Source organism: Seriola lalandi, unplaced genomic scaffold, assembly GCF_002814215.2.
Source record: "Seriola lalandi dorsalis isolate HSWRI2012SDOR001 ecotype SW California unplaced genomic scaffold, Sedor1 jcf7180002054660, whole genome shotgun sequence".
In the NCBI taxonomy this organism is placed as follows: domain Eukaryota; kingdom Metazoa; phylum Chordata; class Actinopteri; order Carangiformes; family Carangidae; genus Seriola; species Seriola lalandi.
The window spans coordinates 548,062-609,009 of NW_019525213.1; the positions used below are offsets into that span (position 1 = coordinate 548,062).

Below are 60,948 nucleotides of genomic sequence, written 5' to 3' on the forward strand. Positions count from 1 at the left end.
AGATTATATTAACTACTCTCTGATTATTTTACAATGTTGTTTGTAAACTCACCCTGAGAAAGATTGTCTTGACTTTGCCACACTCCTTTCCCCTCTCTTCATCTATACTGGAATATAGGATGTCTTTGGAAGGGACACGTGCATAAGCAATACGCTTCCCATTACTTATCATCCAGATGAAAACATCAGGAACGCTGTGTTGAGGCTGCAGGAGGAAGAACACTCAAATAAAACATGAAACGACCAAGAAACGAAACACGCATGTACAACAAACATAACACTGCAGATCTTACTTCGTCAGCCAGGAAGCGCAGCTTTGAGAGGAAGTTCTGAGCCAGCTTGATTTTATCTCTCACTGTGCTTTTCTTCACCTGTGACCTCATGGCCTTCGCTTGCTGGCCGATGGTTTCCTAAAGCCAGAAACAGTCCAGAGTTCAGCAAGTACCAATATTTACAATCAACAAGCAGAAGAAAAGCATCGCTCCTCTATTCATTCACATACCACTTCTGACATGCACAGCTTCAGTCGCTCCCTGTCAAGTTTGGTTCTGCCAGACTGATTCTGGTCCTTGTTTGCCAGCGAAAGAAACTGACTGAAAGAAGAGGAGCTCCATCAGTATGAAAATCCATATAAACCCATTCTTGTGCATGATAAATACAACATGTTATTACGATGTTTGCAGCACCTGCATCCTTGGCTGAGTTCCTCAAGGACTCCCCTCAGTCTGCGCTCAGGGTAGGTCTTCTCTGTCTTAATGATTTCTTGCACATCATTGAGTCCATCCTCCTATAGAAGCAATGCAACATGCAAGTTTGCATAATATTCATTACACTATTTAATATGTAGGCTGTTTCTTAAGGCTCACTAAGAAATCACATACACATATTCACCTGCCAACAGGCTAATTAATAAAACTACACACCAAACTTTTGTGTGTGTGTGAGACTTGCCAGTTTATCAGCAATGTTGTCTATAATGTTGGCATTGTACAGCCTCCTTCTCTGATCCTGCCACCAACTCTTGATGTAGATACAAGGCTTCCTCTCAAAATACGGCAGGTGGAAGTAGTTTCTGTGAATTAGAATAAGAAACAGGAAGCTTAAATAAGAAACCCGGCTGGTTAAATGTGAAAAGGATTGTGATATGCAAAAAGCAATAATGTTAAACTATTAAACTACTTTAAACTTTTTTTACTACCTAGAATAATTTTTCCAATACCCAAATAGGTAACTGCAATCCATGTTTATTACCAGCAATGATTATGTGGGAAACATCTTATTGCTCTATAATAATGATATTTCTGCCCTGACCGATCAGTGATGACGGGTTTCATGGGAGGTGTAGTTGCCACTGAAGTCAGGTCTCCGTCATCGTCCATCTCCTCCTCACTGGAGTTGTGAATCAGGTCAGTTTCTTCTTCGTCACCATCGCCTCCGCCCTTCTTCCCTTTTGTTTTTGGCTTGACAACTCCATCAATCTCGTTTCCGTAGTAACCTGGCAAACAGCAGTGTTAATAGTTGCATAATTATGATAATCAACATTTGGGCTCCAAAACTCTTTGATTTCACATGAATTACAGTAACAATAGTTGGATTAATATATTAAAAATTCATTTTTCCACTTTAAATCTAAGAATTTTTAACCAAAAAACCTGCACATTTTCTAAGTAAAAAGAAAAATAAACTAAATAGGACAAGTTTTCAAAACATGATAATGAGTAGATAATGGAAAATACCTATGGTGACCTCAAAGTTGATGGGCTTATCACCAATCTTTCTGTCAATCATTGTGGCCTCGAGGAACGATCCAAAGAGGAAAAATTCCTCAACCTTCCCAGTCGCGGTCTGTGAACCAAACACGCGTGAGTGTCTGAATGTGAGTAAACACTGCCCCACTCTCTTCACTTTTTTCTTCACCGAGTAAAATTTAGAAACCAAACAAGAAACGAATTCATCAAATGTTGACAGCTGTTGCACTTTGATAACATATAAAGTGATGTAGTGGTCCTGACAATCCTGTAATACAAGCTGTTGCACAGTGAGAACTGAATCCCTGAGGGCCCATGGATACGGTCCCTCTGTGCTCAATTGAATTTGCTGTGAGTTACATTGTCCGGCAACAAAAAGAAGCCACATTAATCCAAATAGCATGTTAATAATGCACCAGGTGGGCTAAATAAAGACAATTAATAATTCACAATAACTGCAGCACAATGACCTGTCAGCAGGGAGGAACAATTAACTTCCTCTGCATGGCTGCTCATCGGGGCAGGGACCCACCTCTGAGATGTTGGGTACTCCCTCCAACTGCACCTCTGTGGAGCTGGTAATGTCAGGGGAGGAGGGGTCCAGGATTTCCACACCCAGGCTGATGAGCAGACGGGCCCTGAAGGACACCCCCTCTCCAAGTCCTTCGTTTAACTCCTGGTACTCGTCCATCAGGGTGTAGGTACGGGTGGAGCCGTACATGTTAACCCAGGCAGGACCCAGTGTGGGAAGGAAGCCTTTGAAATACAGAACAGATATAATTTGAATCTGATGATTTGCAATTTATGGAAGGAAAGGTCCTGCCCGACAGATGCTTTTTATACAAATCCAATCTTCCAAGTTTTCAAAATTCAGGAAGGAGAACTTAAAATGTTTTTAAAAGAGAAAATGATAAACCACCTTTGTCCCCATCGTTGGCAATCTTCCGCAGGTCTAGGAAGTGTGTTCCTATAGCAACATCATTCACTTTATCAGAGTCGCGGATCTGGATCTTCATGCGTTTGCACAGTGGTGGAAACATCTCAGTGAAAACAATTTGCTCATTCCAGATGGGCTCATAGCAGCTCTTCTGAACTGATGTTTTTCCCTGTAATCACATATTACAATCCTCATTTATGCCTGCATCAATTTGGGAATTGCACTGTAACAGCAATATGGGACAATGATTGTTTGAGATCTTCTATCACTCACCTTCTGCCCAGCAAACTGAACTTGGACATAAGGATCAACCAGGTCCTTATTTTCTCCTATGAAGGCCTTTTTAACATTGGCCATGATGCTGGTGTTCATTTTTGGGAGTCCCTCTGCTCTGTAGATCTTCAGGTAATAGCGAGCCCACTGTCGCTCTGCAGGTACCCCCTCAGGTAATAAGAGGTTGCTGACACAGAAATGGGAAATGATGAAATTGGATAACAAACAAGACACTGGCACACAATGGGGGGCTGAGAAAAATTCAGGACTGCAGGAATTTCTACATTCATTTTGAAAGATGAAAGTATAATCTATGATGGATTTCATTATTGAGAATTGCATATATTAAAATATTCTCCACAGTAACACAGATGTGTTATGTTCAGTTGTTGGGGGTAATATATGGAATCTACCCAGAGCCCTTCTTGAAAATTTAGCTATTATAAGATTAAAGAATCATGTGTGATGAAAATGTATTTACCCCTCTATGTCATCTTCATCAGACTCATTGGCCTTGTGTGGGGTCTTTATAGTGTCGCCTTTGGCCACAACTGCAACATCACACCTAACATAGCCTTTACAACCCGCTGTGATGTCGTCAGGGTCAGACAATAAAGCCCATTTGTGGTAAAACTGATGTTCTGCAAGAGGAAAAAAAAGACAATAAATTCTCCAAACACTGAAATACCTGTATTAGTGGTACTGATTTGTAATATTGAGGCTGATTTTGTGTTGATCCTTTACCTGGCTGGGAGTAGATTGTGCCAACATCCAGTTTAAAGGTTCCAACCAGTGTTCCACTGCGCAGAAGATTTTTAGAGTGGATTACCTGAGGGCGGATTAGGGGAAGTAACATTGCACCATTAAATACACTTGTCTTGTAGCAAACAAGGAATTCTATAAATTAAGAATCTGAATGAATTAAAAAACTTACAGACAACTTCAGGATTTTGTCAAACATCACATCTGGGGGGACGTGGAAGTCGAACACAAAATACTGGAAGAGAGAAAAGAGTTTGTGATGATGTCACAGTATCAAGCCTCTATTTAAATAAAATGTATATAAACACAGTATGCTGTAATGACTGACTCACTTCATTGTAGTATGGGCAGTTGGTTGATTCCTTCATTGAGGTGTACTTTTTATCGTCTCCGATCTCCACACAGACCATTGGATCCATGTTCAGTCCCACCAGCTGCCTGGCCTCAATCACTGTCACACTCACCTGGAATCAAATGATCAGGTGATACTGACTGGCTGGAAGATTGATTGATGATTGATTGATTGATTGATAATGTACCACAAATAAGATTAAAAAGTAAGAGCAACCATGCATGTGCCATTAAAATGATGAGTTTCTCTTACTTGGTAATCTACTGGTCTTCCAGAACTGGGCTCCATCTTTATGTCTGGCTTAGATCTATGAGACAATGACGTGTTAAAAAAAATCTGTAACAAATCTTCAGACGGATGCACATGATTAACAATGGCAGACATGTCCTCAACAGGACCATGCTTGCCTCTTGTTTGATACATTGGTGGTGACAGCCGTGACTGAGGCCAGTGAAATGGTGTCAGGGTCTGGTCCTCCTCCCATGAACATGCCCTGGCGATCCAGATTTTCTGTCTCCAGAATAGCTGGCTCGTCTGGAGACCAAATGAGGGGGACACACAGTAAGGCTTATCACATTTTATTCTGAAGACAGTGGGACTGATAAACAGACCCCAAAAAGCTAATAAAAGCATGGAAAATCAAGTCACACTGCATTTGTATGTTGCAGGATTACAATTAATGTAAAGTTAGCTACTGATACCTCCATTTCTGTCCTCCTTGTGTCCACGGTGCTTACTGCGCTTCATGGTGCAAAACAGTTCTTTGTGTGCTCTATGGGAGGAATTCAAAGTGATTAAAATGGTTTTCATAGACAATCGCTGCACGTTTATGAAGTTAACATTGATACAAATTTTGTTGATGCCATTACTTACAGTAGATGTCTGTTTTATTAGCTACTTGCGCTTCATTTAAAAACCAAGGACGTTAAATAATTTCTATGCATGTTCTGCAGCCAGAACCCCATAAACAGGCATATAAAGCCACAACAGACTAAACCCTGACGCTCTACTCTAACATCTTGCAGACAGAGGGAGGCTAACAACTACATGCTATAAAAAAGTCTAAGAGCTACTGGAAAATACCTAAATTATTTACATTTAAAACCTTTGATAACATAGTTGTTCAAAACCCAGTGTCATTATAGAAGTACTGCGTGTATGCTGACATTTTCAGAGGGGTGTCTGTGCTCTACCACACCCCGGCCTTCAAAAGGGGCTTTCAATTATTCAACTGACCTTAATACATCAATTAAACAGGATACATTTCACATGCATTGTGAAAAATAATAGACCTAAAATAATTAATCTGCAGTAATTAACCAGCAAAATGCAACTGACACAGGCGCATAAATTTAATCCAAATAGTTTGTGATTTTTTCGACACAATCAAGTGTGTTAATTATTTCCAAATTACAGAGATGACCTTAAGCCGTTCATTAGATGTCACCACTTTAAGTTTTCAGAGTTGTGTGTAATAGTAGAAAACAGAAAACAAAGTAGAACACATCAAAACTATATTCACCATATACATTAAACACACGTCATACAACGCTGGAAACCAGGTCAAAACCAAAAGATCGGCAAAACAATTAATACCCTTATGAGCTGCATGTTGCACAGTATAAACAAAACTCATGAAGTTTAGAATAACCAAAAAGCAGTCAAATTAAAAATAACTGCACCAGACCTAGAATGTAAAGTTCTAAATATTTCTGTAGTATGCAAACAAAACAAAACAATTCAGCTCAACAACCTGACTTAATCATCAAAAAGTCCCTCCTCAAAAAAGAAAAAAAAGTCTTTCCAGTGCTGGACACTGCAAAATGATGAGGCCTAAATGCCAAAGCTTTGGAGTTCACATTTGATCTCTGTTTAACATGATGTTGCTAATGAAATTATACATACCATGCAAGAAAATGATGCTCTTGTCTCCTTCCTTCTGAGTAGCTCCAAAGGTAGTTCCCTGTGAGAGAAGCAGCCCCAGAACTTCTTTTGTTTTTCTATGTTTCTGAAATGGAGGCGACACTACATCAACATTTTAGACATTTACACAGCAGTAAGATTAAGGCAACATAGTTAAGTTGTACAGAAAAGAATTGGGTTTGTGCAAGTCTGAAGTTGGGCAGGAGTGATGTGATACACCAATGAATAGTGCATGAGTGTTGAACCCGAGACTGGTAACTATAACTAGGGACTGCTGAGAGACGTCACTGTGAGCAGAGTCTGCCAATCCACACAGGCTCTGGACACAACAAAACTTACATATATGAAGTATTGTTAATTCTTAAAACAGCTTTTACAGTGGTCCTAAAAAGTCAACAATAAACATTTGTATACAGGCAGTCAAATCAATCCAGTTGTTACAATGCAATTGTACAGTATAGTGATTCTAAAAAACACTCATCCAAACTAAAGTCATGAATAATCCCAAAGTACTAGATGTTACATTTCATGCTTTTCAGAAATATGAAAGAATCTGACCAGCTATAAAGTGAAGATAAAGACACAAATTAAAATCCCTCTTGACTTCGACACAGTGCATCTTTTTGTAAAAGTTGTGTCAAAACAAAACTACTAGGAAACTTCAAAATAAGTCAGCATGAGGTAATCAATATATTGCTGTGTCAAAAGTGATAGGATTTCATGGAAGTAAACAAAATATCAGCCCAGCCCAGTTGGAAGAATGCTCCCTTTCAATCTTTAATAGGGTGCTGCTCGAAACTTGGTCTTGGTGCAGACACACGTCTTTTGTCATGTAATCACCAAGTGATATTTGCAATGCCTTGTGTTTCAAATTCATTTAGGTTTGAGCCTTAAGGTTTAAGAACTGACTTTAGTTTTGAATTACACGTGTGATGTCGATCAATTTTTGCACGAGGCTTACTTGAATAAATGAGGATCAAATAATGCAAATGTGGTATGCGTGGTATGTTAAAGCACTGATTATGTTGTATTATTTTGCTGGGTTGAGGCATGCTTTAGCAACTCCTATTCAACGCAACTTCTATTGAATGCTGAAGTACAACTCATCATCTCATCAATTACACATACAGCCAGTCTGTAAGCCATACGTCAAAGTCTAATGTTGCTGGTATCCGATGAAACAAGGCTCTGAATTATTTAAGCGGTCCAGTCAGTGTTGCATGTGGCATCCTCATTGTGTGGAGGTATCACTGTTCACAACAAAAGAAATGGATTTTGCTTAGAGGGAATAACAGGGAAACATGTTATCATTGTTGCCACATTGGGAAAATATCTGTGTTTCACCCCCTTGAGGAAATGATTGAGCGCTATAGGTCCAAGGATGCATATACAGTATACACCAATATTTAACGTATGTACATCAAACAAAACGTCAAGCTTAACCTTAGGCAACTTTTTTCATCTTTACATATAAATGCAACGGATGCATCCTTTTCCTACCTCCTCAGCTGGATGTGTGCGATACTCTCAGTGACACCAACCTAGCAACTCTGTTGACGGATTCTGCCCTTAATTACATGATTCAATACCGGCTAAGAAGGGTTGAGGAGATGTCCCAGTTCCTCCACGATGGCCGCTGAACATGTCATCAATAGTGCAAAGTTACCAGTTCCCACTGTAGTCTAATATACTAACCTCATTCTCTGATGGGTCGTGTCATCAAATGCAACTTTAAACACTCTGAAGTTGACATCAGCCACCAAACGAAAGTGCCACGTTGGACTTTTCTGGTCTGATAAAGAACAAAACATATTTAACTTTTAATATTTAACAATTAAACACAATTATTTACCACCCTCCTTTACATCACAGAGTCTCTCAGCAGAGCTTAAAACACAAGACATCTTATACCTGTACAATACAAAAGAGTGCTATTATCTGTATTTTGGGTGAATATTTAGGTAATGTTTATGAATATGCATGAGCAAGCAACCAAGCCCTTAAATTGACACCTTTGACAATGGCGTCTAGGGTGAACCACAGAATGACTTGATACCAACCATGCAATCTTATCCCATGTAGGTCCAGTGACCAAAGGCCTTTTTTGGCTGTTGGTTTTAGGCTGGTTATCACCATCTTGTTTGTGCTCCAGTGACTCTGTGGGCACACCACCTGACCAAGGTGTAGTGTGTCCCTATGACACATTTCAGACTCTTGGATGGGGAAGTTTGGCAAACTCCATCACTGAAACACAGCCAGAGGGCACTGTTATTGTTGGTGTCGGTGGGGAGGGGGACATTGCACAAGCCCTCAAGCACGTAGGGCCCAGGTGGCTCTGTCCTCAAGTGACCCCGGGGAACATACTGAAAAGGAATTACCCAAAATGTGAATGATTGGTTTGTTCATTCTGCAACGAGTGATTGATTAAAACCATTGCATTCAATGTTACTTTAGTGGACAAACAAAAGGTCAGGTCAGCCTATTTGTGTGCCCAATGTGTGCAGGTACTAAAAGTACAGCATCGTGGAGAGGCTTTCACAGTTCTCCAGAACACACTTCTGTGGATATTGGCTGTCTCTGTCACACCGTGGTGAGGTTGCCTTGTCCTGGGTTTGTTTTGTCCTGTCATTTCCTGTTTTATTTTGAAAAGTAACTCTCCTCTTGTTTCAGGTCACTTGCCCTTCCTCATGTGTCTCAGTCTGATTGCCCTAAGTGTTTCCACCTGTGCCCTATTTCCCTCCATGTGTTTAAATAGTCTGGGTTCCCCCTTATCTTGTGCCAGAGTGTCTTCGTCCATGCCCACAGCCATAGTGACCTTCGAAGTAAGCTGATTGTACCTTGTGAGGAGTGATTTTTTTGTTTGTAATTTCTTACCATAGCTAAAGTTCATAGCCCTTTGTTTTTCCTCGTAAAGAGTGATTTTTTTTTTTTTTTGTTTGTTTGTTTGTAAATTCTTGCCTTAGCTTATATTCATAGCCCTAAGTTTATCTTCGTTATGAGTGATTTTTATTTCGTGTAGTTATTTATTATCCTAGATCCTCCGCTTGGTGGTGTGAGTAGATTATTTTGGTTTATTTTTTTATTTAGTCAGGTTTTTCCTGCTTACGGAGTGTTTTGTGTTTTACCTGTTTTTCTTTTGATTAGAGTTTTTTTCTCCTCCTGGAGTGTTTTGTTTCTCAGATTTCAGAGTTTAGTGTCTAGTCTTTTTCATAGCAATTTGTTTGTCACTCTGTCTGAGGTCTCCGGTGATTTCAATAAAGCCAATTGTTCACTTATTCTCTGAGTCCTGCCTTGAGTCCCTGCCTGACAGTCTCAGTGTGCTCTGTCTCTTCATGTAATCAAAGACTGACTCCATGATGTTGAGATGAGGACTAAGCAGGGGCCATGTCGTAGGCTGCAGGACTCTTTGTTTTTTGTCTGAAGATAGTTCTATAGATAGATACTTTATTTATTCCCTAGGGGAAATTCATGACTTTGGTCATATGTTTGGGTTTGTTGTCCTGCTGCAGAATGAATTAGTAAACGATGAATTGCCTTAAACCTTTGCACAATAATGTATACTCTGCACACCACAAGCCTCCTCTAGTAGTTATGAACTTGGATCTACTCTGTCTCTCATTCTTGACGATCCTCAGGCAAGTTCTGAAGCATTCTGTCCTATTGTTCCACAGTATCTCATAATTATGAGCTACGGAAGTCATACTCGAGATAAATATTTCATTTTATTTATTTGTGAATGCAATTCGCTTCCATAGGATAAAGCTGCTCCAACTTGTGCACCATACTCACTGTTCACTTACTGTGCTACCTGTTGTTGCCATAGTAATGAATGGATGCGCCACCTGGTGGCCAAAGACTTGTAATTGCCGTTGGCTGCACTATGGGCCTCTTAAATACAACAGTGGCTGACAGGTAGTTATTTCGCCTGTTTTACTCAAACTGGAGTCGTATTTTTGTGCAGCGTGCACGAATAGATCCCGAACATCAAATCAACCTTTAGTTAGCTCCGGTGCTGCTAAAGTTATGCCACTATGCTAAAGCAACTTAGCAGCAACCGCCTCTCTACGTGTTAACTGTCACAAAATGTCAATTTAGTCTCATACCTGAGCAGAAACTGGCTACGCTTTTGCTGATAGTCTTGGAAAACGACTTCTTGTGAAGTACCTGGAGTAAAAGTTACATAAATATTATATACAGTTTACAACTGTTAACCTTACACAATTACATTAGCACATTAGCTCACGCACGCGCATCATGGAAAACAAACTTACTGTTACTTCAGTTACACAATGTTGTGTTTTTGTGGCTAAAGATAAGTGATATCACTGACCTCTTACGGCTTGTCCGAAGATTTTCAGCTGGATAGACTGAAGGTGAGGAACTTCATTTCCTTCGTAACATGAGCCTTTTGCAGGTATGATAAAAATTGTTTGATAAAAATTCATGTATGTCTTTTTTTTTTTTTTGTCACATTTCTCAACTTTCACACGTGTTTTCACCAGCAGATTTTCGAAGATTTTATTTTCTTTCATTATTAATTCGACTGAAAAGCATAACTCATTAAACTTACAAAACAGCATGTGGCAGATCAAGCAATTTTCTATGTCTAATCATTAAAAATGTGTATTTTTAGGCTGGCACAGAGTGAGAGTAAATTTGGCATAACAAAAACAAAACAAAATATCTACTTGTCCTGAATATAATATAATATATTTTAATAATTTTAAATTCCTAATCCAAGGATAGCTTGTTTGAATGTACCAGAATGAAAGGGGTATGTTGTTTAAAAAATTTAAATGTGAATTTATAATAATAATAATAAAATAAAAATTTCATTGCACACAACCAGGGAAGAAGCTGCTGACAAGGTGTTGGATGTGGATCCAGGAGAACCAGGAACTGGGGAACCAGCTTTTAGGGACACATGACCCAAATGGAGGCTGAATAAGCCTCGCAGACAAAGACACTCGGATGAGCTCAAGAACCACCAGGATGGTAAGAGATGAGCTTGCTCTGAAATAGTTAACACACTCTGGCCTTGTTCTGTGTATTTCCTTGCAGCAGTTTCTAGTAAATAACCTGCCTGTACTTGGATAACATGTAGTCTAATTAACATGTGTGATAATTTTCTGCCTGTCAACTAATCAATTCATCAGTGTCTGAAAGTTTCCAAATGATGCTGCTATTTTTGTTTCTAAACTTGTTAGATTGTTATCTTATGAATATAATTGGGCTTAGTTTAGTACATAAAATAAAACTTATGTTCATGACTAAACCTCAAGATTTTATAATGTTAAATTTACCATACTGGCCATATTGGCCATTTTAGTCAAAATAGGGCACTGGGACAAATGAATGTGATGTCAGATCAGTCAAAGTTAATAAGTGCATGTAGGAAGTAGAAGCAGATAATTATTGTTTTGAATGACCTCATTTTGGTAAGGCGTTTAGACATTTGGCCCAAGTAGATTTAGGTGAATGTAGCTGAAGTCATTAAGGGGCAAGGCTGACTTCACCTTGTCCTCTAGATAGAAAGACCTCCATCTAGTGGTCAGACCATTTCATTCAAAGGAAGAATTATGGGGGTGAGCTTTTACCTCAGCTTTTGAAAGCACCAATTACATCAGAGCAAGTTACTGTCCAGGCAATGCATGTCACTGAATATTACACCACCGTTGTCATGGTAATTATTCATGAGGACAGGCTTTCAGCTTTGCCTCCATTTTTTTTTTTTTTTTCTGTCTCCAGGAAACGCTGCATCCCTTCGGCCACTTCCATCTAGGAAGCAGGCAGTGTGGTGGGGGAGTTAAAGTGACACAGCTATATTATGTGAAAGTAAAGCGGAGCAGCTCACAGGGGTGAGATCTTTAAATGGGGAGTCGCCTTTTTATAGACGAGACTCATTGAGGATCAGATTCTCTCCAGACCTCCATAACCTTAAAGGAGACTGAAGTAAATTTCCTTTGTGGATAGCATTGCCTTAAATTATCTCCAGCCCACTGGACAAGGGAATAACTGGATGCTTCTTGTTTTTAACTCGCTTGGTTCTGAAGGCACAGATGGACAAGCAGCTGATGCAGGAGGCAGTCCCCTGCACAGCTCTCTAACAGTTAGAACCCGAAGGCATCTTGAAATAGAAATTCAAAAGGGGAGGAGGAGAAAGGAGGGGAGAAAGGAGGGGGGTTTTGAGTGTGAGCATTGGTATGCCAGGCTCAATACCTACGATGGCTGTGCAGAAGAAGCAGAGTGTCATCCCTCCATCGCAGGGACCACTTTCTTCACGTACAATCGACAGCCAAAGGAAGAGGAATGGATCTGGAAGAGCATCAGGTTAGTAGCAATTTGCTTTTTTTGCAAAGGGTTTTGAATCGTAGCTGATCTAAACAAGCCTTTCCTTGAGGCAAAGCCAGGATGACTATAGATCACAAACACAGGATCATCTGATCATACTGATGACGCATGAGCAGAATATACAGATTATATATTCCCTCTGTTAAATCAGTTTGTAATTGAGCATGGCTACCATAAACCTGAGAAAACTATGGGGCATCTGTGGACACAGATTACATAATATACATAGAATAATCAGCATCCTGACATTGTTAACCCTAAAGGAATACATTGACATTCATGTGATTTTTACCCCCCTTGTGCATTTAAACTGATTACTCTTCAGTCTTGTGTCTAGAACTTGACTTTTTTTGTTGCTGTTTATAATGGCTCTTTCATCTGTAGCTGACCCTAAGGCCATAACAACCACCGTTTGGGAAAGAGTCTTCATGATGATTGGTTTTTGTTTACACATAACAGCTGCTTCATATCATTTGTTGTACTAAAATATACATTTAGGGTTTGGATTCCAAAAAATATTGAGTGTCAGATAATGAAAAATATTTATTTTTTCACTGAATAACATGCATGATTTTTCTCCTCGCTTCCAGAGAATGGCTCTTGTATCAAACCAAATACGCAGGCCAAGAAAGCAGCCTGTCCTGTTCACAAGCCTGCCCAAATCTCCAACTCAGTTTCTCCAAGGGCCACTGCAGGTTTGACACAGCCGGGGTCACACTCACTCTTTAAATCAGCCAGATGCGATGTTATTAAGATACCAGATCATGTCTTAAAGCACAGAGTCCTTTTACAGACTGCCTTAATGTAATGTATGTCGTCAAACCAGTGACTGCAAGGTGTTATCTTGGCATTCTAGTGGCTAATGGACAAAATATTGACGAGAGGCTGAAAGCAGCACGAGAGAGACGAGAAGAGCAAGAGAAGTTACTTGGTATGTGAGCTCCTATGGTGGTACAATTCATACAGCTCTGTCCTCAATTTCTAAAAAAGATGAACATAAATCTATTTATACTGGTTCACTTTTTTTTTTTTTCTCCCCAGCCTCTCGGGAGCTGAGCAGGTTGGAGCGGGAGCAACGGGCCAGGCTCTACTATGAACAACAGCTGCAGGAGCGCAAGAAGAAACTCCTGGAGCAGCGGTACAAAGAGGAGACGAGGCGTGCCGCTGTGGAGGAGAAGCGCAAGCAGAGACTGAAGGAGGAGAAAGTGAGTTTGATGGTGGAAATAAGAAACTTTTTTTTATTTATCTTTATTTATTATTCATTTCACAGCCCTGAATTGAGTAACAACGACACTTCCGCTTGTTTTCCTGAATTAAGGAGCGGCATGAATCTGCTGTGCGCAAAACAATAGAGAAGAGCCAAAGGGCCCAACAGAATCTCAGTCAAAACTCAAGAGGAAGGAAAGCCACCAAGAATAGTAAGTAGAGATGACTATGCTTTCTTTTTTTTCTGCTGCTTTTAACATAATCTTTCTAAACTCATAACACCATACTTCACAGTATCTATACTGTATCTTAACACAACGATTCTTGGCGTGCCTTATCTTTTGTTTTTGCTGCACTTAAAACTTTATACTGATCAATATGGTAGCTCCACGTCGCTTACCACTGACACCATGGGAGAAGAACTTGGTCAGTCGCCTCCTTACCCCCACTTGCTCTTATCTGGCCAGGAGCAAGAGCGCTGGCTGTGAGTCAGGAGAAGAAGGTACTCCTCCCCTCCCCCCTGATAACAGAATGCACTCTTTTGCTTTAATATTATGGCAAAGCGATGCTACTGGTTCGTAGTGCAAGACACTACAACTGCAACTATACCCTCTGGTTACTAACACTGCTCATTTTCCTCTCTGTTGACGCACTGCTCCACACTTCCATCCTTTTCACTGTTCCCACACATCTGTCCATATTTCTCCAATTTCCCATAATTATGGCACGAAACACTGGCTCAGTTGTCCATGTTTGTCGCCGTGCAGTTTCATTCCACTCCATGAATACCACCAACACCACCACCACCACCACCACCCCTCTCAAACCCCAGCAGCACTCTGGTTTGGTCCAACAGAGGCCATATGCCTCCCCCAGTCCCAACAACAGAAGCATCAATCTGGCGCAGGTAAATATAAAGCTGTTCCTTTGGCTGCTAAATAATATATGATTTTATTATTTTTAGAATCACCCAGCTGCTAGTATTTTCAGTCTTTACTATGATTCTGATATCCTTTTTCTCTTCATTCTCTTTGCTTTAGATCAAAGCAACAAAACAGCAAGATGCCAATAAGAAAAAGTCAAACAGGGGCTCAAATATCAGATCACCTGGCGTCAAAACCAGCATGAAACCAGCCACAGTCACAAAAAGCAGAACACCCTCCCCCTCACCAGAACGGTAGGTAAAAATAAGTGTGCACCTGTACCCCCGCTACCACATTCACGACACGGTCATGATAATGTGAACAAAGCGGGACATCTGCTCTCTTCTGCTGGATTTTAAAGGAGTTCCCGCAGATCAATTAGCAGACATTCAACCCCGCTGCAGCTCGAGCTCCCGTCGGTCCCTGAGGAAGATGTTGCTGTTTGTAGTTCAGCCCTCGCTCCTGGTAACTCACGGCCTGTCAGGACATCAGCTGGAGGTCAGAAAGAGAAAATGAGGGCTGGAAATGCACCAGAGACTCCGTGCTTGAACCTGCCAGAGACACAAATGGAGGCTATAACCAGAACAACGAGAGATGAAAGTAAGCTACGGAAAAATGCTTGAAACAAAAAGTGAAGTATTTAAAGTGATTCAGATACACTGTATGTTGATGTTGACATTATTGCCCATCAGGTCCTTCCCAGATGCCTCCTCATCCAGCTCCAAAGCCTTCTGAAGTTGTGAGCAGGCCCTCGGCTGGTACTACAGACCGAGAGGAGGCCTCTCGTCTCCTGGCTGAAAAGAGGAGAGAGGCCCGACTACAACGGGAGAGAGAGGAGCAGGAGCGTCTGCAGAGAGAGGAGGCAGAAAGGTAAAAAACATGTCCACTTACAAGAAGGAAGCACTGCAGTAGCAGGCCACTGATACTGTTTGCAAAATTTATGACATGTCCAGGCGGAGTCGTGAAGAACTGGAGCGCAGGAGGGCAGAGGAGCGAGCGCGACAGCAGGCCGAGGCTCAGCATCTCATAGAGGAGAAGAGGAGACGGGAGGAGGAGGAGCAGAGACGAGCGGAGGAAGAGAGAGCTCAGGCCATGAGGGAAGCCGCCCTTCTGCAGAAACAGGTCAGTGCAAACATTTGTTCTGCCAAAACGGAGCAAGGTTAAATTGCACAGCTCTATTCTAATGGATGGCTTTTATTTTTTTCTTTTATTCTCAGTTATTTTTTATTGGAAGATACATTCTATGTTTTTGTGCTGATTCTCACAACATGTATCTGCTCTGTGTTTTTATTCAGAGAGAAGAGGAGCAAGCCAAAGAAATGGCGAAAGCCGAGCAGATCAAACAAGAGCGAGAAATCCTTGCACAAAAAGAAGATGCAGAGCGCCAAGCAAGAAAAAAGGTGATGAGATAAGAAGTCATTACTATATATTTTTGAAGTATGTACAACATAAGCAAGTATATACAACAAAAACATTTTTTTTCCAACCCCCAAAAAAACAAGTGAGCTATACGATAAGACAGACTAGATATGTAAGGTTATAAATAAATTAAACTACAGGTAGAGGGCAGAAAAAACAGCAACAACAATAAATAAATAGGTAAATAAATAAATTATAGATTCAATTTATTTGCTTAGAATTTCAGAGTCGAGTCTTTAATTAAATAAAGATCCTTTGCTAACTGAATCTGATGCACTGTTTAACTCGGTGTCCATTGCTGAAAGTGGGTCCTTCCACTCAAACAGGATTATTTTCCAAACAAGGAGAGAACAGAAAGCACAATTTAAATGAGCCACCCCAAAGAGTGCACACAGTGGGAATGGTTCCAAGGCTTTTTCACATATCTTTTAGAGTATCAAAGATGGATTTCCGAAACTTTTGTAGTTTTGGAAATTTCCAAAAATTTGTGACAGTAAAGCCGGCGCCTGTCCGCATCGTTCTCGTGGGATCCTCCTCTTGCACAGTCTCGCTTCAGACTGAGGCTGATTTACAAATTTGAGCTGAAATGCATGTTTAAGACATATTGAGGATGAATAGATTTATTCATTATTTTATTTTATTTTATTTTATATTTATTTATTATGTTAAAACACATGAGGGATTTATTTGTTTCTTCCTCCAAGTGATCAGATTACTATATCACACACACCTATATATATTATCTTTCATTATCAAAATCAATAATATCAAAAGTTGTGTTTTATTTAAGAGAGTGAATGTTCTCAGAAAGCCTTCTGTGACAGCGCTAATGAGAGCTGTGTTTTTTTCCAGCGACTTGAGGAGATCATGCGGAGAACCAGAAGGACAGATTCTCCAGATACGGTGAGATTTACTGTTCAGCTTTTAAAAAGTACATCGCCCCGGGGCTCATATGACGCACATCAGGCATCAACTAATAACTAACCAGCTCCACTTCTAAAAGCCACACAGCCTGTCCTCGACTAAATTAGTTAATCCTTTTCAACACAGAAGTCTGTACCAGCGAGGATCTTGCCAAAAGAAGCCCAACCAAAGGAAAACACAGAGCCTGTGCACAATGGCACTATAGAGGATGCTGTCAAGCTGCCAGTGGGAACTAAGTCCTCACAGCTGGGGCTGAAGAATGAGGAGGACATGGTGCCTGTTGTGGCCTTCAAAGAACGCAGGTCTCTCAGAACACTCACAGGCCTGGAGGAAATCCAGACCCACCAACGAGCAGGTGAGACACAGCAGCATGACTCGCCCTCAGGGTGGGAAATAGACATCAACAAACAGGCAGATTCTGACAACGATTAGCGCCAGCTAGTGAGATCATAGAAGTCAAGCATCTAGAAACTCACGGACATGCTTCATCATTAACTGTGTTTGCTCCTAGTTAAGCTGTAAATAGCCGTGACAGTGTCCACAGACCACACAATCAGTATCATTAATACATTTTGAAATGTAACACTGCATCACAGTTGTTGTGAGCTGCTCTGAAACATTTCACTTGATATCTTCTTTTTCTTATCTCCCTGTTGTGCATTTTCTTTAGAGGTCATCTGAACACCTTCAAAGTGGGCAAAGACTTTGATGGAGAGCTGTGATTTCTCTGCCAAAGATGGGAATTCCTGCAGTACAGCCAGTTTGCTGCCCATCCTCAGCACTTTGAACGAGCATGTAAAATCCCAGCCTCGCCTCACTGAGGTCGTCTGCATTTGGTCACTTCTCTGTGTGTAACCAGTGGCACATGTATTGGGCAAGTTAGATATTAATTTCTTCAGTACAACAGGTTTCTGAAGTAATAATGACTAGCCAAAAAAAAACTGTAGATGTAGACAGTGGTAATGATAGCTTGCTGGCAATTGCAGTTTATATCAGTTATGGACAGTGATGCCTCTGTGAAATACTAGGAATAGCCATCCAAACAGTCACATATGTTAGCCATATGCTTTTTGCTTATTCCTGATATTTCTTGCTACCTAAGCACTTTTTCCTTCCTCAGTTTTGTCACTGTGGAATTAAGACTGGCTCAAGTCGCTGTTTTGTGCAACACAAGAGTTTAGGGTGTTAGTGAAAGTTCATTTTCTATATCAATTCCTATCTTACCCTTTGATTTTGTGAAGTATAGCAATCACATATTTCAAAGCTGCTAAGGAACTTAGTTTTCCAAAGACTTTGCTTCAGTTTTGTGAGTGCTGTTTTAGAAAATACGATGCACAAAGCGTTTATTGCACTGCCAGTTGCTTTGTTTGATATTGCGCAATCACTTTACAAAGCAGACTTTGAGACGTAGAGGTTAAGTGAGTTTATTATAATAAAAGCGTATAAAAACAAATGTATCTGATCATCAATATTTGATCTTATAATTTAAGTATTGCTCACAACTATCACTTGTTAACCTGTTGAGAAGTTAAGATATGCCATATTTGATTAAAGTTGATACTATGCTGCGTCTCTGCCTTGTTTTTCAGGTGACATGTTGACTGTACTTAACATGAAAAAAGTAAAGAAGTAAAAACACATTAAAACACCAAAGGTGATTATAAAAAAGCTCTTTGTCCATACAGTTTATAGATGTAAACGCCTCATACAGTCAGAGAAAGTCAAGGGTCAACAGAGGATGGAGAAAGAGGCTGAATCATTTGCAGCAGACGTCTGGTTTCCTCTGTCTGCACATGCACCGTCCTGAGCTGGACCTCCAGCTCACTGTTCGCCAGCAGAGAGGAAAAGTCTCCATCTGCAGAGGAAGACAGCACAGAGCAGGCTATGAGCTCTAGGCATTACAATAGATGACTATTTAAGATTTGCTTTGGATAATCTGATCAAAATCAAGATAATCAAAATGGCTGTAGTACCTGCGGTTCCTACATAAATAAATGTACGACAAATACAAACCTTTCCTGAGGTTGAATATTGTGATTATGCCGAGCTGCTGGAATTTAACATCTTTCATTTTGAGAAAAACCAACAGGTACTCCGACATGGTCGTGTAGTGAGGTCTCAGCAACCTGATGACCTCCTCTAAGAGAACAGCGGCATGAAAACATGAAATTATTGCAAAAGAAACACAACAAAAACTGATTATTTGATGTTTTCTATCAGTAGGTAGTACTTTGCTTGCACATTATATTACCAGTCATTTCTAGTTTGCTCATGATGGCTGCACAGTTATATGACAACAGAGGATTCTGTATTTGTCCAGACAGCTTCACCAGTCCTGAAACTTGTTCTGCTGTTATTGCTGCTGACAGGATAGACCTAAGTGGATCTGAAATAGAAAGAAAGTGTTCATGAAAGAGATCATAATAATTATTAAGTTGAAAGTAAGCTATAATAAAAAGGGATCAATGTTTATCACCCCAGGTCACTCACCCCAGGTTATCAGATGATGTAAGCATGATGTCACATGCAGCAAGGTCTCATCTAACAGGGCGGGAGACACAAGGGCCCAGAGGAGGCCTGATAAACACAGATTTTCCATCACAGCCTAGATAACAAAGATGGGATTCAACATGACTTTATCAAGAGTTTATGCATCTCAGGCACTGTGCAAACACAATCCATGTCTTTTTACTACAGACATGTGACATGAAATCATGAGTTGTAGCCTTGCGTGTACCTGCTGACCCATGTGAGAGCTACACAGGTTAGTGATTATCACACAGCTGTGTGTGATTATAGCAGGGCTGGACCTGTGATGATGAAGCAGCTGACCGATTTCATCCAAAAGTCCTTCACTCACGAGGAATTCCTTGAAACAAACCAGAGAAATATCATCATTTGGAGGTCCTATATGTAGAAAGTGAGATTTCCATGTCTTTTTTGCTTTAGAAAGCAGGTCTTCATAATCAAATTATTATGATGCTGCTTTGTGGGAAAACCTACATTGTTTGGTGGGTGTGCAGACAGCACAGACAGGAGTGTTACAGCTGGCTTAGCCCACACTGCGGTAGATGTTTTCAGGAGCGCCTTCAGAGGCAACACACAGTCCAGCTCCATCAGCTGCTCCTGAATTAGAACTGCACATAAAATTGATAAACAGTATCTGCTGTACCTATACGATCTCAATCTCAGGTGTATTATTGCCTGTAATTACCATTCTTTGAGAGTGTTTGTAGGCATCTGCATGCTTGAGCTGAATTCTAAAAAGAGAAGAAAAAAGATTTTTTATCAAACATTGTTTCCCTAAAAATTCAGTTATCGCTCCAGTTAAGATCACAGTTACCTTTTGAACAGAGGAAGACATGAGAGTCAAAAGAGACTTCAACAAATAATGACCCCCAATGCTGAGCAGCTTCGGGTGATGCTCCTGGATGGCGGCGATGTTGCACAGAGCAGTGCAGCTGCAAAACTGAACCTCTGAATCTGAGGACTGCAGCAGAAGAACCAGGACGGGAATCGCTCCTGCTTGACACAAAATCCTCGTTGACCAATCTGGAAAAAAGAGGAGAAAGTTTAAGATTTCTGCAAAAGTAACACTGGAAAGAACTTGAACAACATGAAAAAATACATGAACAGTGACATTAAAAAGAAAACTATCCCAACCTGACTGTGTGAGATGTAACAAAGCCCAGGTTGCGCTCTGCTGCACCTGTGGGTCGTAGGATTTTGCTAAAGCCAGCAATGGTATGATTCCATCCACCATGAGAGCATCTCTGTTTGATTCTGTATAAAAAGAAAGAAAGATATCCACACATACGCTCAGGTGATTTATACAGAACTACACTACTGTTGCTATATGTTTTCTCTTTGCAGTGATTCCCACATTATATAATTAATTGGGTGAGCCAAGGTGGTTTTCCTCAGCTTAGATGCTGCAAATAGAAGTCACTATATGGAAACATGCAACTAATTTCCATCCCAGTAAGACCACAAAGAATAAGTCAAAGTCTACTGTAGCCCCATACACAGTAAGTAGCCAGGAAAATTCACATGCTGTACATTGTCTGTAGATCTCGATTTATGCTTCTCTCTCTCCTTTTTCACAATTTTTCACATAAATGCAAATTATTTACGCTGTAGTCAGTTATTCATTTTGAAAAGCTCTGCTGTCTGTACAGACCTGAGGAGGCCAGCAGGGCGACGCAGGCACAGGAGTGACACTGAGCAGTTGCATCACCAGACTGGAACAACTCCAGTATGGGCACCAGCATCCCCATTTCAATCACCAACTCTTTACACACTGAAATCAGATTTTATGGACAGTAATTATGACCATGTGAGCCACATAGACTTTGAGACACGGTGCTGATTTTACCTATTTATTAAGACTCGAATACAGAACAGAGGTTCAGGTTCATGAATTAAACGACTGTATTTTAAATACCTCATGACTCTCATCTCTTACCATTCTTCTTCACTAACAGATTGACCAAGGCGAGAGAGATAGTCTTCTGCACATCCAGGTCGGTTGATAAGAGTAAAGCCATGACCGGCTCCATGAAAGCATCTGGTAATGGAGATTTCACTGGACACACAAACACAGAGAGCAAAGTCAGTTCACCTTCATGCCTGTTCTTTTAGAATAGACAGTGATGATCCACAAGTTGAACACCATCTAAATTAGCTGTCAGTCTCACTAGCTAAAGCCAAATATTAGATATAACCCTATCCTAGAAGATATATGCCTCCTGTGGTCTGTTAATCTCAACCAACAGGAATCTATCAACCGCCTATAAGAAAAATGTTTGCCCATCCATTTGCAGCCTGCAGGACATCACCTGTACTGAGCTTATCACCACAATGATCTGACAAAGAAGAAAACTGAACTGTAAATTTTACAGTCCTCTATATGATCATGTTGTGGTATTTCAAAAATAAAATCATTGTATTTTTCCTTCATAATGACACTGAAACCCAAGCATGAGCGTTATCTGCCAACCCTGGAAAAAAAAAAATACAGTTGAAAATTTGCATGATACTGGTCGTACCCGTTAGAGAGCTTATCTTAGCAGCGAGTGATATGAGAAACCTGAGGTGCAAACAATGGTCTCATTTTATGTGCCACTGATCTGCAAGTCATCTCTATCATGCAGGCAACATAAAAATCTCTTTACTCACAGTGATGACTGAGATGTAAATAATACATGGCTGCAGTCATTTGGAGTTCAGTGTTTTCTGAGGCTGCAAGTCTGCTCAGTGTTTGCAGACCTTCCTGACTGAGCAGCTGGGTTTCATCATCTAAAGGAAGAGACAGATTATCAAAAAGGTGAAAATGTAGGAGATGATTTCATACACATACTTTCTTTTTTTCTATGTATGAAAAAACAGAACAGAGTTTGTTTTATGGAGGTAAAAAGACACTGTTGATGTAACCTTTATTTTGATAGTCTAAATTCGAATGGCAGATCTACATTATATCAATTGGGTAAACTTTTCTTACGTCAAAAAGACACGTTATGTGCATAAAGGTGTGTTTCCCCTCCACAACAGCTCTATCTACAAACAAACAAAGATAATGCATGTCCACAGAGTTCCTACCATACAGGAGGTGTAACGGGGGCAACTCTTGAGTCGTCCTCCTCAGGAAACTGCTCTCAGGTGGAATCCTAAAGCAGGTGCACAGAGAAAGCTCTCTGAAAACGTCCCTTATTTTCAGTTTAAACTCTCTGCAGGCTTTACTTAAACGAGCAGCGAATTCTTTGAGAAGTCGCGAGCAATTCTGACAAAGGCCAGAAGCCATGACTGCATCTTGAATGGCAAGGTTAGGCACCTGCCTGTCCCACAAAACACCTGCACATGGAAACGCCCACTGGGACATCACATGACTGTAATGTAAATTACACTTCTATTTGTTACAGCACATTACATCGTTCAGACACTTTACACGAGTCTCATTAAAAAAGCAAAAGTTTTCTAAATCATGTCTGCATAAAGTGTTAACCATGTTAGAAAGTAGTAGGTGGTTAAAATGGACTTGAGTCTCATTTTTAATTATTTGTGGTGCATGCATCGTGCATGAAATATAATTCTTCAGTTGTTCATGTTGTATAATGAAAAATGCCAGCTTAGGGGATATTGCCTAATTTCATTGTCCTACTTGTGTTAAGTGCAAATATATGTTGACGTTTATGAGTACGTTCTTGTTCAATGAAAATTGAATAAGGAAGTCGAGAGCCGGAAACAGAGAAAGCTCCTCTTCAAAATAAAGGTTGCGTTTTGCTGGCTTCAGCGGTCAATTAAAGGAGAGCTAAGCTTTTCAAATTGCACTTATACATATAAATAAATAAATTATGAGATAACGTCTCGTTAGATTAAGTCAAAGGCTACGTAGGGTAAGTAGGATTTTCATTATACTTCTTTTTATTTCCATGGTTACGACTGTGGGGTTGTCCTGCGCTGCGTTTGTTACGTAATGACGATTCTTCTGGCCTCAACTTCATTGGTGAATTAGTTGTTTGTGTCTGTACGTCACGAACACGGTGGTGACGCTCCACCCTGGCGTTCACCCTTGCCGTGGTTGACTTGGAAACCGTCGCAGCGTTGTTGGTGAAGTTGGAGGACAGCACAATCACTGCAGGGTAGATACATGCAGTTACTCCTAACTAACTCCTATCTCGCTTTTTAAATGCGTTTGTGTGGAGTTTGGCTTATTTTAGGGCTCAGACTGTTTGTTGAAGAATCTAAATCTCGCTTTACAAAACATAACAAGATAACAATGCCGCTTAGCTAACGTTAGCATATAGCAAGCTAGCTATAGTAGCTAATGTTACCTAGCGGTCTCACAAAGGTTGCTTTTCCTGACATTTTTGCCTAAACATGGGCAGACACCACAGAAAACACGATGCGGTTTTGTTCCAATGTTTTCATCCAAATTAAACTTGCGTGAAACAGTTAACCCAGCCGAACTAAGCTAATTATGTGGACGCGTTACAAACCATTGTAGGATCATCCAGCAGAGATTTTGTTGTGCAACGTTGACGTTTTTTATTTTTAGGATGAAAGCCTTCCTCCCCGGATTAGTCTCCCTTTTGCACTCAGAATGAGAGACATTACAGTGCCTGAGGATGCCAGTAGGTGAGTTTAAGTATTTCCCTTCACACAGCAGTGCTAAAAATATATGTATACTTACTTAGGTAAAACTTGTAATGCCGCAGTGTTATAATGCTCTACTACAAGTGAAAGTATTATCATATTTTACTTTTTCATTAGGTTTTGTATGGATGTAAATAAATGACATGAAGTAAAAAGCACAATATTTCAATTTGGAATGTGGTGGAGCAGAAGTAAAATGGCAATACTTCAGAAAAAGCACAACTACCTCAAAACAGTACTCAGAGAGTACAGTAAATGTGCCCTTCACCAGTCCAACACACACTGCTTTTCCATGTAGTGATCTCAACATAGCCAGGCCAAGCCCACTTTTATTATTAATGATAAAGTAACCTTTTTACAGGTGAGAGAGAAGACCGGGCAAAGACCCGGGAAAGATTCAATGAAGTGTTCAAGAAATATACTGAAACAGAGAAGAAAAAGTTGAAGAAGAAAAACACTGAAACTCAGGAGACCATTGCGGTATGTGTTCTAATATGTTCAATTCTACTTTAAATGGTGGAAAACATAACACCAGATTTCCAAGATCTGATAATTCAGTGTTGAAATGCTTAGAAGAAATTAACAGCAATTGCAGGACATGTCTTAAAACCAGCTAGATTCAATACATATTATGATCACCTCCTTCCTCTAAATATACTAAGGGTGATGCAGACCAATTTGAATGACTGAAATTTCATTAAAGGGGAAGAGAACAACATATATACTGACATTTCTCTGCTCTGCGATTTCCCTCTGTCTAGCTTCAGAATCTAAAAAAGAATCTGAACCTCGAGAAGAACACAGAAGATGCTGAGACCATCCTCCAGAACACCTATCATCCTGAACAGGGCAGTCCTCGCTACACTAAGAACAAAAGGAGAGAGAAGGAAATAGCAGAAAAGGTTAATATCAACAACAGTAGAAACCAAGAGGAGATTCAAACATCAAAAGCCCAGAGGAAGAGTAAGAGGGAGCTTCCCTCCCTCCCCGTACCTGAGGACACCATAAGTTACATCCAGAAGGATGAAGATGCTGCCAAGTCTGAGATTGCTTTTGAGCCAGGTGATACTGGCGATGGAAAGGAACCAAAGCGTAAAATTAAGAAGGGGAAAAGCAAAGGCGATGAGAGCCAAGTAGAGGATGCAGAGGACAAGCTTCTGCATGAATACCAGCAGCAGATTGCACAGAAGGAAGAGAGGACTCCAAAGAAGACAAGAGTCAAGTCAGAAGAAGAGAGTGTTGTCTCCCAAAATGTTACGCTGAATAATGATGTTGGAAAGAAGAAAAAGAAGAAGCTAAAATCTGTAGTTACAGATTCAGATTATGGGTGCGTGAACCTTTAATATTTTATATGTAGATTTGTTTTTACATTTAGAAGTATGGCTACAGAGTACAGTGTTTAGTAGATATTGAAGTATGATTTAAATTTTTTTGCACCACTAGGGATCAAGATGAAGGTGCAGAACAGGATGCTGACGTGGAAAACGAAACAGAATCCAAGGGAAAGAAGAAAAAGAAGAAGAAAAAGCATGGTAACTGGATGTTAATTGTCAGAAAATCATTTACAAAGTTCCATCACTATATCAGTACAATATATGATATTGATGAATTTCATGTTTTTTATTTTCCTATTTTCAGTTGTCAAAGACGAGAGTGAAACTGAGGCAGAAGTATCATCGAAACCAACATTTGATGACAGCCTTGTGCTGGGAGTGTACGTTCACAGAACAGACCGCCTTAAAACAGACCTACTGATCTCACACCCAATGGTGAAGATCCATGTTATTGATGAAATCACTGGACAGTATGTGAAGAAAGAAGACTGGTGAGAATGGACACTCTCAGATCTCATGCATTTCATTTTAATGTAAAATTGTGTTTTCGCATTTGTATTTGCATGATCCCAGTTGTGGCTCTTGCCCATTACATTCATTCTTTGGATATGTAATCAGAACTTGAAACATTAGTACCAGTTGTGTTCTAGTAAAATCTAGATATGCAGTAAAGTTATTTTAAAGTCTCATTTCAATGTGAGCTTTGGGTTGATATAAGGTGTTTGAAATAACATACAATATACACTAATTATATAAAGTAATATTAAAGTTAACACTGTAAATGTATGGCTTCAGTTTTTTTTTTGTTTGCTCATAATGCATAAATATGTCTTTGTCTTATTTTCATAGCCATCGGCCAGTGTCCTCATTTTATGAACAAGAGAACGTTGACCACATTCTCCCCATCATGACTCAACCGTATGACTTCAAGAAGAACAAATCAATCATCCCTGAGTGGCAAGAGCAGATCATCTTCAATGAACGCTTTGGTTACTTTGTTGAACAAAATGATGAAAGCCCCAGAGTCATTCTTTTCTTTGAAGTAAGAGACATTCCATTTTGAAATATTTGGCTAATTTCAATGTAGCTGTCAATAATTGCTTTTCATTTAAATGTTTTGTAAAGATCCTGGACTTCATAACCATGGAAGAAGCTAGGGCCAACTCTGATGCTGACAAGCACGAACGAGGATTCAGAAAGATTGCATGGGCGTTCCTCAAGGTACTGTATTTGGCCTCAGCACAAAAAATACCATTGTGGCTTAATTGTAATTGTTTATTTTCAACCTTATTTTATATACCCCCCGTTTAGCTTGTTGGCACAAATGGTGTGCTGAACATCGACAGTAAACTTCGTCTCCAGCTCTTCTGTCCTCCACCTCGGTCAAAGAGACAAGCTAAAAAAATAGAGGTGGCTGAGTGGTGGAGGAAGTACCCGCGAAACAAATATACATCCACGCTTTATGTTACAGTGAAGGGCATTAAACTCCCTGAGCATGTAAGTTAGTTTCTATTTTGTAGCTACTATTGACTATTTCTTTGTTTATCTTGTTTCACATTTCTACTACATATGTTTGACATGTTATTTAATAATTATACTGTAGATGCTGTTGTTTCAGATATTCTGATGTAAAGCCTCCAGTGGATTCAGTACAATGTTGTAGCTGAGATGGATTTTGTTCTGCAGGTGGACCCTAGTATCCGGTCCATGATGGCACTGCAGGAGGAGAGAGGCAGTACCTCCTACAGTGAACTGCAGAACGAGGTCACCAAGAGAAGCCTGACACAGCCTCTAGACAGCAAGCCGCCAGCCTTGAGATGGAGCAGGCTGCCTGGTCAGGTGGGTAGAGTTAACTGACCTCAAAAGAATATCTTTACTGATGCATTATTTGCATTACAACAGTCTCAGGCCAGCATAGCTATAGAGGATAGTAAACCACTCTGATCAAGAATTACAAATCATTCTTGAAGACTATTTTAACCTGTATTCATCACAAGATACATAAGGTAAGGGTCATTACAGCAGCAGACTGGATAGTATTAGGTAAATTGGTTGTCTACCTCCCTTTGTCAGACTCCATCTATTGTATCTGGCACTTAGGTAGACTCAAACAACCTCAGACATATTTGCTCATGCTGTCTGACTCTGCTCAAACATGGTTGAGTGCACAAGCCTTATAGAAGATTTTCTGTTAAAGGTCTGTCGGATTCCTAACAAGCCCATGCTGGCATTTCGTGGCGGTCAGATGGGCTGTTTCACAGTGCTCTTCTCTCATGCTGGGACAATACTGGCTGCTGCATGTGCTGACAGAGATTCTTTCCCTGTTGTAGGTAAGCAACACTTTGTCTGTGTATAACACCCCAGCTCCCCCCTGCTGATGCTCCTGTTGACTCCTAAGCGTAAAATTACCAGCTAATTAACTTGTTGTTTAGAAACAGTAGTCATGAACAGCACTGGGGGTGACTTCAGAAGTGAGCAGCTTCCAAGCATACACAAAAAAGTGAAAAATATACTGTGTAAAAAAACAAGAAAAACTAACCTGGTCACTTCCTGTTTCAGTGTATGAGATTCCCTCTGGCAAGGTTTTGGCTGCCTTCAGTGGTCATCTTAAAATAGTCTATGATCTTTGCTGGTCCAGAGACGACCGGAGACTTTTGTCTGCCTCTTCTGATGGAACTGTTAGGTAAGTTCCTGTTCATCAAATAAAATAATTAATAGTGCTGATAAGGAGTGAATGAAACAGTGGTGTATGCAGTATTACTGCTGGTGATCAAATTGTTATTTTATGTAGTACCTCTAGGGGGAGTAAGTGTTCTACTCATGTGTTGTACACTGTACTCTGTTACACCAGTGACACAGCATGTTTTGGGCTGTAGTCTTAGCCAGTGGGGTCTGATTCAAGACTTTCTTTTAAATATCACATTTTTTTGGATAAAATGTTATTTCTGACATTCAGTTTTCCTTCACCTTGCTCTTTTCCTTCAGAGAGTGGAATGTGGAGAGGCTTCTGGGAACAGCTCAGAAGGTGCTGCCTCATCCATCCTTTGTCTACTGTGCTCAGTACCACCCCACAACCCAGAGCCTGGTGGTGACTGGGGGCTACGACAGTCTGGTGCGGGTGTGGAGGCTTGATGTCAGTGATGTGAATGGCCAGCTGCTGCAGGAGTTTGAGGGTCACAACAGTTTCATCAACACAGTTTGCTTTGACTCTGAAGGTATGGAGTTCACAATGTTCTGTTTGACTGTATAAGCCCTGCTCGTCCGTCAGCCACTCACCTTGTACAAGATACTGTACGAATAAATGCACCCTCCTGCAAAATGTTGGCACTCTCAAAATTGTTGGTTAATGTGATTGCTTTTTTGATGAATGGTACATAAACTCCCTTGCTGACAATATGAAAATATTATTATAGACTGGGTCAGCTACATGTAAGGCATATTGAATGATTTAAAGTTTGTAACTTGGCTAGTTTTATATAGTATTCCACATTTAATATTTAGCTGAGAATTGCCATCATTCTAGCCTTGATGCATGAAACCTCTATTTTGCTTGCCTTAGCTTTTGAACCCTGTCATCAGTTTGATTTAAATACACAAATCACCATAATAAACCAAAGTCCTTTTGAAAAAATTGACTGAAATCAATTACCATCTGTTGTAAAGCAGATCTTGTGCTCTGTACTGAATGTGAGACCTGGCTTGCTTTGTAATCCACCTTCATATTTCTGATGTTCCTTTTGCTTTATGTGTTGTAATAAGGGAGGAGAATGTTCTCTGCAGACAACACAGGCCTCATCATTGTGTGGAAAACTTCAGTAAATGACAGTAGGCTGCAACAGTCATGTAATCGCTGGTGTATAGAGAAGGTACAGGAATTGAGGATTTATATTTTTTTGATGTACAGCACATAAACATATATACTATACTTAAGATTTTTCAAATGGTTGTCTAATTAAATATTTACAGAGACTCAAAAATATTCTGTTGTAACTTGAAATGTGTTTTCTCTTGGCAGAAAATTGATGAGAGTGACCTCAGTGGTATCCCCATTAACATGCTGCAGCTCCATCCAAACGGGCGGTGCCTGCTCATCCATGCCAAAGACAGTGTCCTGAGGATGATGGACTTGAGAATGTAAATAGGACAAAACTTAAAAACAAACACCTGAAATTACAGGAAATAGCCGTATGATAAAAAAGAAAAAGAAAAATATTATAAATAGACAAGAGAGGAATTCATCATACAAAATATTAGATGATATGTGAATAGATCATCATTTACCATGTATTATGGTAGGCTTTGTGTTTGAAATTTCTTAACCATATATATGCTTTCTTCCAGTCTGGCTGTAAAGAAGTACACTGGAGCCACAAACTACAGGGAGAGGATTTATAGCACTTTCACACCATGTGGGAACTTCATCTTCTCTGGTAGTGAGGATGGGATGGCGTATGTCTGGAATACAGACACAGGTAAGGATCATGTTTTTTCCTGTATTAAGGAAGCCAGTCGCTTCAGTATTCTATGTAGTGGTTTAAACTGTTTGTTGTTTTGCCTGCCCAGGTGACCAGGTTGCTGCATACTCTGAGCTTTGTTACCCCACTGCCCTCCACGGTGTGTCGTTCCACCCTCACGAGAACATGGTAGCTTTCTGTGCCTTCGGTCAGAGCCAGCCTGTCCATGTGTACCTGTACGACCGCAAAGGTTTGTGACAACACCTTACAAATACGACTTTTTTCTGTGGATCCAGCCCCTGAATATCTTATGACCAGTCACTGAAATACACTGAGCCACAACTCTGTCTTTCTGTTCCATACAGTGTCTCAGTTGGAAGTGCACAGTATAAAAACAATGAGCAGATCCACCTCTGCAGACACCAAAACTGTCAGAAACACACCCGACCCCGCAGTGTTACAGGACAGATCTGCTGTTTCAGCCATGGATCAGTTCGCCCAAACAACAAGACTCGCACTGAAAATGCAGTGTGTTAAGGAACAACTGGATTCAGTACTTGTAAATACTCAAACTCTATTACTTTGAACTATACTTTGAAACAAGTAGACTGTAAATGTTTGAATTTTGAGCATGCAAACACTCACCCTTTCAAAACATGTCTAGGAACCACACCAAAGGTCTTTGACTCCTCGATACATGTATGAGCAAGGTACTGTATGATTAACATTTTACATTACATCTAGATTAATCTGTGTCTTTGCAACAGTGACATCTCATGTTTGTGCTTTGCAGACAAAATGGGCCTTACACACACAGGGAGGAGCTTGACATCAGATGCTGGCGCAGTGAGTATTTTAGTCCATAAACACACCTTTGTTTACTTGGTCTCTATTGAGGTCATAGATGGTGATGTAACCTATCAGGTATTCAGGAAGAAAACACCACAAAAAAACTTTAAAGTGCAACAGAGAGTATCTTTTTAATAATAAACTCAAATCTTGGCGATCACTGAATTACATTTCTACTAATCCTATTGTTATTCAGGTTGTTATTTATTACATATAGTATTTATTGGAAGCGTTGACATTGTCGCTTTCAAAATGACCTCTTAACAGATGACCAGGAAAATTGCATCAAGAGGCCTAATCATACTGGCTGCTGTTTTGAAATTAAATAAATTTCTATGCAACTCAAGTCCAGCTCTTTTCTTTTCAGACGGGATTAAATGCCACATTACCACCTCCATCTCTCCTGTCGCCGCACTCCAAGCTGCAGTTCTCTGGTTCTCTGGCAGAGCAGCTTATCCCCCAGGCAGCACTGAGCACCCAAAGTCGTGAGTGGCTTGTTCAGTTAATCACACAGTGATTTGTCTTTAACCAATGAATGGCTTTAGCACAGCTCTCTGACACGTGAGGTCAAATATTTTCCAAAGATTACAGCTGAACAGAATATAGCATGGAGTGAACAAGACCAAGTGCTTCCAGCATTGTTGTTTAGAGTCTCCTGAAGCATGTACACCATACACAGAGAAAGAGATGGACCTCTTGTAATGTTGACATGTATCCGTAAGTGATCTCTGTAAACACAAGTCACTGGATTGTGCTGAAATATTTATGCTTGCTCTTTGTTCATGTTGTTTTTTTTTCTTGTAATTGCAGGCAGGTTCAGTCCTGTTGGTCAGCGTCTAAAAGAAGCTTCATCTTTCAGGCTGCAGGCGGTAAGGTGTAATTCTATATTCAATACTTATTGTGATGACTTCTTTTCTCTTTTCTGCATGAACTGAATTTTAACGAGATAATAGTCAGTTCCTACTGAAGTCTGCCAAAACTGCTTCAGATTTAAATAATGTTCTTTTTTTTTTTTTCTCCATCAGACCCACCCCGACCACATTTCTTCAGGCGTACATGTGGAAACAGACTCTGCCACTGTTCAACAAGTGGTAAGCATCCACTGTAGCTGTGAGCTCAGTTACATGCAGCCTTTTGGCCTCTCCTGTTCAACCCCTCCACCACTGTGTTCCCCATCCAGGTTGTCTCGCTTTACGACTACAGAGCTAATCGGTCTGATGAACTGACATTACACCGTGGTGATGTCATCCAAGTGCTCTACAAAGACAATGACAACTGGTGGTTTGGGCGTCTGGCCAATGGGCAGCAGGGATATTTTCTTGCTTCTTATGTAGCAGATCAGAGTAAGTTGATTTTATTTTCTTGTAGATATGGACTTTTTGGATTATGAAAATCAACCGTCGACATCTGAGTTATTTCATTGTTATAGGAGATTACAGCGAAGAGGTTACTCCGCCTGTAGAAGCACAAACAGCCGTGTCTGAGGGGACTGTTGAGAGGTCAACACCAACCAGGGTATGTAGATAGAATAAAACAGTCGTGTCTGTCCAGGGTTCTTTTGTCATCACCACCTTTTCATGGATTAGACGGTGAAACAGGTTGTGGATGTAAGGGGGAGGGGCCGGGGTATACATTTCTTGAACATCAGAAACAGGTCATAAAGCTACACTTCACTCCAATCTCTCTTTCGAGAGATTCCTAGATTTAGAGGAACTGTAGCTGTGGCCAACTTGAATTCATGTCAGCCACAGTGGAAAAAATATACACAGCATTTTGCCACAGCAATTCAACCACAAATGGTCTTCCTCAGGTTACCGTTTATGTGTAAGCATGTGTCGCCTCATGTCTCTTGAGGAAGATAATTTGTGGTTGAAATGTTGTCAGGTCCATGTAGAATAAAACACTAGGGAACAAGGTGGAAGTGTGTGTGTATTTTTTTCTTTTGGTGCATTGTATTTTTACCCCTGGATGTGAGTGTGTGGTGTTTTATTATTGTTTACTGTCTCTCTCCTGGTCATTTTATATTTTCTTCTACCTTTTTCAAGGTATCTGCTGCAATCAGTTCTTCTGGGGAACTTAAGTTTATTTCTGACACTGAACCTGAGTTGACTGATGACAAGTAAGTGGCTCACTTTACTTAAATGTTCTTGACTTATATTCACAGGGGCATGGGTGCTAAACACCGCATGAGGCTCCAAGTGTTGGTCTTCTTAAAGAAAGGGAAGGCAGCACAGGTTTATGACTGACATGTTATATCATGATTTATAAATAATACATGTTGATTGCCAACTATGGTTTGTCCACAGAGCTAGAAGGAAAAAGAAGTTGAAAAAGCCAGGAGCCCCTTCACTGTCCTCTCAGGCCACATTTTCAGATGCAGATGCTTCTGGCTCGACCAGCAGCAGGAGGAGAGGCAGGTCAACAGAGAGACCTCTCCCAAAGAGGCCGACAGGCCGGACTAACGGTGCCTTCGAGCCTGATACATAAACCCATAGACATGATTGTTTGAACTCGAGTGCTTTCATCTTTATTGTTTTTCATAGAAAACACATTTTTGTAATGAAAACTAATGATGCAGTGTGTTGTATTTTTAATGTTTCAATATTTTTTTACCATTAACAGTCAGTATGTTTATATTATGTATTGTACTTACATACACGTCAAAAATTGAACAATTCTGAGAATTCTTTTGGTAAATTTTACATTTAAAAATTATTTATCTATATAAACTAATTGACTATTGTGTCAATAATTTCTTTCTTTTTACTGACAATATAGGAAATAAAATTTCTGTAATATTGTAGTTCTGTTTTCTTAGCCTGTAAGAGATTTACAGTTAACATATGCTATTTCCTCACAACTATAAAAACACAGATTATTGATTCCAATAGTTTTGTTTCTCTTTCTATATAAATCATATGTAAAGTCACACCTTTCATGACACGCACATACACACACTCGTGTGTGTGTGTGTGTATATATATATATATATATATACATACATACATACTGTATATAAGTGTGTGTGTATATGTGTGAGTGTGTGTACATATATATATATATATATATATATATATACACATACATACATACTGTATATATATATATACATATATATAAATATTTAAAATTAGTTTCAAGAATTACCTGAGCCTTTAAATTTGCATTACTTATAAATTAACATTAATGTATGGAGTTCATTAGCATTGGTTTTATATTTAACTTGATCGTTAGAACTATGACTTGTATAATGCATCACTTCAAAGATAAAGATCTAAACATGGTTATTTTCCTTTGTATTACTATGAATGTGGTCAGCAGCTCTTGACACCTGTCACTTCAACATGAAATCCAATCATGCGATGTAGAAACCTAAGATCATTAATACAACAAAAGGCACATTTAGTTTGTGATCTGGACTTAAAATGTGTGATTTCCAGTGTTTCACTATATTCATTCATGTTACATTCATCCAAAGTGCAACTTGAAAATACTTAACAGTATGAAATGATAATCTGACAATTTGCATTGTAATGTACCAACTCAAAGTCAGAAGTGTACAGTTATTCTGCTTTGTTTCACGGCTGTTAGGCAGTACCCACTACATATACATTTTAAGGCATTTCATAAGAACAAACTAGTACATGAAAAAATGTAACAAAACATTTCCATTACCCGAGAAAAAATCATCACAATTTATAATTTAAAAAGTTACAAAGCAATTAATGACAATAAAAAAACCCAATTTGTTTAACTTGAAAGTTGATGCCCTCAAGTAGGTGAAACGGTAAGATAGGGTTTTGGTTAGTGTGGCGTCCTTCCACATGTTTGTGAGGCTTTCATTCGTTCAGTAGAGGAGTGCTTTCATCTGTTTGTCTACTCCCATCTTCTGGACTGCTTTAATTCAAACATAAAAATAAGTGTTACATCCTGCATGTTCCTGGAAACTGCACAAATAAAGTCTGACCATCCTTCCACACACTGTACAGTATTTATAAATACATGGGGCATCTAAATATAATGTCATATATAATTTGAAGTTAATGATTACCTTTGTTGTTGCGGCCGGTGAAAGAGATAATACAGAGCAAGGAGAAAGGCCTGAGGACAGAGTGGTTATTGAATTTCACATGATCATCCGCTGAGAAACGAGCATCACACGCTTCTTTCTCTTATCAATCTTCTTGAAGTGTTTAACCATTGAATGACAACCGGGCTTGGAATCATATTCATCCATCCTTATAACAAATGACATGCAAGTAGAGCAACGCATTTCACAATTCCATGCTGTCTCTGCCTCACTGGCGACATCATACAGATCTGAAAATAAGCCATGAGACCACTGTCTCCAACATGAGTACATGTCCAACTAATCATTTGTTCTTAATGACGTGGTGATAAATTAAAAATTGGGATCTTTCAAATCACAGGAAGTAAGAATGTGCATTCTCATATGTCCTTTTCTCACATCAGTCTTCATGCTAATACTTACTGATGCTGATACTTACAGCTAAAAACGCCAAGCCTCCTTGGATTGCAGCTGCCCACTCAAAGCTCAGATGTTGTGTGATAAGGCCGCCCACTGTTGGGCCATAAAACATCCTTAAAAAAACAAACAAAAAATATAAATTCCCACTTTAAAATCCAAATCACAACATTTTTGTAGATTCAGACATGGTTACTCAAGTACAGTTAATTACTTTTGGCTGTCAGTAAAAGCCAATAAGACTCACCCCATGGACCAAACTGCCCCAAACAGCCCCGACACCATTCCAAGAGTACTTAGTCCTTCATCAAATCCTTGCCCACTGCAGAGAATAAAAGAGAAGAATTTAGAGTATGTGTTTCGCCCTGCAGTGTGTATGAAAAAAAAAACTGGAGGTCATGAATGTAGGTGCACAACATGTGAAGCCACTCACTATGCACATGTGATGATCTCAGGGAACGTGGGGATTGCAGTCATGCCCAGAGAAAACCCAATTACACCAAGCATGAGGATCAGTAACCACAGCTGACTGCACACGTACGAAACACACACCGAAAACAGAAAAAAATACAAGTTAATGTCAGAATAGGAACTTGCTTTGTTTCATTTGTTCAACAACCGGTTGGGAAAAAGGAAGTAAAAAATAAAATAACTATAAAAACTACTATGAAATAGTAATAATAATAAATACAGACTAAGTGATTAGAAAAATGTACAAATGCAAAAGTGAAAGTAAAACGTAATAAGCAAGGTAGAACAACAGTGGGGACAAAAGTGCAAAAAATATAAACATGCAAAATAGATTAACGGTAATTTGACAGTAGATTAACCGTAATGTGTAAAGGTAAACTGAATGAAAAGTGTTTTGTGGAACAACAGTCAATTTAACAGCCGCATAACAGCAGAGTGCTGATGGAGCTGTGCAGAAAGGGGAGGACGTGTATAACTGGATGGCCACAGGAAGGAGAGACCTCTCTGGCTGAACATGCTTCTCAAACAGGGTGGGAGATGTTGTCCAAGATGGATGGTCCATGATGGTTTTGACTACATCCAGAGAGTCCAGCTCCACCCCCAGGACTGAACCAGCCTTCTGTCTGAGTTTGTTGAGTCTGTTGGTGTTGGTCGTCCACCCTCAGGCCACTGCCCCAGCACAGCACAGCGTAGGAGATGGCTTTGGCCTCCACAGACTCATAAAACATCCACAGCACGCTGCCATAGACGTCGAAGGACCAGAGCCTCTGCAGGAGTCGTGGTCCAGTCCTAATGGAAAGAGGAGCAGCAGGAGTCCTGGACCCTCCTGAAATCCACCACCAGCTCCTTTGCTTTGCTGATGTTGAGCTGCAGGTGGTTCAGCTCACACCAGTCCACAAAACTGCTCACCACCCCCTGGTGCTCTGACACATCCTCCACCATCTTCATGCATCCAAGAGCTGCCGAGTCACTGGAGAACTTCTGTGTGTGGAAGGTCTATATGTGCTGCGTCCATATTTAATGGACAGATATGAGAGTGGTACTGATCTTTGCGTCTGACTCTGGGCAAGACAGCAAATTAGTACAATGTCAGTTACTTTCCACCTGTAGCACATGCTCACCTCCGGATTTGAAGGAAAGGAACGGGACCAAGTAGACAGAACCCAACTGCTGTGAGAAGACCTCCCGTCACCATGAACCAACTCCTTGTGGCCTGATGAACACCAACACACACACAGAGGGTTTCAAAATGATAGATGTACAATAAAAAAAAAAAAGATTTATCGATATATTATGTTGAATTGACACTCACAGGATATTTGTCGGTGAAATAACCCATCAGCGGCGATGAGAGACAGTACGGTAACGACAAACCAAGCATGATGAGTCCCACGTAGCCAGGTGATAGATTAAACTACAGGTGCAACAGAGGGGAAAAATACTCACTCACGTGATGCATGAAAAAGTTCCAAGCTACAGCAGGACTTTATGAGAAAGGAGGTAGGAAATTACCGTCTCGATAGCAAACAGGGACAAGGTGGCGTCCAAGAAGCCCAGACCTGCACTGAGATTGAATATCACGTAGCAGATCAGGACTATTTTCACGTGGGTGAGAAGCTTAAAGAATGAGTTTTTGGAGGGGTCTGCCTCTGAGTGGAGAGAAACACAAAATACAGTTATAATCAAGGGGGGGGGGGGATTAGTGAAAACGTACAAATTATTTCCTGAAATCTCCAAACTGCTACCTATAGTTGGCAAGATGTAAATGTTGAAAGGAACCATAATCATTAGCAAACATCCAAGAAGCATAAAAGGGACTTCATATCCAAATGACTGATAGAACCAGCCTCCTACTGGTGGCCCCATGATAAGACCGAGTCCTGTGAAAATCTCCAAACTGCCCTAAAGACAGAGAAATGAAGCACATTAAAATAAGGAATCACATACACGGTGCACTTAACTGTTACTGTACTGTGTTCATATTTTTATTTTCCATGACACCCGGGAAATAGGACATACAAAACAACTCTCGCTATAATGCTTTTCTTGTTTGCTCATGATTCTAATGTCTGAACAACATGCCAGGAAGACAAGGGTTGTCTGCACTTACCAGAACAGTTGCCACATTGTTTGGGAATATTTTTGCTGTGATGGCAAAAGAAGAGGTCATTGCAGCCGCAAAGCCCACGGCGTCGATGGACCTTACAACAAAGCACATACTAATGAAGGCAGGTCCCTCGGGAAGCCGATCAAGTAATCTGCAGGAAGAAGAGAAAGAGAAGACAATCAGCTGATGTCAACCGCAAATCAAAACAGAAAGATTGGATCAAATCCAGGCTGGATAAAGAAGATGTTAATTGAGAAGAACAGTGTGTGTTTTACAAAAAGGTGACTGAACACTTCAACAAGTAAGAATCATATTTTTACACCAGGTCAAATCACAAATCCTCACACATTAAAACCAACAGTGCATTAGTCTGTTTCTTAATACTTTCTAACTACCCCACCCTGTCTGTGACTCTCAGCCCTAAGCCCATTTGCTCCTGATGGAGATGCATATTTAGGAAAATGGGTCACAAATATATAATTTCATTTTTTTGTTTTTTAAACTCTCAGTAGTTTCATAAAACAGCTGGATATTGTAGTTTTTAGCAAATGTTTTTCAAACTGGAGTAAATGGTGCATTTGTTGGGGACTATTTTCATCTGCGGATACACATTTGGTCCTCCATAGAAGTGAGTATTCACTGCAGCATGACAGTGACTTTTGGATCAACTCAACCAGTGCAACTATGCGCATCATTGATGTGTTTTTAATAGTTTTTGCTGAACAATGGAGGCCTGTACCACAGAGAGATAGTCCTGCATTCGTGTGGTGTCGGAAAAATGAGTTTCTGACCGGGAAAATTCACATAAACGTCCCCTCAAGTTGGAACAACAACTCGGAGAGTCTGCAAAATTTTGGTATGCAACTCATTGAGTTGTTCACATCATTTACGCAGAAACACGTATTGCATCAATTTGCACATCAATTGCATCAAGTTTTTGATAACATTTCATTTGTACGGTGGTACTAGGTTGTAACCATTAGCTGCTGTTCATGAGTGAACTACATTAGTTAGGAAAGTTATTTATTGGCAGTAACCCTGAGAGTAAGTAAAAGAAAATACTGGAAACAGCTATCAACGAGTTGTTTTCACGCTCTGAGCAATAAAATACAGAAAATCATCTTTGCATCCATTGTTTGTTTTGGTCTTTTCATGAAATTTGTCGACAGTAATGAAAATAGATAACGAGACTTCTGTTGGGTGAGTATATCTGATTGTTTGTACAACTTTAATTCAATAATACCGGTGTTCCCTGAGCCCCTTCAGGAATGATATAACTCATTCAAATACGTTACAACTGTATGAGGATACGTAATCTATCACCATTATTAACATAGCTCATGAGATCAACACTTACCCAAACAGAATGGTGCAGCATGACGACACAAAAAGTCCTGTGATGAGCATGAACTTTGCACCAATTTGGACAATCTGATACAACGACAAAGGATGAGAGTCGGTTACTCTTGTGCAGCTCATCGCACTACAAATAACATGATTTGATAAGAAATAATGGCATACACTTACATATTTTCCCAGTACCAATGAACCGATTAAGTTGCACACAGCGTAGCAGCCAAATATGAGTCCAACGACAGTCTGACTGGCTCCTTTCTTCACTGCCTGTGTGGGAATATGTATGCAGGCTTACTACAAATGATTATCTCACAGTACACCATCACTATGGGTTCATATATGTGTGAAGGGAATGGAAAATAAATTGCACTAAATATGAATTTGTCAATAAAGTTTTTCTATAAATTGATGCCACAAATGGTTGATCAGTACCTTGTTGTGTCATGTGACATTTGTTAATCAGTTATTACTCATGACCGCAGCTGACTTTACCTGAGACCTTCTCCCCAGTGAGTAAAACAGAGTTACTCACTTTCTAACAAGGTTACGTCCAGTATTTCGCAACTATTTTTTTTGTTAGTTTGTTTTTCAGCCTGTTTGTCAGCAGGGTATCTCAAAAATCTGTTAAAAGATTTCGATGAAATTTGATGAAAAGTCAGTACATGTATATTTTAAGATATATAGCGTAGACTTTATTTTGGGGAAAGCATATTTCGTGTATTATTCTTGTTCTTCCTTTGCAAACCCACGCTGTCTTGACTCTACATCACTTCCGCTTGATTTTGTCTCACTTCTGCTGTTTGAGGTTACACATCACTTGTGTCATTTGCATTCACCCTCAGGTTCTAGCAATGGAAAGAGACTCAATTCCACATTTACATGCTAATGCCAAGCTAATGTTACAATTCAGTGCTATAAATGCATCAGCAGTGTAAAAGAACAATATTTTGACATTGACTGAACTTTATAATTGATGGAAAAAAACACACACAAGCAATGTATAAAGTAAATACATACAACAGCAAGTGAATATGTAAATGAAGAGCAGTAATATATGGTATAAATCTGATCTAATCTTTGCAGTTCTGCAAGTTACAACCCCATGTTTCAAAAAGTCGCTCCACTCAAAGCTGCTGATATCGGATGTCAGGATCCTATAACCTCACTGACAGACATTTTTTATTATCTATGGACTACATGAAAATCAAACCCCAGTGGCTCTGTTTAAAGGGCCCTAAGGAACCCTTTATAAACCGTTTATAACTCACACCACTGGATTTAGTGATTGCTGATAAGGATTTTACTGAAGCTCTAAAAGTTAGTTGTAAGTCATTAATAAGAAAAGCTCCTAAGTTGTGGAAATCCCTTTGTGATTTGTATCCTGTGATAGGGTTTTTCTATAGCTTACCTCGGTGGGGAAAAATGGGCCTAATATTGAGTAACAAATCATTGAACTGAAGTTGACAGAGGCCATTGATAGTAAGGTGAGGATCTGTTGTCTTGTCATCCTCGAGGGACGATCTGTTGATTCAGCTGGAGTGCTGCTATCTGATTTGGGAAAAAAACGGAAACGAATAAATGTAGTGGAACAAAAAAAAGTTGGATAATAAGATCAGACAGTGTTGAATGAAAATGGCAGGGAGAAGAAAAATTCAAGTTATAAGTTAATTCAGCTGTTGTCGATGGTTTAAACAAAAAAAAAGTGAATTCACTCGTAGGCATTGTTGCTATCAGACTCACATTAATTCAAAACGTTACGAACCTGTTTGCTGAAGGTCAGCGTCTGGGTCCATTCTTTAAATGTTCAGGCTTTCTCACCAAGTTTTTCAGGTCAGAAATTCAGACAGTGACATAACGACACACAGACGAGAGGAGGAATCCAGACAACACCAGCAGCTTCTGCCTGTCTGTCCAGCGACAATAAACTACAGTCCGGAGAGACAGAGAAGCGCTCACGTTGTGTATTTCCTCAATGAAGTCAAGTGTCAAATGTTAAATTGCAAAGAAAAATCACTTTCCTTCGCTGGCTTCAAAATAAAAGCCCTGATTTCCGGTGGCTACGTGATCATCAAATCTCATAATAATCGTGCTTATGACGCATCATTTTTCATCATATTCATTTAAGATGAATCTTAAAATTTGCCTTAAGGCTGAACCTATTTAATAGAATCAAATCACTTCTGCATTTCTCCAGTTTTTCTTTAACCATTTGTGTGACTTAACTTTTGCCCTGAGTGCAGGTTGTAAGGAGTCACAACCCTAATTGTAGCCTCTCTCTCTCACTCTTTGACCCATTGTCCTCTCTGATCCTATCTCTATTTTAATAACAGTTCAATTACTTTATTTGACAGGGTAGGGAGCCTGGGAGATAATGCACAATCTTGGCCAATACTGTTGTTCTCCAATTGAATAAATAAGTCTACATTACCTCTATGGGTGCCAGAGTCTAATGAGGCTTTAAAGGCTGGAATTAATGATTGAAAACTTGTTTACAAATGCTTTACATATCAGACATAAGACAATAACACCATGCTGGGTTGCCAGGTTGTGGGAATTCCAGCATGAAAGAAGTACTTAAATTCATCAGGGAGTCCCCTCTGTTCTGCAGTCTGTCTGTTAATAAGTGTTTCTCAGTTTGTAATAAGACATTAGCAAAAGTCACCTGTAAATGTTAATAATCCATTAATAATCCAGACTTGATTCTCCATCAACTGTGTAAATATCAATATTTAAAAGGATTTTGGTCAAGATGCCCTGTGGCCCTTTTCCAGAACATATGTCAAACAGTTCATTGGAGAGGTCTCCCTTATGAATTAAACAGCAAGCTATCAGGTGTTTACCCTCATTCAAGTCAATGAGGGTGGGCTGAAACAGCCACACCTCTCTGTGTAATACAATACAGTTCAACAGCAGTTGAATCAACACCTCTTTAACAGTTTCAGCAAAAACTGAACATTATCACTGTTTTATAAGATTGCTTAAGTTTTAGAAAGATGTTAAAAAAATAAAAAAACAAGTAAAAGTACACTTAACTTTTTACACTCACATTTTTCTAATATTGATTCTGAATTCATGTAGTGCTTCTAATACTTTTTTTTTTTGCAAACTGCCTCACCTCAATTGATCCCTTCATAATTGCAAGTAGACTGAAGGAGGAAGCCTATGATGTGGGCTTCTGGGATCACTAACATTGCATCAGAGAGTAAAAGAGCCGGACAGGAAATGAGACAAAACAATGAAAACCTTTGGAACGATAGATTTTTTTTAATACATTTTGTCCAGCCTATAGGTCCTTGCAAACCTATGGTCATATCACTTTTGTTTTCTTTCACAAAATAAGAGAGAGAAAAAAAAAATCAGGCAATCAACTATTCATTAGGCAGTATTGCTGATAACTGACACACACTGTCGCTGAAGTCTCTGAAGCTGCACTGGATGAAAAGCTCTTACAGTAAATGAAAACTCTCTGCACTTAATTTCCTGTAGCCTCTCTCAAAATACTTTCTTTAAAACAACCCTCTAATAACAAATGACAAATGTCCTGAATTTCCACATTTGTTTCTTTACATTAGCACCAAATCTACATGAATCTCACTCCTAATACTAACAGTTAATCTTAACAACTTTATGAGTATGTTGTATTTAATACCGTTTCAAGTTTATTGTTCTCATTCTTTTTTCTACAAGTGTAACATCAAAAAAAAACTCTTGGTACAATGTTAAAGTAAAGTTGATGTACAAAATTACTGAAATTAGCAACATATACGCACATTTTTTTTAAGCATATAATGATGTTAGGTCATTTGCTAAATACACAGTGCAAGCAGCGTTATATTTTTGTTTGCGAGTACAACATCAGTTCTATGTAGGTAGCATTACTGCACACAAGCTCTATCTATCTAAAGCAGCACTGATTTCCAAGGAGGCAAACTACTGTACTTCACATTCAAATGCAGTTTTCAAGTAGAATCATAAACACCCAATGGAAACAACACAGAGCCAGCCAGAGTGACACGGACTGAGAAGATCTCAATCTTTACTGCGCACAGATTGTTCTGTTTGGGGATGAGAGCATCATGAGATCACTTTGTACTATTTTCCCTACTGACTTACTTTCAGCCAAACACATTTGGCTGTATTTGGCCCACACAGACTTACTGTAGACCATTACTGACAATATCAGCCATTGTAAGGGGAAGGGAGATTTAAACTAATTGTGTTTAAAAAAAAAAAAAAGATTATAATGGCTGTGAATAATGATTTGCAGTATCGTGGCCGAAAGAATATGATTTATAATGTTCATTGCACCACTTCATAGAAGTAACATGGATAGAAAATATACAAACTATGGTTAACTGTACTCAGCTCTTCATGTTACACTTACAAAATCAATATATTCAATCAATATATATTCTTCTAATGCATGTTCAGCAGAAAAGAAAATGGGATTTGAATGAAGACTAGATACAAAGAACTTACTGAAACACCAATAACAATAATAATTGATACTCATAATAAAATATTAAACTTCATTTACTTAATTACTGAAAACTGAATTAAAATAGTGCAGTGTTTGTATCAGATGTGGTATGGCTTAGTGAAATTTTAATTTCAATTTTGAATGCCGCTGTACCTCAAGATTTTTGCCGTGTCTATTTCTTTTTTTTATAAACAGCAGAAGTGTAAATTTAATAGCTGTTGATTTGTAACACATTGAGACGGGTCAGCATCTAAAGAGTGGGAAGATATCTTTGGCACTAAACCTCAGAACTGCTTTTAAAATATTAAACATTCCAACTTAGTTTACCTTTGTTTGTCCAATGAAGGCTGACGGAGAATTTCTTTTATTCTAATAAATAACGTTTGAATAATGAATAAAATTAGCTTGAATACATTTAATATATGAACTAGAAAGTATGGATTAACTGATATAGTTTTCATCATCACTGACCTAAACTGACTTTGCCTTCAACAGACCGCTGTAAATTATCTGCATGTGCAAAACGGAGTAGTAATTTAATCTCCTCTTCAAAAACCAGAAGCGCCACAACACCCACAGTTTCCCACATACACCCCCCACACTGAGGGGTGTACAGCAACACCACTGTGGCTTCTTTTGAATTGGTCTTCTACAACAACGCAAAATAAAACCTGTTCACTTCAGCCTTTGAGTCACATTGGCCAAGGCAACAGCAAATGCCTGCACTGCTGAGAAAGGATACTGGAAATCCAAGATATAGGCGTTCCCATCTATTCGCCCGAACTGCATCACCTACACAAGACAGAGAAGAAGCAAACATTTCAGAAAGCACTTAACAACCAACACATCCACAATTTGAATTGATTAACCTATGGCTGCAACTAATGAATATTTGTATTACATCAATCTGCTAAATATGTATTTTCTCGAGTTTTATCAAATGTCATAAAATAGTGAAAAAATTTTAAAGTGAGATATTTAAATTCTATTACATTTCTTATCTCATTACCTGTCTACCATCCAGCTCTATCTGAAAGTTCTTTGCTGACTCCTGGGTGACTCGCCCTCCAAAGTCCAGCTGGTAAACCTGCGTGGCTTCATTCCACAAAGGCTGTTTATTGGCCATAACATAGACAAATCCCTGGCTGCCTAAACTGCGGTCCTCTCTTTCGTTTGCCTTGCGACATTTAATCTCCTCCAGCTCACTGGCCATACGCAGGCTGCGCTTGTTCTTCCAGCTCTTCTTACTGCTCTGGTTCTGGTTCATGAGCTCATCGCCACTAATAAACAGCTCTGGCTCACTCTCTGAGCTATCCTGGAACTCATTCGTGGTCCTGCTCATCTTCTTGGTTTTATTGAGCTGCTCTCTCTGGCCCTTGGGCTTCTTCTTCTCTCTGCTGCCGAGCCTTGGGCTGGAAATGAGCGTGTTGAAGTCAGAGAGCGCTCGCCCTTCCTTTCTGGATTTGCCCTCAGAGACGTTGGGCATGTTGGCCTCCTCGGCTCTGCTGTCCAGCCTTTTACGGCTCTTCTTGTTGAAGCGGTCTGACTCCTGTGGCACTGGGCTTTCATTTAGGGATGATGGCTCTAGAAAGTTGTTTGCAGACTCTGTCAGATCCTCTGTGGCACTTTTGGACGGTGGTAGCTCAGTAGGTGGAGGAGGAGGGGGGAGAGGGGGTGGTGGAGGCGGTGCAGTCGGGGGAGGGGGGGAGAGAATCGGCTTCTCTAAAATCTGATGAGTTTTGGTAGGGAGGGGAGGGGCTGGAGGGTCCTGCATGGGTGGTGGTGGGCAGGGGTAAGGGTTCCAGGGGTGAAGGTTAACAGGGTGCAGCTGGAGGCCGGCACACGAGCTGGCTCCAGGATACATCGGCGGGAGAGGGCAGCAAGCCAAGTTAGCAAGGTTCGGAGGATAACCCGGTGGCAAGACCAAATTGGCATCCTGCTGAGCAAAGGGGACTGGAGCAACCACTTCGTTTGGAGAGCATTGCGGTGGAGGGTTCTGTATGGTCTGAAGCGGGGGTCCGCCGTGACCCACACCTGGAGGAAAAGGTGAGAGGGATATCTGGTAACCTGATGGGAAAGTAAGAGTGCTCGTGCTCGGACTGGTTGGCGGTTTAGTTGTGAGGACAAAAGGAAGCCGGGTCATGTCCAAGTGCTGAGCTTGACTGATGATGAGCGGCGGGGGTTTATGAGGTCCTGGTGGGGGAGCTAACATTGTTTGCTCTGGGGTGAGCCAGAACTCCTCTGTAGTGGAGGTGTCCCACTGGTAAGGCGGAGGGCGTTTAACCGTCAAACTGACGTCGCCGAGAGTCAGCTGACGTACAGATTTTTCAAGGTGACACTGCTGATTTAAAGTCTCATCTTCAGTGAAGGCAGAGTTAACATACACTGTTCTGTCCCGGCTGTTGTCGACAGCACCCAGCAGACTGTAGGATGACTGGGAGGCCAGGGGTGAGGCACTTTTGGAGTGCACAATAATTGTACTGTGATGTGCACCTTTTCCTGGTGGGAAGTCCTGCCTCACCACCGTGCCACCTGCAATACCACTACTAGTGGTTCCACCTCCAGAGACACTGACACTGGTGCTGCTGCTGTTGCTGCTGCACTGTGTGCATGTGTACAATGCAGTGGGCACCCTCTGCTGGTAGGTAAGAGCTAATGCACTGTTCATTTTAACCTTGGTGGGAAGGGTTCTTGAGTTTTCCATCATCTGTGGCACTTTAAGTCCCACATCCCTCCGGTCACGACGTAGAGTGGCATGGATCAGACTGCTATCGATTCTCTGGGGAGGAGGAAGTGTGGCAGTTACCTGATTGGCCGGATCAGGGTAAGGAGGAGGGTCTCCACTTGGTATGGAGTATCGAGGGACAGAGAGACGACTAAGTGTTGCCGAGCTGTACGGAAGCTGGATTTTTTTATTCTCAGAGGAGGTGACTTTGAGTGTGGCCGAGCCGCCGATGCCATGCACGGTGTACGTATTTTGGTTGCGAATGAGGCGCCTGCGTGGCCGGCAAACCTCCTCCACATTGCCACTGCTGTCAAAGGTCGTGATCCTTTCATACCCCAGAGGTGTCGGGTACTGTAAGGTGACAGGGTGAAGCAGGAAGTCATCCTTCTTCAGACAGGAATCAGGTGCCAGGACACTAGGGCTGTCGCAGTTCGTGACAAGAGTCTGAGGTGTAGCGGCGGCTGTAGCTGCAGCTGCTGCTGCAGCTGCAGACACTACAGTGCCCGGATATGGAGGAGGAGGATTCACCTTCCTCATCTGAATCTCCACAGACCCGTCAGTGTCATTGAAGGACGGGGGTAAAGTCCGCGGCAGACTTGGCTTCAGAGTGTGTCCATGCTCGCCCCTGTCCAGCCCAGGCTCAGTGGAAGGAGGAGGCATTTGGGGCAGAAGATGTAGCTGTTGTAAGGAAATGGTCGGGTAGCCAGATGGAGGAGGAGGCAGCGACATCTGCATCTTCAGCTGCTGCTGCATCTGCTGGTGTTGCCTCTGCATCTGCTGATGTTGCTGCTGGATCTGTTGGTGCTGCTGCTGGAGCTGCTGCTGCTGCTGCCTCATCTCCTGAATCTGTTGCCGGATTTGCTGTTGCTGTTGCTGCATCTGCTGCTGCTGCTGCTGCATCTGTTCATGCTGCAGCTGCATCTGTTGCTGCTGCTGTTGGATTTGCTGTTGGTGATGGAATTGTTGGCTCGTCGCTACTTGTTGAGTTTGTTGCATTTGTTGGTGTTGCTGGACCTGGTGTTGTTGGTGTTGTTGCTGCTGTTGATGGAGCGTCTGCTGGTGGTGCAGTTGCTGTAGCTGTTGATGTTGCTGCTGTAATTGCTGTTGCAGTTGCTGCTGCTGCTGCTGCTGCTGCTGCTGCTGCTGCTGCGATTGCGATGGATGGTGGTGCTGCTGCTGCTGCTGCTGCTGCTGCTGCTGCTGCTGCTGTTGTTGTTGATGATGATGCATTTTCTGTTGCTGCTGTGTCTGCATCTGTTGTGACTGTTTCGACTGTTGTTGGCGAGGCTGCTGCGAATGAGACCGCTGCGGGTGAGGCTGCGGTGGGAGATGGTGAGGTGGAGGTGGGGGTGGGAGAGTACCAGGAAGAAGAGGACCCATCTCCAGCCCATTGAAGATCACCTGACCAGGGTTTGAGTATCTAGTTGGCACTGGGTACGGTGTTGCAACTGCATCCTGGCCATGATCGGTGACAGGGACAGAAGCTGCTGCTGCTGCAGCCGCTGCTGCTGCAGTGGCTGTAGGGTTGGTCAGGACGTCAAGCTGAATATTCTGATTGGCCAGAAGAGACTGAACCAGGCCAATACTCTGAGTCGGGGACATGGCCTGAGCCGGGCTGTGGATGGGAGCAATGGGAATGTTGACCGTACAGGGAGGATTGTCTCCTGCCACTCCAGACGGCCCCATCACTTTATAAAAAACACAGAGGAGAACTATGTAGGTGACGTTTAGCATATAAAAATGTAGAATACAGTGAGTCAGTGAAAACACATCTACAGACGTTTCCTTCAATCTGAGAATATGATGCTTTTATTCATTCACACCTGGTAAGTCGTCCTCATCCTCACTGAACACATTGGGGTTGAACACAGGCAGGCTCATGAAGTCATGAGAAATCTTTCGCACTTCTGGAAGGTAGATCGTCATCTGCCTCGGTTGTAGATGAAGTAAACTGGTCTTATAGATAACTGCAAAATAAGAAAGTTATGGTGACTGGTCAATCTGACAGAAAAGTCGCTGTGATGTGTATGTTTGTGTTTTTTTTTTTTACACCTACCTGCACCAAGATTAGCAGGGAGGAACGAAGCAAGTCCAACAATTTTGAACTTTGTTCCCCAAATGTTGGACGTGACTTGAGCGAGGTAGTTGTGCTATGAAACAAAATAGAAGACATGAATAAAAATGAAAAAATGTGAATTATCAACATGAGCTTAACAGAAAATGGTATTAACATCATAAAAGTATCTGTTTTTGTTTGTTTTGACATCAAAAAAGTAAAATATAGATAAATATTTTAGGAGCACATACATCACCATATGTCACTAAATGATTAATCATTTACCTGAAAATCTTCTGACACTACAGTTACTTATTAATACATTATAATCTTAGTATGAAAAATGATATTATTTTGACAGATATCACAAAATGCTAATGCAGGTACTATGGTCAGTGTTTCCAGTATATCATACCTCTGTGATCCCATCCATAGAAAACTCCCGACGTGTCAGACTGGGAGATCGAACTGGAGGCTTCTTTGTCGGTAACCGTGGCGACCGTTGGCCTTCCTGATTGGCGCGCAAGAGTTTGGGAGATTTTCTCGATTCCATGTTCATCCTTTGATACGAATAGGTAATTTTTTTTTAAATGAACTTTTCCCTAGAAATATTAGCATTAGCATGGTGAAACAAATGCAATAAAATATCTGCAAACAGCTCTGTGGCTCAGGCCTGTAATGTGGGAAAAAGAAACAAAAAGCTCTGACATGTAGAGTTTAGGTGACCTGTTTCCTCGGGATAACTTTGGTGACTTCTTCCCGACCCACTCATCGCTCAACTCAATGTCACTGGAGTCAGAGCAGTTGCAGCTGTCAGTGTAGGAGATCATGGGATTCACACAGACCTCCTCTGGAAAAAAGAAACAGAAAACAGTAAAGGTGAGTCGTCATACATACCAACATATACCAACATGGCAGTGAACCGCCACATGGGAAAGAACATTATCTATTAAAAGCAAGTAAACGTTTGCTGGGACCACAGGCCTAATGCAACCCCAGCGCAGCCAGGTCATGACACAAGACTATTCCTGCGTCACGCCTCGGACCATGTTACATCAGAGACGAACACTCATCACCAGCGTCTGTATTTGTTCTTACTCAAGGTGATCGACGTTCACACAGCAGGATTGTGTTGTTCTAAAATGGAGCGCAAGTTTAAAGAGATGAACCAGGCAACAGATTTAATTTCAAGGATGACAAGGAACATGATGTCTACTGGTTTTCTCTAATTGCTTCACCTGCGCACACGATCAGTATTTCAAAAGCTCATAATCATTTTCATCTCTGTTAAAGAGCGTTTTGGCAAATATACAGACTCGCTATCTTGTTGAGAGCTAGATGGGAAGATTGATCCCACTCTCATGTCTGTGCTCTAGCTATTTAGTTAGCCTAGCTTCCATAATGTTAAAAGCAAGATGAAAGAAGTTCTAATCCTGTGCCCCGTGTTAATGGCTCAGTTATCTCTCGCTTCCTGTTAAAACTCAAATATCCTTTTAAGTTTTTAATATATTGAAATCCGTCCCATCGTCACTAGCCCAGGCAGGAAATAGCCACAGTTCCAGACTAGTTTACCCTCCTGGCCACCAGTCTTTATGCTAAGCTAATCTGCTCACCTCCTCTTGCTTCATATTTAGTGTACAGACATGTGAGAGAAACAAAATGTCAAAGTCTTGACACTTTCAGTTCTATGTGCTGAGGCTTTGATCAAATTTAACATCAGTTCACTCAGATAATAATTCAGAGTCAGGGGTTAGGGTTAGTTGAGTATAACATAGGCAACATGGGTCCCTGGCCAGAATTGGGCTACTATATGCTATGCTCTTATATGCTTTTAATCAGAAGGCTACTAGGATGCACATTGGTAACTTCTTTCTACCAAAATAATAGGCCATATGAAAACGTAGAATAGGACGTGTGTGTTTTCTAGTTTGAGTAACAGCCCAAAGCCCACCTGCTTTGCTGTCTGTTTTTGGATCCATAATGACAAACTCGGGCCGCAGTTTGCTGATGCGCCTTCCCTTGAGAATAGGCACCAGCCCTCCTAAATATTCTAGGTAGAGAGTGTAACAGGGTCCGCCTGCCTCTGGGCTGTCCTCGGCTCGCTTCATGGTGCAGTGGAGCCTCTCATTCCCAGCTGTGGGATAGCTGACAAAGTCGCGGATGTTGTTGGGGTCAGGGATTGGGGGCTTGAACAAAGAGAGGAAAGGGCTGTAAGATTTCTGGACTCTCAAATGAAAACATGTCACTGTCAGCAGTTTCGCTGCAACAAAGTTGGTAAGAGGTTGTCTGTGATTGTTTCTATACAGTCATTAAGTAGAGATCAATGCACCTTGATGGTGGGTATGAAAGCAGTGGTGACGTAAGAGCAGAGCAGTGAGGGCATGTTAAGCTTTCCCACATCTTTCTCCTCTCGCAGGGCGCTGGCGATGCCCTGCTGGCATAAGAGTTGGAGGCTGGCCACCCTGTGCTCCACACGCACCACGTACAGCGCCGGTCCACAGGCGAGGAACAGCCGAGAGTCTCTGTGACCCCAACAGATGGTGGTGATGGGCCTCTGAAAAACAGCCATTCACAATAAAAGACTTCTTGCAGTTACCAACAAACACTTGGTTTTCAATTCTCAGAAAGGTGTTGCACTCGTTTCTCCAACTTTTGTTCATCTGTTCTGTTATTATTCACACTTTTATTTAAGGATCTTTTTTAAGGTTACCACCCATTAGTGAACAGATACAAACTGACTCATGTGGGTAACAATGTCAGTGTTCAAGCTGTGTAATATAGTAGATGATAAACAAGATTTTACTATTTACAGCATATTTGTCATCATCTATTTTTTATAATCAGTTTTATATTAATAATCTAATTGTCTTAATTAGCACTACATGCATAAAATAAGTAAGGTTTCCAAAAAGAAGGACTTCTGAAAAATTAAAATCCCACTTTGATTTCCTTTTACCATAAAGTTCAGTGCGATGGAAATCAGATACTCAGAGAAACATCTACTGGATCCCCTCAATTTAAATGGGACCAACCTGAGCAGGTGTTTCTAAAGTGTAGATGTGTTCCCCTTGGACATTATAGAACTTAACAAGGGCGTTCCTCATGATGGATGCACATGCAGAGTCGGCAGAGAGCCCGTGTCTCTCCATGCCGGCCACAGCCAGCAGATCTCCCTGGGAGCACCACTGGGCCTCAACATCTGTGGAGTGACGTACAGAAAACACATATATGTCATGGGTCGTATGAGCAACACAACTGATGAGCATTCTTGTATTATCACAGTGACACATTCCTTTCCTTTTTTTTTTTACCTTTCAGCCCTGAGCGAATTATAGCCGGAGAAAGGTCATCATAGTTGTTCATTAAACTGATATCTCCTGATAAGAAGGTGACGGTTAACAAAGGCTTGACCCTCCGCACTTGGAAGAAAAAAAAAGAAAGAAAAACAAGTACATCATTTCCTCAGTCAACACAAGGTAGCAAGCTGGCATAAGAGCATGGGAGGAGGGGTGTGTGTGTGTGTGTGTTTGTACCTAAAGGCAGAATATTGTCATCAGAGTCTGTGTCACTCTCTGTACTGTCCTCGACCAGGAAGTCGGGGCAGTTCCAGGACATGCTAACGATCCCGTCGGACTCGTGTAACAGAACATGGGCGAGCATCCGTCCGTGACAGTCCATCACTATCACCTGACCATCTGCTGTACCAAACAAGACCTGAGGGGGCATTGCACATTAAACTTTAACAGATGACATGATGAATAAGCTCGGGAGCATCGTGTACTTGGCCTAAAATAGCTGCAGAAACAGAGCCCATTATATGATTTAATCTTGGATTTAGGGGCAGCGTTCAAAGCAAGGGAAAATGATCTAACTGCAGACGTCACTTCTCTCATTAAAAGATATTTTTATGTTTTATGAGGAAAAATAAAGGTTAAACAATTCAATAATTTTCATGTAAATTCAGCCAGGTGACGTGTACCTGCTGATCGTCAGGTGTCCAGATGCCACAGGTGATTTGACTCTCCAGGTTAATCTCCGAGGACCAGTGTCTTTGTCCGCTAACCGAGCCAACCAACACAAAGCCGTCCCTGTACGCGATGAGGGCTTGAGTGCCATCATGTGACCAAGTGAAGTCACTCACCTGGAGGGAAAAAAACGGTCACCTTGACATTTGCGTATGTCAAAATTACAGCCTTTAGTCTTTCTGGTCTGGTTTTTTTCTTGTCTTGTATTTTATTTCATTTTTAAACAGGATACGTGAATATGCCTTTGCATCAATTCTAAATCTTTATTCCCAGGGCTGTCGTTGCTCACCTGGGCTCCTCTGTCGTTCACTAACTCCACAGACCATCGTCCTTCGTACTGGATCCACACAAAAATACCTCCTTCCATATCACAGGTGGCCAGCTTCTGAAAGGGCTCATTCCAACGCACCAAGACGACCTACAAAGGCCCAAAACACTGACTGTTACTATTTTTCACAAGCACAGGTGGCCGTCTGCACAGAGGAGCATTTATGATTCATATCCAGCGTGAGCATAATGCTAAAAAAGCATTTTAGGCCAAATGTTTTTTTGTTTTTTTTTTAAATGCAATGCAGCTGGAAGGACAGTCAGCATAGAGAGAGAGAGAGAGAGAGAGAGAGAGAGAGAGAGAGAGAGAGAGAGAGAGAGAGGAATGAATCATTTCAACCCAGCAGTAAATATGTTCTAATAATAATAACAGTAGCAGACGATGATGCACATACACACACCGTCACTTTCTCTCTCTCTCTCTCTCTCTCTCTCTCTCTATATATATATATATATATATACATATAGCACTTTGATGCACAGATGCAAATATGGGCATAAACCTCCTGTTATATGAACCAGTAAACTGGATGCATTTGATGATATACAGATAACATGTTCTCATTCCTCTCACCTAGTTTAAGTTGCATACAGATTTTTATACTACACTTTCATACTGCATACATATTTGATTTTTATTTCCCATTTTATTACTACTTTCATAATAATAATTAATTCATTATAATTAATTATTGTAATGGATGAAATTCTATTTAACCTTTTTTTGCTTTATATGTTTTTTTTTTTTATTTATCCTGGTACTATACGCCACTGCAGCACTTCAGTTTCCCTACAGATATCATTAAAGTTTCATCTCATTTGGTCTTATCATCAAAGATAGTGAATATCATAAATATGTTTCAGTTTTGTTTGTTTCATTTTTTTTTTGTCAGATTACTTTTTACGTATTTAAAACTTGCAGTAAAGACAGTGGAGCGAGTGATAATGCGGAAGTGAAGACCACACCTCGCTGTTGTGTCCTCGCAGGTTAAAATTGATTCTCTGAGGTGTACTTCTGTCCCTCCTGCAGTGACACGATGTAAACGTCACCCCAACAACTCCTCTCCCGTTCCCCGTGGCGAGCCAGCCCTCCTCATAGTACCGTCTCCGACACACCGGCTTGTCCTTCTCGCTCTTGGGGACCCGGCCTTTCCACGAGAGGCAGAGGATGTTGGAGTCGCTGCAGAGGATGGGACCGTGTTCCACGGCAGCCAACATCCCTACTGAGTGACCAGGCTGTGGTGGGCAAAGCAGAGGAAGAGGCAGGGTTGAAGCTGCTGCGTACACCTGGGTTGACCTTATAATTAAACTGGATAATGTACATTTTCAGTTTGTGTCAGTCTGTGACCCTACTTTTACTTAAAACTGGCTTTTCAGTGATGCTCAGGACATTTTGGGATGTACACCGCTGGCTGTTGTCATGGTCAGCAGGAAGCTGGGCTGTGGTTACTCAGGTGGGGAATCCATTAGCGACAACGGGGAATAACATCATGAGAAGAAGTACAGTGAAGCAAAACATGAAATAGTTGAGACTGAAAGTTCATTCTTGACTTGAGATCACATCATCTCCCTCGGCTGAGGAAGATCATGTGATACGATCCTAAGCTCCAGAACAGCTACTAAATGGACCTGGTGGTGAGATTGTTTGGTCAAATATCTTAAAGGTCAAGAATGAACTTTAATCTCATGTTTCAAGCCGGTATGGATGAGAAATCAGTGCTCTGAAAAAAATTGGCTTTAAACATCTACAGTTTCAGGACAACTGGGCAAACTCTAACTACTAATGAAGATCATGTGATACGATTGAAAGCTCCGGAGCTACAATAACAAATGGTAACCTAGATATTGATCATGTTCTGTGATCTCAGTATGTTTGTGCAGTTCTGTTCTATGGTATTCCAGATTTTTATAATTTTACTTAATTGATTATATTTTAGAGATTTAATTGTTGGTTGCATTACTATAAATACCTTCTCTGTCTTTTCTGTTATTCGTATGTTAACTTCTTGATTTGTCCTCATACTATTTTCTGCTGCAGCTACCTTATGGTGACACTGTTCTCTCAACAGATGACTGGTTACCTAGACATGGCCATGGCTACTCAAGTGGGGCGGGTCTAGCATTAACACCTTTGGTCTAAAGGTGAAAAGCTGAATGTTAGAGAGAAAACCCAACGTGACAAAGCACTTACCAATGACTTTGGATAGTACAGTGCATATCTACATATATACCTATCTTGGTTTGTTTCTGGATGTCATAGGCTAACATCTTAATCCACAAACTAGTGGCTGAAACTCTGGGGCTCATGGGTTCTTTGTTTCAGATGTTCCATCCTAATGAGTTTCATTTAAGCGAACAGACCAGTACATGAGTATGAGTGAATCACTAAACGTGCCCTTAACACCAGTGAAATCACCATGGCGGCAGCTCATAGTGTTCTAGCTGTTGTTCTATTATTCGCTGTCCATGGAGCTGCTCCAGGATTTGTCTGTACATGACATCACCGCTACTGTCTGCCTGTCGTTTCTTCACATTCGTAAACCAAAACCGAGAGTGTTTCTCTATTGAAATACGTGAATTCTATTTTAGGCTTAAGCTTATGTTTGATGTTAAGTGTCTGATAAAATACTCTTTCCCCAGGACTGGCTTTGTTCATTGAGATAAGTTATTTCTGGGATTGGGTTTTATTATTTCCAGCCTTGTCCTACCCACTGACACAGCATTGACACTGTGTCAAAAGAAAAATGTCTCACATATAAATACCGAAGTAGAATCAGCTCAATTTTCCATTTCATTGGTTTACAAACATTTACTGTGAGCGTGTATCCATTTACAAGGCGAACCTTTTAAACCTTAAACATACAGTTTTGCCCTTTTATTTCCCCTTAAGTAGCTTTAAGATTGTAAAAAAAACATTGTGTTCCCCTGTCTGAGAGTATAACGTATTCCCTGTCTTTTTATTCGATGTCTTTATTGGAGCTACTTGACGTTTACACTGAATATTCAACATGTCTTGTGCATCTTTTTCTTTTTGAATTTGGATTTCATCTACAATCTAAAATCAAATTGTGTGAGTCAAAAGCATGAGTTTATTATGGCTGACAAGTGGATCATGTAGCACGTAACCATCTCTTATGAAAATGGCCAAGTCACCTGGAAAATGACAATAATATTAGTCTGTGATATGACAGCAAATCAACATACCTCATAGTTCCTGGACATGTTGAGTCAAAATTCCTCCATTGAAGGTGTCCATATTTCCATTCAGATGCTGCACTGAAGGGTAATGGCTGCTGTGCTCTTGGTACTTACTATACAATCTATGGGGAAGTAAAATGCATCATACAGCCAGATGTTGTCCAGCTCGACACTCAAGCATTTAAATCAAGCAGCTCTGCACTTCAGAGTTTGCCATGAAATGATGTGAGGCTTCTTTGATGCCAGCGGCCCATCCCATGTCTCCCTGATGTGGCTTTGGAGAGAGTTGTGCAATCCTGTTGCAAATGGAAAAAACAAAGACGCATAAAAACACGGTTATTCAACAAGTAAGGCAATCTAAAGGAGAGAGAGAGAGAGAGGTGGCTCTTGCTTAAAATAGCCGCGTTGTCATTCAGTGCATCAACCTTGAAATTCACAGTTTTTCTCAGTCTCTATGCAACAGCAACACTGCATTGGAGATCAGGGCACTCGCAGTCTCCATGGGTACTGATACTGTCCGATCTTCCTATTTTACGTCAAACACCAGAGCAGCCAGGCGAGGATGTGAACTCAAACATTACAATTTTCTTTTTACATGAAACACACCTTTGACACATCCTAATGTAGCTGATGATCACTACAAGTGTAAAATCACAATCAAAGAGGCGATTAAAAACAAAAACAAAAAAAAAAATGTCCTCTTGAGTTGAATACAGGTTCACAGCATTCGTTTAAAGTCGAAGTAAAAGAGCCGTCATCTCGCCTGTGAAGCTCTCTCACTACATTATACATCACATCAACTGAATCTCTCATTCAAAGGCGTCTTACGTCTGACCGCATGCAGCAATCTGAATGAGCCAGTGCCGAGAGCGGTGAACTGCGGTGGAAAATAAAGAAGTGCTTTCATCAAAGAGGCTTCACGGACAAACATTATGCAGTTTTACGTACCTGACGGAGCTATATTAAGGTGTTAATCCAGAGGCAGTCGGCGCACGGTGCGGTCGTGTTGCCAGGCACTTTTCCGCTGGCGCACTTTGGGGTTGTGGCTTTAAAGCGGGTTGCCATGAGGCAGGTAGCACGGAAAATAGACTTCAAGTGTGGATCAGATGAGCGCACTAACACAACTAATAAACCTGTCAACACTCACCGAAGGTAAGTAAGTAAGTACAGTTCAACTAAATTTGCATACGTTCTCATATGGAGTCTGGGAGACAGCTTTGTATAATCAATACTAGATTTATTGCTACACCTCAAAAGGGGGGTTTCTTTCATAATGGCAACCTCTCACGACTCACCCCATCTTTGTAATGTAAGTACAAGTGACATTCTTGACACCAGACCTTGATGTGATGAATGTGCTGTAACCGACTGTCCCACCCTCCTGCCACAGTGTTAAATATCATTGATAAGGTAACTGATTTTTTATCGCCTTTCTCCTCCGTTTCACCTTTAAATATCCTGTGACTGCACTAGATTCACTTGCTTTAAATAAATAAATTAACTGATTTTCTGGGAAGTGTTTCGTTGTTGCACAAAAGCACAAACACTGGAATAAAATCACGATCAAATCTTTATTGTGATATTAGATCATTTTAAATATCTGGCACACAGTGTTTCCCTCATTTTTGATCGTTTTCTTCCTAAAAGGCCAAAAATTTGCTTGTCAAAGAATTTGTATCTGTTTTACATCATTGTAAATTTAATATTTTTGACATTGGGACAAAACAAAGACATTTAAAGTAGTCACCTTTGGCCCCAGGAAACAGGTAATCTTTGGTTATTTTGTGACATTCTATAGAGAAAAAAAGCAACTGATTAATTGAGAAAATGATATGCAAATATTTGATTAGTTAGACCCACCCTAACTCTATATCTCATAATATGATACTGAGCTGACACTACATGATTGCGTAAGAGTCTTATTCAGTTAAAGACACACTGCTGCTTTGGACTGAAAAGTGTCAGAAATGGTTTGATCACTCAAAACGCAAAAATAGCTGTTCCTTATAAAGAGCAGAGCACAGCCACAAAGTCCACTGTAATCCCAGAATGCTCTCTCTCTCTCTCTCTCTTTTTCAGTTCTTGTTGTATTGACGCAGACAGTTTCAAGTGCAAGTCTCTTCAAATGCATGGATGACACTGTCGTATGCAGGAGGGGGAGTCTGTGAGGGGAGGAATCCTTTAAGTCCATTGCCCCCCAACCAGAAGGAATGTCTCTTGTTTGGCACGAGCGAGGCTGAATCTGACGAGGTCGAAGCTGCTGTGTCATCAGACATGCTGATCTGGGTGTCCTCTCCCATCTCCAGGCCGGCCCTGCTCCTCTTGGGCAGTGGCCGAAAGGTGGACGTCTCTGCGCCGGGCTTACTCCCCAGGGGGCCCACCGGCTCCAGAGAGGGCTGTCTGTAGACGCTTAGAAAAGTGCTTCTGTAGAGGCCCAGCTGGCCACTCATGGGGTTGTTTGATTGTGAAGTGCCAGATTTCTTTTTAGAGCGCCTGGTGATCCTGGCGGTGGCCCTGCGCCTGGAAGCCCAGGTCAACAGAACATATACCAAAGCACCCAGCAGCAGGCCCACAAGCACAGATAAACAGAAGGCTAGAATCATATCGCCTGCAAAGAAAAAAAATAAAAAAATCAATGCTGAGAGTCAGCTATGGGAAACGGTGAGGGATGAAAATAATGGTTGGAAATGTTTAGTAGAGTGTGAGGCCAGATGCATTGTGTTCTAAAAATGGGAAAGATTATTTCCCAGATGATGGATTCAGCTCCATTTCAAGTTTGAAATAAAATCTTATTTAGCATATACAAGAAGTGTACATCAGGTGAATAAAGTAGGTCTCACATGCACCAGATTTTCTTTTAGGAATTCTTGCTCTGCTGTATTGATTTATTATTGCTGGGTGCTGCTATACTGGGCTCGATGTTACATAAAATCTTACATCATACCTGCTGTGTGGGTTCACGGTCTATTTAATATCATTGTGCTGAAGCACACACTGACCATATCATCACTGTGACACATTAAATACAACTCTGGCTTTTATCATTTGATTTTCATTCTGTTCTGCACTTCAAGGCAAGTTTATATGTATCTTGTAGCACCTCTCAAAAACAAGGCAATTTCACACACTTCAAGATGTTTCAAGACATAAACAGACGTCAAGATGTTAAATGAAAGGAAAACGACGTAAGTAGGGTTTTAAAAGAATAAAATTAAATTGCAGATCTGAAACAAGCTTAATGGAATAAAACAAAGGGAAAAGGGGGGGGGCAGTTACAGTCCTAAATTTGACATAATAAAAGATGGTGGCAAACAAGTTTTAAGATGTGATATAAAAGAACAGGGAGTTGTTGCTTTGTTCCAAATATGTGGTGCATACTGATGGTTTTGAGCCTGGGGACATTAAGAAGAATGACCTAGACAACCTGAGTGGTCTGGATGGTTCATCACATTGCAGCAGATATACAGTATAGCAGAAATATATTATTCTGGCCCTAAACCTATTGAATGCTTTATTCAGAGCTCATTTCCTGATTCTCCGGTGCACTGAAGCTCACATATTTTCAGCCTGAACATCATGTGTGTCTCAGTACTCCTTAAAAAGTCAGTTTTGGTGATAAACCAGAATTTTTTTTTTTATGTGAAAATATACAGTCATTTGTTGTATCAAACTGAACAACCATTAAATCTGCATTTCACAATACAACATGCTACTCTTACATGTTAGTGGCTACAGCTTTGTGAAACAGTTCCTATGTTTTCACAAGAAACAAATGCAGGTACACTCACCAAGATTGAATGATTTTAGTATTTCCAAAAGGGGATGTGTTTCATTATGTGCCATTATTCCACCAGAAGCTGGTGTTAGATTCCACACTGACTCCAAGCAGACGGATGAACACTAAGCTTTTTCCAAGACAGGCTTTTTGCTTTTTTTTTTTTCCCCCCTACAGTGTTTGCTATGGCGGAAACTTTGCTGTCATGCTTCCTTCCCTTTCTGGCTTTAAAATTAGCAAGTGCATTGCTTATCTGTGTGGGACACAACACTGGGAAACAGGGTTGTTTCCTTTTGCATCATTTCCTAAGGATCAATACTTTTTAACAATTGCCTTATTGGCACCACCTTTGTAAAGCACAGCATGTTATACATCTCCTTATGCAACAATTATGGTTACTACACATGTTCTTTATGTTAAACACAGGCTGTTAGTGTGACTGACTGTGAGGTTAAATTAAAAGAAACTAGAGCCATTAGAAATACAAGCCTTCCTCTGACGTAAAAAGTCTTGGCTGTGTCTCCAAGTGTCCGGACAAAGTTCTGGATAAACTAACCCATGAAAATCTAACTATCCACTAGAGAGTCTGCAGGTTATCAAGCTCTCAGTCTCAATGGGGATTTCCTTCAATTGTTGCTCTGTTCCCACTTCACTCCTGACCTCAGAGTTTTCAGGCTGATAATACAGACCAGCTTTCTGCAGCTCAACAGCCAACTGTTCTGTTTCTATAAAGTGACGTAAACACATTTTAATAAGACTGCACAAAAAACTGAAGGTTTATATGAGGTAACTTCCCTAGATGTTTAGTTAAGACGTTCATGTCACACAGACGTCCAGCAGGTGGCGTTCAAGTACTGCGATTTTGAGAACTTGCCAGCCTTTACGATCTGCATGAAATTACATGTAAAGTTTATTAGGGTTGCATTTGGGTTATTGAGGTTATCCAGTTGACAATTAAAGTGTGGGGAGTGGGTAACATGTTGGTTGTGGACATTTTAAACAGAAAACTGTGTTTGAAATTAGCCGGTGATCTTGAATAAAAACTGCTTTGCTCTATGCAATACTGTAATCATTATTCAGGACTGTGTCCACTGGTACAAATACATGTTTTTTATGTTTTAAATTATGACTTTTCCCCCTTCTGAATCTACATACTCAGAAGTTTGAACTATTAAAAATGTTTTGTGAATAAGCTCATGTGCCCCAAGTTCTCTTTTACAGATACCAACAGCATCCCATAATGTAATAATGGGTAATGGAAGTTTTCAGATACTTTACTTAAGTAGCAATACCACAGAGTAAAAACACAATCTTACAAGTAATAGTCTTGCATCA

At 40.6% G+C, this 60,948-nt stretch overlaps 7 protein-coding genes across 13 annotated transcripts in view; 2 read left to right on the forward strand and 5 right to left on the reverse strand.

The window, feature by feature from the left end:
• LOC111665816 (otoferlin) overlaps positions 1-4,819 on the reverse strand; it is a 13,831-nt gene extending 9,012 nt beyond the window's left edge. The window contains 17 exon segments of the mRNA XM_087177887.1: positions 53-205; positions 294-410; positions 503-593; positions 687-787; positions 952-1,072; positions 1,312-1,495; positions 1,737-1,845; positions 2,281-2,504; positions 2,668-2,854; positions 2,959-3,145; positions 3,440-3,599; positions 3,703-3,787; positions 3,893-3,955; positions 4,053-4,184; positions 4,325-4,379; positions 4,480-4,606; positions 4,774-4,819. Coding sequence (XP_087034013.1) covers positions 53-205; positions 294-410; positions 503-593; positions 687-787; positions 952-1,072; positions 1,312-1,495; positions 1,737-1,845; positions 2,281-2,504; positions 2,668-2,854; positions 2,959-3,145; positions 3,440-3,599; positions 3,703-3,787; positions 3,893-3,955; positions 4,053-4,184; positions 4,325-4,379; positions 4,480-4,606; positions 4,774-4,819 — 2,142 coding nt within the window.
• Positions 4,820-11,835: 7,016 nt separating this feature from the next.
• map7a (microtubule-associated protein 7a) lies at positions 11,836-18,386 on the forward strand. Of its 3 annotated transcripts, none has more exons than XM_023420958.2 (15): positions 11,836-12,325; positions 12,937-13,041; positions 13,203-13,277; positions 13,388-13,551; positions 13,665-13,764; positions 13,938-14,054; positions 14,296-14,459; positions 14,593-14,729; positions 14,837-15,075; positions 15,168-15,345; positions 15,429-15,597; positions 15,771-15,875; positions 16,747-16,797; positions 16,945-17,173; positions 17,489-18,386. In XM_023420958.2, the coding sequence occupies exons 1-15, from the start codon at positions 12,199-12,201 to the stop codon at positions 17,497-17,499; spliced, it is 1,971 nt and encodes a 656-aa protein (XP_023276726.1). In that variant the 5' UTR covers positions 11,836-12,198; the 3' UTR covers positions 17,500-18,386. The 3 variants fall into 3 exon arrangements, with proteins under 3 accessions (XP_023276726.1, XP_023276727.1, XP_023276728.1); XM_023420959.2 differs by having other exon boundaries at positions 14,320-14,459; XM_023420960.2 differs by lacking the exon at positions 13,938-14,054 and having other exon boundaries at positions 11,837-12,325; positions 14,320-14,459.
• LOC111665863 (uncharacterized) lies at positions 18,227-22,626 on the reverse strand. The gene is made up of 13 exons (XM_023420963.2): positions 22,417-22,626; positions 21,997-22,116; positions 21,284-21,403; positions 20,999-21,118; positions 20,482-20,601; positions 20,162-20,370; positions 20,033-20,078; positions 19,822-19,955; positions 19,556-19,687; positions 19,309-19,423; positions 19,070-19,204; positions 18,832-18,957; positions 18,227-18,673 (listed from the first exon to the last, which is right to left on the reverse strand). Exons 1-13 carry the CDS (start codon positions 22,616-22,618, stop codon positions 18,540-18,542), a joined length of 1,713 nt encoding a protein of 570 aa, XP_023276731.2. The 5' UTR covers positions 22,619-22,626; the 3' UTR covers positions 18,227-18,539.
• A 753-nt stretch (positions 22,627-23,379) lies between these two features.
• Positions 23,380-33,489, forward strand: ahi1 (Abelson helper integration site 1). 3 transcript variants are annotated; one of them, XM_023420955.2, is made up of 27 exons: positions 23,380-23,456; positions 23,873-23,952; positions 24,318-24,450; positions 24,732-25,297; positions 25,414-25,502; positions 25,609-25,795; positions 26,154-26,346; positions 26,430-26,525; positions 26,616-26,801; positions 26,991-27,143; positions 27,502-27,634; positions 27,864-27,987; positions 28,290-28,519; positions 29,064-29,170; positions 29,320-29,438; positions 29,646-29,776; positions 29,868-30,008; positions 30,124-30,317; positions 30,423-30,468; positions 30,552-30,604; positions 30,975-31,092; positions 31,418-31,476; positions 31,633-31,698; positions 31,788-31,950; positions 32,037-32,122; positions 32,653-32,726; positions 32,914-33,489. In XM_023420955.2, exons 2-27 carry the CDS (start codon positions 23,918-23,920, stop codon positions 33,092-33,094), a joined length of 3,663 nt encoding a protein of 1,220 aa, XP_023276723.1. In that variant the 5' UTR covers positions 23,380-23,456; positions 23,873-23,917; the 3' UTR covers positions 33,095-33,489. The 3 variants fall into 3 exon arrangements, with proteins under 3 accessions (XP_023276723.1, XP_087034010.1, XP_087034011.1); XM_087177884.1 differs by having other exon boundaries at positions 32,040-32,122; XM_087177885.1 differs by having other exon boundaries at positions 23,394-23,456; positions 24,332-24,450.
• A 629-nt stretch (positions 33,490-34,118) lies between these two features.
• Positions 34,119-41,011, reverse strand: slc18b1 (solute carrier family 18 member B1). Of its 2 annotated transcripts, none has more exons than XM_023420915.2 (14): positions 40,790-41,011; positions 40,436-40,575; positions 39,199-39,294; positions 39,029-39,102; positions 37,675-37,822; positions 37,310-37,466; positions 37,077-37,213; positions 36,877-36,978; positions 36,686-36,777; positions 35,527-35,622; positions 35,341-35,415; positions 35,116-35,209; positions 34,659-34,708; positions 34,119-34,501 (listed from the first exon to the last, which is right to left on the reverse strand). In XM_023420915.2, the coding sequence occupies exons 1-14, from the start codon at positions 40,818-40,820 to the stop codon at positions 34,447-34,449; spliced, it is 1,347 nt and encodes a 448-aa protein (XP_023276683.1). In that variant the 5' UTR covers positions 40,821-41,011; the 3' UTR covers positions 34,119-34,446. The 2 variants fall into 2 exon arrangements, with proteins under 2 accessions (XP_023276683.1, XP_023276682.1); XM_023420914.2 differs by having other exon boundaries at positions 34,119-34,504.
• Positions 41,012-42,268: 1,257 nt separating this feature from the next.
• On the reverse strand, positions 42,269-56,965 carry tulp4b (TUB like protein 4b). 2 transcript variants are annotated; one of them, XM_023421032.2, is made up of 16 exons: positions 56,787-56,965; positions 55,845-56,134; positions 53,607-53,876; positions 52,603-52,731; positions 52,268-52,429; positions 51,822-52,002; positions 51,600-51,707; positions 51,321-51,487; positions 50,618-50,842; positions 50,240-50,474; positions 49,015-49,138; positions 48,704-48,848; positions 48,289-48,382; positions 48,056-48,199; positions 44,517-47,920; positions 42,269-44,299 (listed from the first exon to the last, which is right to left on the reverse strand). In XM_023421032.2, the coding sequence occupies exons 2-16, from the start codon at positions 55,860-55,862 to the stop codon at positions 44,183-44,185; spliced, it is 5,523 nt and encodes a 1,840-aa protein (XP_023276800.1). In that variant the 5' UTR covers positions 55,863-56,134; positions 56,787-56,965; the 3' UTR covers positions 42,269-44,182. The 2 variants fall into 2 exon arrangements, with proteins under 2 accessions (XP_023276800.1, XP_087034022.1); XM_087177896.1 differs by lacking the exons at positions 55,845-56,134; positions 56,787-56,965 and adding an exon at positions 53,994-55,834.
• Positions 56,966-57,390: 425 nt separating this feature from the next.
• On the reverse strand, positions 57,391-59,784 carry myct1b (myc target 1b). The gene is made up of 2 exons (XM_023420941.2): positions 59,627-59,784; positions 57,391-58,446 (listed from the first exon to the last, which is right to left on the reverse strand). Exons 1-2 carry the CDS (start codon positions 59,679-59,681, stop codon positions 57,944-57,946), a joined length of 558 nt encoding a protein of 185 aa, XP_023276709.1. The 5' UTR covers positions 59,682-59,784; the 3' UTR covers positions 57,391-57,943.
• Between the last annotated feature and the right edge of the window lie 1,164 nt (positions 59,785-60,948).

What these genes read in the sequence shown, in the direction of transcription:
- map7a (XM_023420958.2), top strand. Translation starts at nt 12,199, where the DNA reads ATGCCAGGCTCAATACCTACGATGGCTGTGCAGAAGAAGCAGAGTGTC. An exon ending in AAGGAAAGCCACCAAGAATA is followed by an intron (nt 13,765 to 13,937) that starts GTAAGTAGAGAT and finishes TCAATATGGTAG; the next exon opens with CTCCACGTCGCTTACCACTG. An exon ending in AGCGCCAAGCAAGAAAAAAG is followed by an intron (nt 15,876 to 16,746) that starts GTGATGAGATAA and finishes GTTTTTTTCCAG; the next exon opens with CGACTTGAGGAGATCATGCG.
- LOC111665863 (XM_023420963.2), bottom strand. Translation starts at nt 22,618, where the DNA reads ATGGCTTCTGGCCTTTGTCAGAATTGCTCGCGACTTCTCAAAGAATTC. An exon ending in CCCGTTACACCTCCTGTATG is followed by an intron (nt 22,117 to 22,416) that starts GTAGGAACTCTG and finishes CTCTTCCTTTAG; the next exon opens with ATGATGAAACCCAGCTGCTC. An exon ending in ACAAACACTCTCAAAGAATG is followed by an intron (nt 19,956 to 20,032) that starts GTAATTACAGGC and finishes TTTTATGTGCAG; the next exon opens with TTCTAATTCAGGAGCAGCTG.
- ahi1 (XM_023420955.2), top strand. Translation starts at nt 23,918, where the DNA reads ATGAGAGACATTACAGTGCCTGAGGATGCCAGTAG. An exon ending in TTGCATGGGCGTTCCTCAAG is followed by an intron (nt 26,526 to 26,615) that starts GTACTGTATTTG and finishes CCCCCCGTTTAG; the next exon opens with CTTGTTGGCACAAATGGTGT. An exon ending in TTCTTATGTAGCAGATCAGA is followed by an intron (nt 31,951 to 32,036) that starts GTAAGTTGATTT and finishes TCATTGTTATAG; the next exon opens with GAGATTACAGCGAAGAGGTT.
- slc18b1 (XM_023420914.2), bottom strand. Translation starts at nt 40,820, where the DNA reads ATGGACCCAGACGCTGACCTTCAGCAAACAG. An exon ending in ACAATGTGGCAACTGTTCTG is followed by an intron (nt 37,467 to 37,674) that starts GTAAGTGCAGAC and finishes CTCTGTCTTTAG; the next exon opens with GGCAGTTTGGAGATTTTCAC. An exon ending in TTACATCTTGCCAACTATAG is followed by an intron (nt 37,214 to 37,309) that starts GTAGCAGTTTGG and finishes CTCTCCACTCAG; the next exon opens with AGGCAGACCCCTCCAAAAAC.
- tulp4b (XM_023421032.2), bottom strand. An exon ending in TGAACGACAGAGGAGCCCAG is followed by an intron (nt 52,430 to 52,602) that starts GTGAGCAACGAC and finishes TTTTCCCTCCAG; the next exon opens with GTGAGTGACTTCACTTGGTC. An exon ending in AAAAACAGACAGCAAAGCAG is followed by an intron (nt 49,139 to 50,239) that starts GTGGGCTTTGGG and finishes TCTTTTTTCCAG; the next exon opens with AGGAGGTCTGTGTGAATCCC.
- myct1b (XM_023420941.2), bottom strand. Translation starts at nt 59,681, where the DNA reads ATGGCACATAATGAAACACATCCCCTTTTGGAAATACTAAAATCATTC. An exon ending in ACTAAAATCATTCAATCTTG is followed by an intron (nt 58,447 to 59,626) that starts GTGAGTGTACCT and finishes TTTTCTTTGCAG; the next exon opens with GCGATATGATTCTAGCCTTC.